This window comes from Pholis gunnellus, assembly GCF_910591455.1.
Source record: "Pholis gunnellus genome assembly, chromosome: 21".
NCBI classification, from domain to species: domain Eukaryota; kingdom Metazoa; phylum Chordata; class Actinopteri; order Perciformes; family Pholidae; genus Pholis; species Pholis gunnellus.
The window spans coordinates 7,138,314-7,205,202 of record NC_136548.1 but is presented as its reverse complement, the minus strand read 5'-3'; the positions used below and the strand labels follow the sequence as shown (position 1 = coordinate 7,205,202).

General features: G+C 42.1%; 6 protein-coding genes across 6 annotated transcripts in view; 3 read left to right on the top strand and 3 right to left on the bottom strand.

Moving 5' to 3' along the window:
• Positions 1 to 6,892: 6,892 nt before the first annotated feature.
• Positions 6,893 to 9,826, bottom strand: LOC306712801 (NADPH oxidase organizer 1-like). Its single transcript, XM_079182221.1, has 7 exons — positions 9,682 to 9,826; positions 9,498 to 9,578; positions 9,328 to 9,400; positions 8,904 to 9,087; positions 8,617 to 8,813; positions 8,401 to 8,508; positions 6,893 to 8,106 (listed from the first exon to the last, which is right to left on the bottom strand). The coding sequence occupies exons 1-7, from the start codon at positions 9,754 to 9,756 to the stop codon at positions 7,433 to 7,435; spliced, it is 1,392 nt and encodes a 463-aa protein (XP_079038347.1). The 5' UTR covers positions 9,757 to 9,826; the 3' UTR covers positions 6,893 to 7,432.
• Positions 9,827 to 12,611: 2,785 nt separating this feature from the next.
• On the bottom strand, positions 12,612 to 15,526 carry LOC306713117 (NADPH oxidase organizer 1-like). Its single transcript, XM_079182700.1, has 7 exons — positions 15,399 to 15,526; positions 15,215 to 15,295; positions 15,045 to 15,117; positions 14,621 to 14,804; positions 14,334 to 14,530; positions 14,118 to 14,225; positions 12,612 to 13,823 (listed from the first exon to the last, which is right to left on the bottom strand). Exons 1-7 carry the CDS (start codon positions 15,471 to 15,473, stop codon positions 13,150 to 13,152), a joined length of 1,392 nt encoding a protein of 463 aa, XP_079038826.1. The 5' UTR covers positions 15,474 to 15,526; the 3' UTR covers positions 12,612 to 13,149.
• A 5,599-nt stretch (positions 15,527 to 21,125) lies between these two features.
• tex2l (testis expressed 2, like) lies at positions 21,126 to 30,534 on the bottom strand (the record flags this gene model as incomplete). The annotated part of the gene is made up of 11 exons (XM_079183103.1): positions 21,126 to 21,299; positions 21,386 to 21,506; positions 22,221 to 22,430; positions 22,813 to 22,950; positions 23,959 to 24,091; positions 24,625 to 24,724; positions 24,824 to 24,973; positions 25,214 to 25,464; positions 26,226 to 26,556; positions 26,985 to 27,185; positions 29,158 to 30,534. The coding sequence occupies 11 exons, from the start codon at positions 30,532 to 30,534 to the stop codon at positions 21,126 to 21,128; spliced, it is 3,186 nt and encodes a 1,061-aa protein (XP_079039229.1).
• Positions 30,535 to 36,759: 6,225 nt separating this feature from the next.
• Positions 36,760 to 38,576, top strand: neurl2 (neuralized E3 ubiquitin protein ligase 2). Its single transcript, XM_079183339.1, has 2 exons — positions 36,760 to 37,704; positions 38,275 to 38,576. The coding sequence occupies exons 1-2, from the start codon at positions 36,921 to 36,923 to the stop codon at positions 38,388 to 38,390; spliced, it is 900 nt and encodes a 299-aa protein (XP_079039465.1). The 5' UTR covers positions 36,760 to 36,920; the 3' UTR covers positions 38,391 to 38,576.
• A 965-nt stretch (positions 38,577 to 39,541) lies between these two features.
• On the top strand, positions 39,542 to 41,492 carry msrb1b (methionine sulfoxide reductase B1b; the record flags this gene model as incomplete). The annotated part of the gene is made up of 4 exons (XM_079182155.1): positions 39,542 to 39,596; positions 40,253 to 40,395; positions 40,503 to 40,620; positions 41,274 to 41,492. 4 exons carry the CDS (start codon positions 39,542 to 39,544, stop codon positions 41,288 to 41,290), a joined length of 333 nt encoding a protein of 110 aa, XP_079038281.1. The 3' UTR covers positions 41,291 to 41,492.
• Positions 41,493 to 57,741: 16,249 nt separating this feature from the next.
• LOC306712859 (heparan sulfate glucosamine 3-O-sulfotransferase 6) overlaps positions 57,742 to 66,889 on the top strand; it is a 15,880-nt gene continuing 6,732 nt past the window's right edge. The window contains exon 1 of the mRNA XM_079182298.1: positions 57,742 to 58,576. Coding sequence (XP_079038424.1) covers positions 58,056 to 58,576 — 521 coding nt within the window. The 5' untranslated portion in view covers positions 57,742 to 58,055. The remainder of the gene's footprint in view (positions 58,577 to 66,889) is intronic.

Sequence of the window (66,889 nt, the reverse complement as noted above, 5' to 3'; positions counted from 1 at the left end):
TGCATTTAAAGGGAGAGAATGATTAGATAAAGAGCGCCAGGTGTGTCAATAAACTCACCTGGTCCTCTCATGAGCCTCCCCAACACCGCTCTCTCCTGCAGCTGAATGGCAACCGGGCCGACCGTCACAAGTATGCAAGATGATACTGTGGGGGATTTAAAGGGTAGATACACAATTGAAAAAACATGGACATTAAAATAATTATTTGTCGCTGTGATTGTTCCCCTTGTCTACACAGGTCTATGCAGGTGGTGCAAAACAGTCCTTGTCTGTTGGGCGGCTCATGTTTCAGAAGGGATTTCTTTGTGGACAGAATGAACATAATACTTTTGACGTACATATAGGCATGTGAGTGTTGGATTGAAATAGATTCAAACAAAACTTTGAACAGACACATTTAAGGATGAAGAGTGAGATGGTAGTCGTTTGCGGTTGGCAGGAGCAGTGCTGTTGAAGTCCCTGCTAAATGATGAACAGGTGCTGCCCTCTAATGGCCTCGAGGTGGTGTAGGATCAGAACACATGTTAAGCAGTTTAATGTCTGCTTAATGACAGCCTGAAGGAAACTTATTCTTTATACAAACTGCTTTAAAGTCTCACCATGGTTCATCAATTTAAACATTGGATCAAATCAGACAATAATCAACGATTACTTGGTTACGGTGCAGCTTAGTTTGATTATATTTTCAGAAGTTGCACGACCATACTATGACAGCGACACATGCAGATGCGGACGCCAGCAGCTCCCAGAAACTTTGCTACTGCTCAACATCAGCAAAACTAAGGAGCTGATTGTTAATATCAGACCCTTGTCTACATCAATGGAGCTGAGTTGGAGCAAGTGAACAGTTTTGGGTTTCTGAAAATCAGCATCACTCAGAGCCTGACATTAGGAATTTTCTGAAGGGAACTTAAGAAAGCCAAATTCCTGTGCCAAGTTCTTGTCAACTTTTACAGCGGAGTGATATAGAGCATCTCGACTGGAAAAATTACAAACTGGCATGGCATGTGCACGGCCAAGGAAAGGACGGCTTTGAGAAGGGTAATTAAAACCACCCGGAACCTATACCCTGCATCTGTGATATCCGTGAGACGAGATGCCGCAAAGAGCCCAAAGGATATTAATTAAAAGACAACACCCACCCAGCAACTGGCAAGCAATACAAAATCATACCATCACGCTACAGAGCCAAATGTTTCCTCTTTAGTAAATGCGACTGTAAACATTTCCCCTGAAAGCAGTATTTATTTACTTTTTGTAAAATAACTTTGTTGAACAGAGACCATGTACAATACTTGAACGATTGAAATATTTTCAATGGCATAGGCCTTTTTCAATGAAGACATTTTGGTATGTAAAAGTATGAAAAACAAAGATTTAAATGACAAAATGAATCGAGGCTGAATTCCATTTTGCTGCTTCAGTGACTCACTGGGACACTTGAATAGAACAGAGCCATCGTTAATATAGGTGACTATCGGCAACTTAAAGTGAGTCACCGAGAGGCAGAGTAAGGGAGACCAACCGGCGGACACGCTGGCCGTCAATGATTCAAGGATCCAGTGGTTGAGTTTTGTAGTTTTATTTGCAGGAAACAAACAAACTCTTGTGCTGGATAACACGCATTCAAAAACGTTCAAAATACTTTCTCATTGGTGTACAAAGGTAATCGACAGCGATCAACAGCGTCAAACAATGATACTAGTGATAACAGCTATAATAGCAATAATAGCGATAACAGCGTTCAGCAAGAAATTCACTAATCTAAACTACGGAACAGCATATATTGCTATCCCAAACCCCACATGACTCAATTATCGTAAGTGATCAAAAAGGGTGTACAAAATGGCACAGGCTATACATGGCTCCTACTTTGCTACTGCTCAACATCAGCAAAGCGAAGGAGCTGATCGTTGGTATCAGACCCTTGTCTACATCAATTGAGCTGAGGTGGATCAAGTGAACAGTTTTGGGTTTCTGGAAATCAGCATCACTCAGAGCCTGACATGGTCACCATTCATCTCCACCCAGGTTAGGAATTTTCTGAAGGGAACTTAAGAAAGCCCAAATCCTGGGCCAAGTTCTTGTCAACTAAAACCACACAGAACATAGCTATCTAAGTTGCATCCGTGATATCCGTCAGACGAGGTGCCTGCAAACAGCCCAAAGGATATTTAAAGACAATACCCACCCAGCAACTGGCAAGCGATACAAAAATGTTCCGCTATCATACCATCATGTTACAGAGCCAACGCATTCTCATCTCAACTGATCATATGCTGGCACTTTGTCAGGAAATCTTGGCATCACTGTCTCAAACCATGGCGCTCCGGTACGGTCGCAGTTAACACGTGGTTAACCGTGGGAATTCAAAGAATAACACTTGCCTAGGTTAAGGCAACAAAACAACTGAGTTAAGTTTATGTGAAAATGAAACTTAAACACAGCTTTTTGTAAAGTAAAAATGAAACTTAACGTCGTGAACACAACAAACAAAACCTCACCTGCGGGACCTCACCCAATCGCTGTTTGTAACATGTTGTTGGTCTAACATGGGACAAGAACAGCACACATTCAGATTAATAAGAGCTACACCAAAGTTAAGTATTAATGAAGTCCTTTAATACACAGCAATACTATGTCCAATTGATGTGCAGGAGCTGAGGCCACAGTTTGTCTTTGGGAGTACGAAATAAAAGACATTTTTGACAATGAGACTGAGTGAATGTCAGAAGCAAGGCCCGAGATGACTAATACTAAATAGGAAGAGTATGATACGTAGAGATACAGTTTCCTGAGCAGCCGCGTTAGAGTTTGATGGAAAAATATTTAATAAAAAGTGCAGCATTGCATCATATTCTGAAGGTCATCATGTTTGTAGCGTCGCTGTCCTACTGTATTGGCATGTCAGTGTTGTTTTCAGATGGAGTTTAATACAGTTGATTTTTCATTTATGTCATCTACAGCAGTGATTTTCAACCACTGTGCACACCAGTGTGCCGTGGGGAAATGTCCAATTTCACTTAATCGGTCCAAAAAAATATTATTTAGTTGCTGCAAATAATTTGCCATTGTTGAGTGTCTGAGACTTTAATATAGTGGCTGGCTAAGTAATTATATACTCTTCCATGCCAGTGGGTGGCAGTAGGACAATAATGAGAGGTTGCGGTGACAAGATGAACAGTGATGGAGACATTTTTGAAAAGGAAAAATGCAGACTCTGAACTGGGCTCTGGACAGTTATCTTTAGTTTGGTTTTACTTTCACCGGGAATCCGACAGCACCGACTCCGTTATGCTTGGTGTGTGGGGAAAAGCTATCCAACTGTGCCATGGCCCCGAGCAAGCTTAAACGGCATCTCCAAATGAAACACCTGTCACTTCAAAACAAAACTCGGTGTGCCGCGGGATCTTTTTAATGTAAAAAATGTAAAGCGGCTCAGAAAAGGTTGAAAAACACTGACCTACAGTATCATCTTATATACTTTAATATTTAATACCTAATATAGCTGTTCATCATATAAATGCTTATTATCGGGGCTTTACTTTATTATTTTAAAAGTACGAGTATGAGTTTGATGTCATGACATAACTGTACATCATGTACTACAGGAGACAGAATCTATTGTTTATCATTTCATTTTACTGCTTCAGCGACACTTGAATAGAACAGAGCCATTATTATTTATTTATTTATTTTAACACTTGTGCTTTTCTTACAATAACAATATCTATAGCCTAAAAGGTGTAAGTCATTTTAGTGGTGGGGGATCTTTTTTTAAGATTTATTTTTTCAATGTTTTTCTTAATCTTTTGCTTCATCATTAAGAATGAAAATACACAGAACTTCCACAACGGTAAAATCTCATCCAAAGTGAGGCAGAATATTTGTGGGAACATTTTTCCTCACGGTGGCTCTTCAACATCTGAATACAGAATCTTGAATAGTGTACTTTTTGTGGAAATATGAACTTTTCCTGTGTTTATGAACATCATGTGCTTTACTTCTCCTCGATATTGTTTCACATTAATAGAAAAAGAGCTTTGCATCAAATATAAACATGGAGAATGGTCACATAAAAGTGATGGTACAGTGTGATCTGTGAGTGACAACATTACTGACATCACTGACATTCGTGACATGAAATGAAAGTACATCTCGTGCCAATTCCTAATGATTCCCGGTGACTGTGTAACACACTAACACACACACGCACACGCACACAGTCATTACATCATAAAACTGGTTTGGTGAATGTAAAAAGTAGGCCGTTAGTCTAACCAGCAGGCCTCTTTTCACATCAGTAGCACGTGTCAGATTAATTATTCACCTTGGGGTTTTCCTGTCTTTCTCACAGTAACACAATAAATCCTTTCTTCATGACGATCATTTCCCCCTTGAAGTAAACCGAGGAGTTACCTTGAACCCCATATCTATTTCCTTTTACTGTGTGGCAATGATTGATGTTTGTGATAGTTTAAAAAAAACACGCCAAATTGTATTGAGTGAACAGAAGATCATAAAATTCAGTAGTTGCATAAGCCAGTCTGACTTGGTCTTCTGCGCCAAGTGGCACGTCTGCAAGTGGGTGAGTAGTGCATGTATCAGTGAGTAGTGAGTACTGCATGTTTCAAAATGATACAAGGTCAAAATGTTTTCACAGTTAGACTTCCTGCTTTATCATTCAGGAATACATGATGTTTAATATATAGTAAGTGAAATGTTAAAAGGAGGCTAGAAGACATTGTTTTCCTTTGTGAAGCTGTGATTTTAGACGCGAACAGAACCAGCCGCAAGTATTTTGTACTGTATGTCATCAGTGTCTGATTGTAAAACGTTACATTTCAGAAAATACTATGTCATACTAAAATGTTTCTGTTTAAACACAAATCTGCCGTAACACCTCCTAAAAAAGACAGTCGGCGTGTTGCTTCTTTTATGAGGACAATTACATCATGAAGGATCATAGAGGATGTACTTCCTGAGGCCGCTGAAGAAGTTCAACCTGCCAAAGACAGCGGTGGTGCGCCGCTACACTGCCATCCTTGAGTCCGTCCTCACCTCCTCCATCACCATCTGGTACGCTGCAGCCACTGCCAAGGACAAGGGCAGACCACACAACTCTTAACTATAAATATACACTTGACACTATAGGCCAGGGGTATTCAATTAAAGTTCAGCGAGGTCCAGTTAGAGAGAATTTCCTCATCCAACGGTGCGGAACACCAAATAATGTCTTAACTTGCGCTGTGATTTAGTCCCATGTATATTGAAGTAGCCAACAGTCATCAACATCTGACTGTCAAATCAAATAAAGAAAGTTCAACTGAATAATACAAACAATATTTATTGTCAGATTTCAAATTGAACTGGATTCATTATAAATAATATATACTCTAATAATAAATAAATGTTCTCTTATTTCAAGTGTAGACTGAATTAAAAAATAAAATACATATCAGTAAGCTTTTGAAAAATGTGACTCTTAAAATAAAGTACTGAATTTTAGAAAAATGAATTTAACTGAATTGTCTTTGCCCTGCAGCTTTAAATTCAGTTCATTCAGGTGTGAAGTGGTCAATCAAAAAAGTCACGATATCCATATTATTTTCATCTTCTAAAAAGAGAAATGTGTGTGCAGGACTATATCTGTGGTTAATAAACCACTTGTTTCAGCTCTATTCCTCTGTTAACAGTTTTGTTGGGCAGTGAATTAATGCATTAGGATTCTGATCATTTTGGGCTCTTGGATCGTTTATTTTTTGTACCGTCATTTCGGATTTGAGTGGGTACGTTTACTCAAAAGAGTTGTGCTTTGTCTCGTAGTGACGCTTCACACACTGTCTGAACATATGAGACATACTGGCTTTGAACTGCCTGTCGGACGACTGAAGATTTATGAGTCTGTCTATTCTTGGTTAAAGACTCTGGTCTCTCTGGTCTCTCTGGTCCACATTTCTCTTCTTCGAGAACGCTATGTGAAATAACTTCTCATAACTTCTTACAACACATGTAATTGGTCGGTGTGTTTCCTGGAACTCTGACCGAGTGCCGTAAAGGCTGGAAAAGCTGTGCCGGTAAAAATAGAAGCGCTCTGTTAGAATTTATTAATTATCAATTATCGGTTTTAGATCCGGGTCCGCTATACAACGGCGTTTGGGTCCGGAACCGGACCGCGGTCCGCCTATTAGTGACCCCCACCAGTCCTGACTTTGACTTTGGGGATGTTGCAACTTTTCTATTGTGCACCAAGTCAATGAATGTTTCTATTCTTTAAGCATCTCTCCTGACTGAACTATGAATCTGGACGTGCTTTTTGACTCAGCCTTGACTTCAGCAGACAAGTGAAAGGGATTTTAAAATCAGACTTTCTGCAGTTTAGGAATATTTTAAAGATCATTTCCTCTTCAAGGATGCCTTGACACATTATGTTCCTCAGTTTTGTCTCATCTGCATTATTGCAACACATTGTACTCGTATCTTAACCAAATAGCATGCACCATTTACAACTGGAACAAAGTGCATCTCAACAGCCGTGAACTGGATCCAGGAAATATGGATACATAGGTATATCACTATATAGATACATTAGTCCTAGCTGATTTCTTTTTGTTTTAACATCTCAGATATCAGGTTAGATAACACTCAATGTGCTTTGAAATGTCTTTTGGAGACCTATGTTTTTAAAACTGTTATTAGGTTCTCACTTCAGGTGCTTATTTTATGTTTCACTCATCTTATGCATTCTTATGGTGTGATTTTTACAGTTCTTGTGTTATCTGAAGATTGACTCTTCTCTTTTCTATTAAATAAACAGGAACGTCTTGTTTCTTTAGTGTAAATAAGATTTTATTGACATGTTTATGTGAAACTTACACATTATCAAGTTGCATTGTGAACAGGTCATATTGCAGCACACACTGTACATGAATGGACAACAATATAATTAATCATACAAAAAAATATAATAAATAAATAAGAACATGTTCTGACAGGGAACTGGTGATCCTTCCCCGTCTGCTGACAGCTTGTTTAACACGCCCGTCACATTTCAATGCCTTCATTTATAAATGGAACAAGAAGCCTTCACACTGGAGTTCAGTCTGTTCATTAAGGTTTTCTTTGCTGATGTTAACATGAAATACAGTTTGGAATATTTGTTTACTTTTGCATGACAATGTCACGTACATTATCTGGTTCCTGCTCCTTCTGATGCTTCACTGAAGCTACATTATTGTTATTATGGTATCTTATGGTTTTCAACATATATTTATCTTGTAAAGGTTACTATCTCTTCAATCTCTGGTATGACAAAAAATTAAAATAGAGATATAAACAATGCTGCATAAAACACACTTGACTGACAGACCCTATGGGGTCAAACAGGTTAAATATGTTACATGAATATTTCATATATCAAAGACTTGTGAATCTAGCGGCTGTGGATCGACTCTGGCTGAATCTGAAGCCGGTTCTTGGTGGCCAGGGCTGCCTTGCGGGTCATGGTGGTGCAGCGAGTCAGGATCTCCTCGGTTTTTGGTCTGGGTGGCATCCTGGGAGCCATTGAAGCCGTCTCACTTCCTTTGGAGCTCACAGATTCAGAGCTGTCAGAGCTAGTGTCGGAGCCACGGCGGTCAGAGAAGCTGATCTCGGTGCTTGTGTTGGTCATGCTGCGTTCACGGCCGTCTGAGGTTGAGGCATCCCCCACCGTCGGTGTTTGCGACCGGGTCTCAGAGAGGACGTCCAGAGATCGGGCCCTGTGGAGACGCCCTGGCAGACTGGGTTCTCCTCTGGACTGACCTGCAGAATCCCGTTGTGGGCTGTTTTCTTTGTTGCTGCCGGGTGGACGAGGAGCCTGAGGTTCCCTGCTGGTTGCCAGATTCAGAGTGGAACTGTACAGCTTTCGCTGCAGGCTGTAAAGGCCGGACCGTGGGTTGTTGTATGGTTGCAGGTTCATGGAGGGGATGTAACCTGATTTGCCATTGAACCTGATGAGCCACCAGCCGTTGTCAGACTTCCTCAGCACCTCCACCACAGAGCCAATGGGCACTGACACCTCGTCATCCTTCTTAGTTGAGTAACTCCTCACGGCACAGTACAGGGAACCTAAAGGTCACAAACAAGACAACAAGCTCAGGAACTGCTGTACAGTCACATATTGTCTTCATAAAAGTGAGTTTTGGTAGAAAGGAATAGATGCATGTTAACGTCCAGTGGTTAAAGAGAACTCAACAGTGTTAGTTGTTTGTAACAGCTAATCTTCACAGTAATATGAAGTAGATGCATCTGACATGCATTCATTTTCACAGTAATAACAGATGATGTCACACCACTGTCAAGCTTACAAAGGTTCTGTAATCAAGCTTGTTAAATGAGACTGTGACTACAAGTAACACACACCTGCAAGCTGGAATCCAGCATCATCATCGTCCTCTCCTTCACATAACTCCAGGTAGGGAGCAGGAAACCAAGCCAAAAGCTTATCCTCGTTCTCCACCAGCCACCAACCTGGAGAGGAAATAAAACACACTTTCAGCATAACAGAAACGGTTGTGGGGGTAGCTCAAGGTTTTTGCTGCTTTTCAGGAAGCAACTGCATGAAAGTGAAGCACTGACCTGCAGGGTCTTTGATCAGGACATCCAGCTTCTCGTCCACAGCGACCTTAAACGGACGATTCTTGGTGTCCTTTGTCTCGTGAGCAGCCACGCAGCGGTAAGTCTGGGTGACAAACGGGTGAGTGACGCTGCCCGTCACATCACCCCCTCCTCCACCTGAGCCATCGGGCAGATCATCAGACAGCAGGATCATGAAGCTGTGTGAGAGAAAAGTCAGCCATTTAAGAAAAAAGAACTTCTATTTAACTCTCGCATGATTTAACCTAAACACTGAAATGACAACCTACCTGTTCTTGGTGAGGTCTGGCTGCAGGTCGTGGTCTTTGGGCATGAAGAACTGAGTCACCTCTGAGCTCCGAGTCACAGTTTGGTCGCATTTCAGCAGCTTGTCGCAGTAGCTCTCCAGGAACTTCATGCGTTGGATTGATCGCTTGGATCCTTTCTGCTGGAGGCTGTTCCTCCTGGCCTGCCCTGGAGAGAGGAGAGGAAACGGTTTCAGGGTTAATACTAGATTTAATGAGAAGAAGATGAACATCAATTCTAAAGCATTTTTCTTAGAAGTAGGAGGAAAAGCAAGCTAAAACAAACCATGTTTGTACAGATATTAAACTGTTTTGTGTGCTATTCCTCTAATTAATTGCTACAAATACACAGTTGGTCACAGGAGACCATTTATATACACCTTGTAACATACAGTTGAAATAATCTTACCTCTAAATTTGGGGATCACTCGGTCGTTTTTCCTGAAAGTGTTCATGTGAGGGAACCTCTTTTTCAGCTGCCTCTGTTTGAATAAAAAAAAAACACATCTGAATTAATAATTATTCCTACAATATAAACAGTAGACTGAGTGCACCAAGTGGGAGTTTCTTTGGTCTTACATGAAATTTCTGGAAATTCTTGAAGGACCTGTAGACAATAACTTCAGTCTCGTCAGACCACAACACAGATATCATGAACATCTGTGGAGAGAGAAAAATAAAAGATGTCAGACAAGAAACTTTCACACAAACTCACAGAAATATTTAACACCTCACATAAGTAACGACTGAGGTCTTGACTCACCTTCAGTTTTGGTGTGTCCCTGTGGACGGCTCCGATAATGCGGGCACTGATTACAAAGCGTTGTACACCGGCCATCGTCCACTTGTTTGTGTCTGAGCTCTCAGGATGAAAAGCTGCTTTATTGACCTTCAGTGTCTAGCTGAACTGTCTCTGCTGCTCTGCCAGACCAGAGAGTCTGCTGCGGTTTATATGTGCTTCACATAACAGAGGCGGAGTCGGAGTGAGCAACACCTGAAGGCTGGAAAAAAAGGATGCTGACGAGTCATCAAACAAGTGTAGCTGGATCTTCTGGTAGGTCATGCAGGATAATGTTGAGCTGCTATTCTTGCTGTCATTCCAAAAATGAGGAAGCGGAACGATGTCTCCTAACATATACTTTTAACATTTCAGTGACATCATATTGAGAATTTAATGTGTTCGTAAATGACGAAACAGCTGTGTGCGAAAACATTTTGACTTTGTATCCTTTTGAAACATGTACTGCACTCACCCAAACTTGCATGTGCAGACGTGCCACTTGGCACCACAGAATTACGTTTTGACATGAATGAAGACAGAGTCAGACTAGCTCAGGCAACTACAGCATTTTATGTTTGTTATCATTCAAGTACCACAGAGCAAAAGAAAATGGTTTTATGGCATTTTCAGACGAATAATCAAGGAAATGTCTCTGTTATCGTCATATAGAAAGGATTTATTGTTTTACTGTGAGAAAGACGGGGAAGTCTGAGATGACTCTGAGATGAGTGATGAGAAAAGACGCACTCTGGACTGATGGCAAACTTTTCACGCCAAACCAGTTCTTTGTTATAACACTGTGTGTGTACGTGTGTGTGTGTGTGTCTCACACAGTTACTGGGAATCATCAGGAAGTGGCACATACTTCCAGTCAGTCAGTAATGTTGTCACTCACAGATCACAGATCACACTGACATCACTTTTATGTGACCACAAATATTCCCAATGTTTAAATTTGGTGCAAAGCTCTTTCATCTTTTAATGTGAAACGATATCTGATGAGAAGTAAAGCACATGATGTCCATAAACACAGGAAAAGTGAATATTTCTACAGAAAGTATATTATTCAAGATTCTGCATTCAGATGTTAAAGAGCCACTGTGAGGAAAAATGTTCCCACAAATATTCTGCCTCACTTTGGATGAGATTTTACTATTGTGGAAGTTCTGTGTATTTTTATTCTAAATGATGAAGCAAAAGATTAAGAAAAACATCGGAAGAATAAATCTTAAAAAGATCCCCCACCACTAAAATGACTTACACCTTATAGGCTATAGACGTGTTAAAATATCATTCACGATGGCTCTGTTCTATTCAAGTGTCGCTGAAGCAGCAAAATGGATTTCAGCCATCATTCATTTCATTCTTTAAATCTGTGCTTTCATACTGTGACATGTCAAAATGTCTTTGAAAAAGGCCTATGCCATTGAAAATATCCTTCATGGTCTCTGTTCAACAAAGTCATTTCACAAAAAGTAGATAAATACTGCTTTAGATATGAGGGGAAATGTTTACAGTCGCATTTACTAAAGTTGGTTATTTTTGTTTTATTTTGAAAACCTATGGTGGCCTTATGGTGTAAGATGCATAAATAAAGGCCAATTAAGCAAAAGCAAAATCCTTTTGTTGTGACTTTTACAGCCTTAGTAGGTCGGGTACAACTAATATTATTTCATCTTAAAACTACTAAACTTTAGGTTTCTATGGCAGCACAATCCAAAGTGCTGCACTCTTATTTAAGCACACATCATTTCGCAGCAGACCGGACTGCTGAGCAAAGGGAGTATCAGGTAGAAGACAGGAGGAAGAGGAAAGCATGATGTCACTTCCATGGCATAGGTATGTTATGATCTTCATGTGCTATATCAATTATGGCAATCTTTTTTTCTTTTTAAATATGACAATGAATACGACTTTTATTATCATTCAAGTGACACACAGGTAAAGGAAACAGTTAAGGGGCGTTCTTTAGACCAACAATCAAGGGAACTCCTCTGTTTCCTTTAAGAGACATTATCGTCATAAAGAAAGGAATTATTGTTTTACTGATGAGAAAGTCAGTGATGAGTGGTGAATCAGAAACGTGCTGATGAGAAATTAGACTGAGGGCAGACTTTGACTTTGGGGATGTTATCAATTATCGGTTTTAGATCCGGGTCCGCTATACAACGGCGTTTGGGTCCGGAACCGGACCGCGGTCCGCCTATTAGTGACCCCCACCAGTCCTGACTTTGACTTTGGGGATGTTGCAACTTTTCTATTGTGCACCAAGTCAATGAATGTTTCTATTCTTTAAGCATCTCTCCTGACTGAACTATGAATCTGGACGTGCTTTTTGACTCAGCCTTGACTTCAGCAGACAAGTGAAAGGGATTTTAAAATCAGACTTTCTGCAGTTTAGGAATATTTTAAAGATCATTTCCTCTTCAAGGATGCCTTGACACATTATGTTCCTCAGTTTTGTCTCATCTGCATTATTGCAACACATTGTACTCGTATCTTAACCAAATAGCATGCACCATTTACAACTGGAACAAAGTGCATCTCAACAGCCGTGAACTGGATCCAGGAAATATGGATACATAGGTATATCACTATATAGATACATTAGTCCTAGCTGATTTCTTTTTGTTTTAACATCTCAGATATCAGGTTAGATAACACTCAATGTGCTTTGAAATGTCTTTTGGAGACCTATGTTTTTAAAACTGTTATTAGGTTCTCACTTCAGGTGCTTATTTTATGTTTCACTCATCTTATGCATTCTTATGGTGTGATTTTTACAGTTCTTGTGTTATCTGAAGATTGACTCTTCTCTTTTCTATTAAATAAACAGGAACTTCTTGTTTCTTTAGTGTAAATAAGATTTTATTGACATGTTTATGTGAAACTTACACATTATCAAGTTGCATTGTGAACAGGTCATATTGCAGCACACACTGTACATGAATGGACAACAATATAATTAATCATACAAAAAAATATAATAAATAAATAAGAACATGTTCTGACAGGGAACTGGTGATCCTTCCCCGTCTGCTGACAGCTTGTTTAACACGCCCGTCACATTTCAATGCCTTCATTTATAAATGGAACAAGAAGCCTTCACACTGGAGTTCAGTCTGTTCATTAAGGTTTTCTTTGCTGATGTTAACATGAAATACAGTTTGGAATATTTGTTTACTTTTGCATGACAATGTCACGTACATTATCTGGTTCCTGCTCCTTCTGATGCTTCACTGAAGCTACATTATTGTTATTATGGTATCTTATGGTTTTCAACATATATTTATCTTGTAAAGGTTGCTATCTCTTCAATCTCTGGTATGACAAAAATTAAAATAGAGATATAAACAATGCTGCATAAAACACACTTGACTGACAGACCCTATGGGGTCAAACAGGTTAAATATGTTACATGAATATTTCATATATCAAAGACTTGTGAATCTAGCGGCTGTAGATCGACTCTGGCTGAATCTGAAGCCGGGTCTTGGTGGCCAGGGCTGCCTTGCGGGTCATGGTGGTGCAGCGAGTCAGGATCTCCTCGGTTTTTGGTCTGGGTGGCATCCTGGGAGCCATTGAAGCCGTCTCGCTTCCTTTGGAGCTCACAGATTCAGAGCTGTCGGAGCTAGTGTCGGAGCCACGGCGGTCAGAGAAGCTGATCTCGGTGCTTGTGTTGGTCATGCTGCGTTCACGGCCGTCTGAGGTTGAGGCATCCCCCACCGTCGGTGTTTGCGACCGGGTCTCAGAGAGGACGTCCAGAGATCGGGCCCTGTGGAGACGCCCTGGCAGACTGGGTTCTCCTCTGGACTGACCTGCAGAATCCCGTTGTGGGCTGTTTTCTTTGTTGCTGCCGGGTGGACGAGGAGCCTGAGGTTCCCTGCTGGTTGCCAGATTCAGAGTGGAACTGTACAGCTTTCGCTGCAGGCTGTAAAGGCCGGACCGTGGGTTGTTGTATGGTTGCAGGTTCATGGAGGGGATGTAACCTGATTTGCCATTGAACCTGATGAGCCACCAGCCGTTGTCAGACTTCCTCAGCACCTCCACCACAGAGCCAATGGGCACTGACACCTCGTCATCCTTCTTAGTTGAGTAACTCCTCACGGCACAGTACAGGGAACCTAAAGGTCACAAACAAGACAACAAGCTCAGGAACTGCTGTACAGTCACATATTGTCTTCATAAAAGTGAGTTTTGGTAGAAAGGAATAGATGCATGTTAACGTCCAGTGGTTAAAGAGAACTCAACAGTGTTAGTTGTTTGTAACAGCTAATCTTCACAGTAATATGAAGTAGATGCATCTGACATGCATTCATTTTCACAGTAATAACAGATGATGTCACACCACTGTCAAGCTTACAAAGGTTCTGTAATCAAGCTTGTTAAATGAGACTGTGACTACAAGTAACACACACCTGCAAGCTGGAATCCAGCATCATCATCGTCCTCTCCTTCACATAACTCCAGGTAGGGAGCAGGAAACCAAGCCAAAAGCTTATCCTCGTTCTCCACCAGCCACCAACCTGGAGAGGAAATAAAACACACTTTCAGCATAACAGAAACGGTTGTGGGGGTAGCTCAAGGTTTTTGCTGCTTTTCAGGAAGCAACTGCATGAAAGTGAAGCACTGACCTGCAGGGTCTTTGATCAGGACATCCAGCTTCTCGTCCACAGCGACCTTAAACGGACGATTCTTGGTGTCCTTTGTCTCGTGAGCAGCCACGCAGCGGTAAGTCTGGGTGACAAACGGGTGAGTGACGCTGCCCGTCACATCACCCCCTCCTCCACCTGAGCCATCGGGCAGATCATCAGACAGCAGGATCATGAAGCTGTGTGAGAGAAAAGTCAGCCATTTAAGAAACAAGAACTTCTATTTAACTCTCGCATGATTTAACCTAAACACTGAAATGACAACCTACCTGTTCTTGGTGAGGTCTGGCTGCAGGTCGTGGTCTTTGGGCATGAAGAACTGAGTCACCTCTGAGCTCCGAGTCACAGTTTGGTCGCATTTCAGCAGCTTGTCGCAGTAGCTCTCCAGGAACTTCATGCGTTGGATTGATCGCTTGGATCCTTTCTGCTGGAGGCTGTTCCTCCTGGCCCGCCCTGGAGAGAGGAGAGGAAACGGTTTCAGGGTTAATACTAGATTTGCAGAGGAGAAGATGAACATCATTTCTAAAGCATTTTTCTTAGAAGTAGGAGGAAAAGCAAGCTAAAACAAACCATGTTTGTACAGATATTAAACTGTTTTGTGTGCTATTCCTCTAATTAATTGCTACAAATACACAGTTGCTCACAGGAGACCATTTATATACACCTTGTAACATACAGTTGAAATAATCTTACCTCTAAATTTGGGGATCACTCTGTCGTTTTTCCTGAAAGTGTTCATGTGAGGGAACCTCTTTTTCAGCTGCCTCTGTTTGAATAAAAAAAAAACACATCTGAATTAATAATTATTCCTACAATATAAACAGTAGACTGAGTGCACCAAGTGGGAGTTTCTTTGGTCTTACATGAAATTTCTGGAAATTCTTGAAGGACCTGTAGACCATAACTTCAGTCTCGTCAGACCACAACACAGATATCATGAACATCTGTGGAGAGAGAAAAATAAAAGATGTCAGACAAGAAACTTTCACACAAACTCACAGAAATATTTAACACCTCACATGAGTAACGACTGAGGTCTTGACTCACCTTCAGTTTTGGTGTGTCCCTGTGGATGGCTCCGATAATGCGGGCACTGATTACAAAGCGTTGTTCACCGGCCATCGTCCACTTGTTTGTGTCTGAGCTCTCAGGATGAAAAGCTGCTTTATTGACCTTCAGTGTCTAGCTGAACTGTCTCTGCTGCTCTGCCAGACCAGAGAGTCTGCTGCGGTTTATATGTGCTTCACATAACAGAGGCGGAGTCGGAGTGAGCAACACCTGAGGGCTGGAAAAAAAGGATGCTGACGAGTCATCAAACAAGTGTAGCTGGATCTTCTGGTAGGTCATGCAGGATAATGTTGAGCTGCTATTCTTGCTGTCATTCCAAAAATGAGGAAGCGGAACGATGTCTCCTAACATATACTTTTAACATTTCAGTGACATCATATTGAGAATTTAATGTGTTCGTAAATGACGAAACAGCTGTGTGCGAAAACATTTTGACCTTGTATCCCTTTGAAACATGTACTGCACTCACCCAAACTTGCATGTGCAGACGTGCCACTTGGCACCACAGAATTACGTTTTGACATGAATGAAGACAGAGTCAGACTAGCTCAGGCAACTACAGCATTTTATGTTTGTTATCATTCAAGTACCACAGAGCAAAAGAAAATGGTTTTATGGCATTTTCAGACGAATAATCAAGGAAACGTCTCTGTTATCGTCATATAGAAAGGATTTATTGTTTTACTGTGAGAAAGACGGGGAAGTCTGAGATGACTCTGACATGAGTGATGAGAAAAGACGCACTCTGGACTGATGGCAAACTTTTTACACCAAACCAGTTCTTTGTTATAACACTGTGTGTGTACGTGTGTGTGTGTGTGTCTCACACAGTTACTGGGAATCATCAGGAAGTGGCAGGTACTTCCAGCCAGTCAGTAATGTTGTCACTCACAGATCACAGATCACACTGACATCACTTTTATGTGACCACAAATTATTCCCAATGTTTAAATTTGGTGCAAAGCTCTTTCATCTTTTAATGTGAAACGATATCTGATGAGAAGTAAAGCACATGATGTCCATAAACACAGGAAAAGTGAATATTTCTACAGAAAGTATATTATTCAAGATTCTGCATTGAAATGTTAAAGAGCCACCGTGAGGAAAAATGTTCCCACAAATATTCTGCCTCACTTTGGATGAGATTTTACTATTGTGGAAGTTCTGTGTATTTTTATTCTAAATGATGAAGCAAAAGATTAAGAAAAACATTGGAAGAATAAATCTTAAAAAGATCCCCCACCACTAAAATGACTTACACCTTATAGGCTATAGACGTGTTAAAATATCATTCACGATGGCTCTGTTCTATTCAAGTGTCGCTGAAGCAGCAAAATGGATTTCAGCCATCATTCATTTCATTCTTTAAATCTGTGCTTTCATACTGTGACATGTCAAAATGTCTTTGAAAAAGGCCTATGCCATTGAAAATATCCTTCATGGTCTCTGTTCAACAAAGTCATTTCACAAAAAGTAGATAAATACTGCTTTAGATATGAGGGGAAATGTTTTTTGAAAACCTATGGTGGCCTTATGGTGTAAGATGCATAAATAAAGGCCAATTAAGCAAAAGCAAAATCCTTTTCTTGTGACTTTTACAGCCTTAGTAGGTCGGGTACAACTAATATTTTTTCATCTTAAAACTACTAAACTTTAGGTTTCTATGGCAGCACAATCCAAAGTGCTGCACTCTTATTTAAGCACACATCATTTCGCAGCAGACCGGACTGCTGAGCAAAGGGAGTATCAGGTAGAAGACAGGAGGAAGAGGAAAGCATGATGTCACTTCCATGGCATAGGTATTTTATGATCTTCATGTGCTATATCAATTATGGCAATCTTTTATTTTTTTAAATATGACAATGAATACGACTTTTATTATCATTCAAGTGACACACAGGTAAAGGAAACAGTTAAGGGGCGTTCTTTAGACCAACAATCAAGGGAACTCCTCTGTTTCCTTTAAGAGACATTATCGTCATAAAGAAAGGAATTATTGTTTTACTGATGAGAAAGTCAGTGATGAGTGGTGAATCAGAAACGTGCTGATGAGAAATTAGACTGAGGGCGGAATTTTTACGATCACCAAACCAGTTCTTTGTAATAACACTGTGTATGTGTGTGTGTGTGTGTGTGTGCGTGTTGCAGTCACCGGGAATTCTCATGAAGTGGCACAAGATGTACTTTCAGTCAGTCAGCAATGTCAGTAATGTTGTCACTCACAGATCACATTGTATAGACTGACATCACTTTTATGTGACCACAAACATTCCCAATGTTTAAATTTGGTGCAAAGCTCTTTTTCTTTTAATGTGAAACGATATCTGATGAGAAGTAAAGCACATGATGTCCATAAACACAGGAAAAGTGAATATTTCTACAGAAAGTACACCATTCAAGATTCTGCATTCAGATGTTAAAGCAGGGATCTCAAACTCAAGGCCCGCGGGCCGAATCCGGCCCGCCAGGTCATTCTATGTGGCCCGCGAATCCGCCAGTGAAAAAAAAAGTTAAATAAAAAAGTTTAATATTAAAAGTTAGACTTGAGAATAAAAATATCCCCATAGTCGAAAATTCTGAGATAGAAAGTCGAAGTTACGAGATAGAAAGTCATAATTCTGAGATACAAAGTCAAAGTTATAAGATAGAAAGTCAACATTATGAGATACACACAGTCATAGAAGCAGCTCATCATAGGTTACATTTGACATGGAAACATGTATTGTGAGTACATTGAAGACGACTTTAGACGTGGCTTTACAACACATGAAATACTTCACGTGGGATTGTGCAAACGATTTTAAGCATTGAACAAAGTTATTGTAATAACTTGTGTTTGAAATTTGTCTTTGCTATTTTCTTTAAACGTTTGATAGAGTAATGTGGGTTTCTTAACCCTAAATTAAAAGGATTTATAATAACAGAAATGTGCTTAAATATATATATATATATATTTATTTTACATTTATATAACTGCATGTACAATATTTTAACACTTGAATAAACAATAGTCAAATGCAGAGACAGTTATTTTCCAATATGTTAGGAGTAGTTACATTTACACAGTCTTACATTTACAACCGGCCCTTTGAGGGAAACCATGATGCTGATGTGGCCCAGAGTGAAGATGAGCTTGAAACCCCAAACTGTGTGTGTTCAAGAGTCACGGTTGAGAAAAATATTCCAACAATTATTCTGCTCCACTTTGGATGAGATTTTACCATTGTGGAAGTTCCATTGAGAACACGATGATACATTTAATGTACACATAGGCATGTGTGTGTTGGATTGAAATAAACTTGACAAAACACATGCTTTAAGACGGAGAGCAAGGTGGTAGTTAATCATAGGCATATGCTGTTGGCAGGTACAGCAGTGCTGCAGAAGTCCCACCTAAATGATGAACAGGTGCTGCCCTCTAATGTTGAAGGCATGTTCAACAGTTAAAAGCTGCAGTTGGAAACTAATAATAACGTCACATTTGCTCAGACTGTCACTTTATCCTGACAAAAGTACACGAGATAGATAATCTGTGAAAAAGAATAGGTTCCTCTTTTATTGCTCCTAATTGCCTTTGCAAGATTCCACAAAGGGAAACAACCAATGAGAGCCGAGGAGTCTCTAACACATGACCAATACCTATTTGGTTATGGTGCAGCTGAGTTTCGTTCAACTCAAAGGACCATGCTATACTCATACTGTACCAGCATCGTGAAACATTTTAAAATAGTTGATGATGATGATGACAATGACTTCATGTAGACTATCACTGTGGAATAATAACATTCGCTGCAGCGATATCATTAGACACACAAACACAGTCCTAGGGCCTGTTTAATGAGCCGTGCCGCAAATAACTCAACAGTGTCTCACAGAGCGACACGTAGACACACACATACACACCCTCCCACACATTACCTCACCTCTTTCCCCGTGTGATTTCATTTCACGCCTCAGTACCTTTGCATTTTATACAGGCTGTTTTTCCACTACGTTCTCATGTCGTTTTGTCGAACAGTTGAGTTGAATCTTTGCTTTCCATCTTGTTGTTGATTTGCTTGCATGTTCTTCAGTCAATGAGCATTTGTTACCATTATCTTCTACTGCGTTTGCTCCCATGTTTTATCTCAGGGTTCAGATGGCTGTGTTTGGATAAATCCTGAGCCAATGAGACGTGTTTGTGAAGCATTGGAGCAGAGCTCAAAGCCATGACCTTTCAAGTGTTAAAGAAGCCCAGAGCAGCCCCATTCAAGTCTATTTTTTTTTTTTACAGGATTATCATTGCATACTCTTAACTTTATATCTGATAATCCCTTCGTATGGGAGGTCAATAGGTGAGCGTGACTACAATTTGAAATTAAGATTGGATAGGAGTCTACAGTAACATATTTGCTGTACTGTCGCTTAAAACCCCCCCATGCATTCATATGTTCACATGAATCACATTATTATAAATAATGGAATATACTGTATATCAAACCGCAATGATTGAATCCAATAACAAAGAATAGTTATCAAAGAATCATTCAAATTCTCACCCCTTAAATGTCTCGATGACCCCCAAAGTAAATAAACCTAAGTAACACCCAGGCTTTTGTAATTTGGTTTGTGGTACTACAATGTCGTTGTGTACTCACTGTCCTTTAGAACTCAGCAAACTGTTGGGAACAGATATTTACAAACCCTCAGTCCAGCAGTGAACGGCGCAATGAAGAAACCCGTCCTGAGGCTCTGTCCATGTGCAAAGAACACAGGCTCCTCTGGCATGCAGTAGCAAGTCATTAGCTTAGTGTAGTCCCACCTCAGTTCAGAACGCTATAGAGCAGGGGTATTCAATTAAAGTTTAAGCGAGGTCCAGTTAGAGAGAATTTCCTCATCCAATGGTCCGGAACACCAAATAATGTCTTAACTTGCGCTATGATTTAGTCCCATGTATATTGAAGTAGCCAACAGTTGTATTAACGTCTGTATGTCATCAACATCTGACTGTCAAATCAAAGAAAGTTCAACTGAATAATACAAACAATATTTATTGTCAGATTTCAAATTGAACTGGATTCATTATAAATAACATATACTCTAATAATAAATAAATGTTCTCTTATTTCAAGTAAAATGTAGGCTGAATTAAAAAATAAAATACATATCAGTAAGCTTTAGAAAAATGTGACTCTTAAAATAAAGTACTGAATTTTAGAAAAATGAATTTAACTGAATTGTCTTTGCCCTGCAGCTTTAAATTCAGTTCATTCAGGTGTGAAGTGGGCAATCAAAAAAGTCGCGATATCCATATTATTTTCATCTTCTAAAAAGAGAAATGTGTGTTTGGTTATTTTTGTCTCTCATGAACATTTCCCATTTCCTCTGTGCCATGGAGGAAAATACAACTGGCCGGTGTTTTTCAGGGTTTTATTTCATCATCTTATATCCAAAGTGACATTGAGCTGTAAACATCGAAGCAGTAAAAATCGCATGGGGATCACTCATATGTAAACATGTGTCAAAGGTATCACTTGTAGTCGTTTGTACAGCAATCTGATACAAAAAAAACTGTGACTCTCCATCAGCCACACAAACACCTAATCATCGGACCTTCAGAAACTTCTGGTTCAGACATAAACACAAGAGTTGATTTGAGTTGGTGATTCTCATTCGTCATCCCTACATAGCAGGGTCCAGTTGTCCTTTGATCATCAACACGAGGCACTAGTCAGACTCTGCCCCAGAGATCTCAGGTGGGATCCTCTCTATGGACTCTGTGGAGGAGCTATGGGACCGTTGGGACTGAGTGGCCCGGTGCTGGGAGGCTTGAGGGCTGTCCACCCCAGAGTGCATCAGGGGTAAGTAGATGTCATCCATATTTGGCAGTACAAACACTTTCTGGAGAAAGAAAAAAAACATGATTGTGAGGAAAGCTGAGAAGATGACAGCACTGTAGGTGCTGTTGTTTTTTTTGTTTTTTTTACCTGGAACTCGTCCTGCAGTTTCTTTTCAATCCACTCGGTGACATGACAGAAAGTCACCTCCCTCTCCCCTAGTTTGGGACGGACATGCAGATCCAGCTTGGGGGGCACGCAGAAGCTGTACCTATAGAGGAGATCATAACAGTGCATCTATCACATCTATATTGAACTGCTGTGTTTCGGTCACATGTTGTCTCCGTGCTCTAAACAGTCATAGCACTCAACTAGAATAGATTGATAGAATAAATAAATGTCCTTTTGGGAGGTGAGGTGCGAAAAGTGAGTCACACCACAAACAGTCACAAACACAACATGCCGCTGAACATGAAGCAAGTTGTTTTTGAATTCACATTATTTCTGAAGCCGTTGTGCATTTTATGACATGCAGGAATTGGTGACAGAGAGTGGCACTTTATGTAAAAATGATATACATATATATATATATATATATATATAGTTTGAAGGAAGGCCATCTCGATGTCTCGATGCCAATCTTTGCTCAGCTTATAAATCTGTATCGGTGTGGATTGTCGGCCGATAACTAGCGAGAAATCGCAGTAGAGAAATGCCAAACTGGGTGTGAGGTCATTTAGGAACAGTTATACATAGTTTGTCCACCAGAGAGCACAAGTTGATTCCTACACTTTAAATGTCCAGCAAATATGTGTGTATTCAAAAGAGCAATTATTCGATGGAAAATTCTGAAATAATTAAAAAAATGTAATTTCCCTGCACAAGACTTACTGCACATTTTTTACTTAAACACAAGAAAAGCGAGTGAACACATGCAAACTGCCATCCGAACAAGACAAACTGTGAGTTAAGCCTCAGTATTTACCATATCCTGTCTGTTGGGGGCGGCGGGATGTTGACGACCAGAATCCCTGACAGCTCTTGAACCTCCACAGTGAGCAGCAGGGGCGTGTTGGACATCTCCATGAACTTCTTCTTAATAAACTCGTTCTCTGTCGCCTTCTGGAAGTACTTGGATTTAGCGATTTTGTCCACAAATCTCAAAATCTTCCTTCCAGTCTTTCCTCCCCCTGTCCTGTTAGACAGGATTAGAAGAGAGGAGAGGAGAGGAGAGGAGAGGAGAGGAGAGGAGATTTAGTATTCAGATGCTAAAGTCAGAATTAGAGGAGAAATGAGAGTCTGAAATGCAAATTAAAAGGAAAGCGACAGCCATCTGGAGTGTGATGAGTGCTAGTTTCTGCTGTAGAAAAGTGAGAACACAGAAGGGCAGAGGTAACACTTAAAGGTGTTGCTCACTAAAAGTTACACTTCCTCCCCTTTTAAGTAGATGTTTATGTAAAAGTCTTTTTACTCAAGAATCATGTGATGTTCTTTAATACAGTGGTTTGTAATAAGGAAACACGTACACTAGGCAGTATTCCTGTCTGATACACGCTACTTTATATATCAGCATTTACCCATCAGGAGCTGGTGTGGATCCTTTCTCCCCCACCGGAGCCTGAGGCTCAGAGACAAGCAGCTCTTCCTCATCAGATGAACCAGCGCTGGAGGACTCCTCATCACTGTCCGCCAACACGCTGAAGATGGGCCTGCAGCTCGGAAGAGAAGATGCACGGACAAGTTAGGGACGGGCGGATGGCAAAATTGTGATGTGCATGTAAGTACTACAGACTTTTTCGCATTAAAAAGGCAAAATTGAACTACGCAGACTATATGGACAGATGCATGTTCTGCAATTTGGGTGTCTGGGGCTTGAAAAGATTAACAAAAGTTTTCTTTCTGTGTGTAAAGCTTCAGATGCACCGCAGACAGCTAATGCAAAGCTCTGCCTGGACTGTAATCCCCACCACTGCAGGTCTATGACAGGCAGGTCTACGCTGATCAATGTAATGTGGAGCTCTGTAGATCAGAGACACGAGGGATAAAGGGATAGAAAGAGAGGTGTGTAGGTGGGTATTTGTGTGTGCTTTATGATACGGATGAAAATACAGGGTTTACTGTCATGTGGGCGATCACCCCTGCTACTTGGCCTGTGAATATGATGAAATACACCTATAGATGATATGATTTCTTTTTTTTTTTAAAGGAGCTCTCCACAAAGTGCAGCTTACTCATCACCAGTAGAACTACAGCTGTAGGACGTCTTCCTTGATTTTTGATTGGAGCTTCCTAAAGTCTGAGAAAATACCGCTTTTGATGACATCAGGTGAGGAAGGTATAACTGGAAGCTATTGAGTTGCATGATGGGGATTGGAGGCTTCAGAGCCTATGAAGCCTAATACTACAAGAAGGACTAAAAGTCAGGATATGTACCTATGCTGCTTCCATTTTTTTTTATATAAAAATGAATATATGATATATAAATCAATACAAAATGATAGAAAACGTTATCCATAGCACTCACCCCTATCAGTCAACGAGACTGATACTAGCAGTGGCCGCTGCTACTACCATAAATGATAATATCACATTATTTTATACACAGGTTTAGAAGAACTGGCAACAGACAAAAAGCAACAAATACAAAAAACTTTTCAGAAAGGGCAGGTGTGTGTGTGTGTGTGTGTGTGTGTGTGTGTGTGCATAGCGTGTGTAGTGCTGACCGTGGGCTACCGGTTTCAGTCGTGCAGTCTGCATCCTGACCGCCCTCTTTACCCAGCTTGGACAGGTTGAATTTTGTCTGCAGGGTCATCTGCAGGGCACCGGTGTAGACCAGCTGCAGCTCCACCCACAGGCCTGCAGGGGGCAGCAAGAGGAGGTCAATGCCAGACCACCAAAATCAAGACATAAATCACACACACACACACTGCATGGTGGGCAGATTAAAACAGCTTTTACAGTGATTATCAAGCCTTGAAATTAAATTTGAAACAAATTACGACAGATTTATAAATCCCCTTTAGGAGCTGAAAACCAGATAATTGGTTGACAGGTGGTTGTGTAACAGCGAATTGGAGTGGAGGTCAAAATCATGGGGTCGGGGCATGCTGACACACTTTCCTCTCGTCATTAGGAGTGTTGCCTGCCAGATTGCCTGATTTTAAAACACACACACAAGCCAATGTGCTCTAAAATGTTGAAGACCGTGGCGTTATGGCTCTCCTGTGAGATTACAACAGGATAACAGCGTCTGATCTGATGCGCTGCAGTACTCAGCTGTAATCACATGAGCAACAAGTCATCTCCTCACACTCATCTTTTGCATGTGTTTGCATATTGGGTACGCGCATGTTTTCATTGGGAGTGTTTGAGCTCCGGTCTGTACTCACCTCTGTGGTTGACCTCTGGTCTGGAGGTAGTGGTGATTTGCGGCATAGAGCAGCCCATATCCAACTCAGTCAGAGTGAGCTCATTCATAAAATAAGGCAGCTGTCAAATAAAAAGAATATAAAATGCTTTACAGTTGTTGTTAGCCCTTTCCGTGACTTCAAATTGACATAGCAACTTTTAATATAAAACTGCCCGCACTCTGATTTTGCTCAGCTTCTTCTGGATCTTGCGGGAAACCACGTCGGCCCAGTGCTTCTCCCGCAGAAAGTCCCAGAAGATTCGACCAATTAGAGCGTTAGCCCAAGCAGTCTGGCTCGTCCCAGGCTGCTCAGCTAGATCACAGGTACACTGTAAAAAAAAATTTAAAAAAGAGTAAGAAGGACAAGAAAAAGTGCAGGTTTAGTACAATTTAGAGCTATAAACAGGAAAAAGAGTAGAATAATTTAATACTAAATGCTGGAAATGCCACAATGTTATTTTATACTGGTCACACTTTACTGTCTGCACATGCAAACTGTCCAGCTCTGCAATATCCCTACAGCCTCACTTCATTTGCTTCCCATAATTTGATCTGCAAGCACGACTTACATTTCCTTTGATAGTGGGACTTGTCTCTGTGCTGCTGGCTCCAGGACTAGAGAGGGGGGTCACCTCCTCTGTGGCCAGGAGACGAGCCATGTAGCTCGGGTAGTCCAGCAGGGAGAGGCCCCTGGTGCTACTGGAGGTCTGACTGACAGGAGTTGCAGGATTGCAGGTGACTGGAGATGTTAAGGGGGCATCGTTGTCACCGCTGCCCACTATGCCTTGGGCAGCAACGCTCTGTGCCACTGCTGGGTCACCTGGGACAATACAGGCAGCATTTGGAAATCAATACGTATGCGGTTATAATGATCTTTCAAAAAAATGTCCATTTCCAGTACGGCAAGAGTCACGTAAGGCGTTCCCCTTTGTCTTTTCACCGACCGATGTTACTACTTTGAATGAAGCTTTAATTTTCATTTTAAAGGCTTTTAATGTGAAAAACCCCTCAGGAACCAAAGAGTTGTAAGTATAACACGTAGGTATTGATGTAATGATGGAATTAGTGCGGAGGTTTACATTTTGAAAAATATACCACGTCAGCTTGTTGCTTTGGCCAGAACCAGGCTAGCTGTTTCCCCCCATTTCCAGTCTTTATGCTAAGCTAAGCTGTCCGGCTGCTGGCTCTGGCTCAATGCAAAGACACAAGAATTGTATCAATGTTCCTATCTTACTCTACAAAGAAAAAGAGAAGTAAACAACTATATTTCCCAAAAGGAGGTGTGACTGATGACATATGAAAAGACTGATTTGTATTAGAATATAAAATGCAAATGGGTAGGGTTTTATATATTCCCACTTTTCTTCAAAACACAGTAAAAACAAAGCAGTTTTTTTCTGATGCCTTGCCCCGTCATGTCACCAAACTACTGTGAGATCTCTGTGTTCCCTCGAAAGGGATTGGCTTTGGAATGCAATGAATTGGAGCATGTAATCCATAATCCACACATATATAGCATTTGTATAGATGCCTTATCTGGAAGCCCTCTCTTCTCTAATGCATTATTGACGTTTCTCATACCCGATCTGGACACACATCTGCCAGGCCTCTGTCTGTCCCTCTCCCTTTCCCCCTCTGTATCCATGGATGCAAACAGGAAGTGACGAAACCACTCTTCCTTCTCTCTTCCTGTGCGTCCGAAGAGGTAAAGAGCGGTGGGAAGGTCGCGGACGTGTTTGGAGGAACTCTGTAGTGGGCTGGCCATTTCAGCACCCTGCTCCTCTCCCCGACTCTCCTCCGACCTTCCTCCTTCATCCTCCTGGGAGTTCGATCCCCCGGCCAGTTGGATGCAGATGGGATACTTTGGATTCCACATCCTCTTCCGAGCCAACACAGATGGTAGCAGGAATACCTTTGGGGAACAGCGGCAGAGTTTTGTTGTGTCAAAGTAAAAGAAATGGGTAGTGCAGTCAGATGTCTCATCTATGCATTATTCATTCATTCTGTTGAAGTGGATTCAACCGTTTCTTGCCAAATAAAACTTTATTTCAATTTATGCTTTTCTCCATCTTTGTTTATTTTCCCTCAGGCATTCCCAACATCAATGCATTCATTAGTAAAAATCCTATGCATTCATTAATTGGAAAGTGAACGCTATCACAAAGTAGATAGACAAACTCTATTGAGGCTCTGCCCTACATACGGTAACATCACCACAATACCAAAATATGTCAGGCCTTCACTTTCCTTTGTTTATCCCATTAAAAAGATACAACAGCCTCAGATACATGCATAAAAAAGACAAAAATTGCCACAAAAAAAGTGACTTAGTCATCATACTTTGCTCTTCGCAAGCTGAAAGGAGCGTGACTTGATGAAGGCGGCCTCGTGGACTCTCTCGTCGTACGTGGCCCTGCGGCTGATGTTGTTGCGCGAGGAGTCCAGACGAAGACAGGAGCCCTCCAGGGCGGCAAACACGGAGTGAGTCAGAGCTGGATGGTACGTTTCTGGGTCGTAGTCGTGTATCTCATTCATCCAGCCCTGAAAAGGCAAACAAAGTGTGAATGCAATCAACACCATTCACAGTTTCAAGTGAGTAATAAACGTGGGATCTGGTATTGTTCCAATCTTGAAAGTCATGTTGTGATGCTTGTAATCAGCCTAAAAGTGAAGTAAACAGCAGAATGAATAAATGTGATTAAGTGTGTATCAAACAGGATACATTCTTCTTCTCTGTGCATTACAACACAAATGATTTTTAACATGGACAAATTAGTTGTGGAACAAATGCAGCACAGAAGGCAAGTCTGCAAGCCGAGACAGGTTTAGTCATCCATGATAACGTCAGTACTTGAGAATATGCATGGAACATAACAAAAAATAGGTTGCTCTTGATTAGGCCTCCCAGGCAACGCTTGTTTTCTGGCTTCATGCTGTTGTCAACAAACTCGACCAATCAGAGAATTTAGGTTTCAGATGATCCAACTAGCGAACTGAACTCAGAGTAAATCATGACATATTCTTGCATTTTGCTTTTTTGCTAAGCCAATCAGCTAAGTTATGTCAAAGGTTACGTGTTAGAACTATAATTGGGGAATGACAGCGTGGCGCAATGACTGTCAAGAAATACTGTTATCACATGTTTGTCTAAAATTAAAGCATTGTGTTGATAAGTGAGCTTCAGAGGTACTGGCAGGTGTATTTTTGATCTTTGGACAGAGCCAAGATAACTGCTTCCTGTCTTCATGCTAAGCTACGCTAATCGTCTCCTGGCCTTAGCTACATAGGTAGCATCGGAATACGGGAGTGAAATCCTTCTTCTCATCTAAATCTCTGCAAGTAAGTGAACTTACTTGATGCTTGAACAAAACTCTACAGTTTTGATGGACATAAAAGTACATTTTCTGGCCTTAAAATACTGTATTATTAAAAAAATGAAGACGCTTTAGGAAAAAACCTTGCTCAGTCTAATATAAGTGCTCATTAGGATGGCTGAATGTGGACTGAATGCTGCGATGTGATCCCCTTTAGGAGCTTGATGCTCCAATTAACTACTAAACAATGTATTATTCATACTGAAATTGTATTTGTACTTTGTTTATAGCGGTGTCAGTCTTTGACCTCGTGTCCCGCAATCAAACTCTGTTCTCTCCATGACTGTCTGTCGTCTCATTACCAGAAACCTCACAAATGCTGCAGTTATACCTTTCACATCTCAACAGCCGTCGGACTGAAACCAAACCGCTAATGACCAAGCAAGCGAATTATCTCGACACTTCGGCAGTAAACCCCCGATTCCCAACTACCGCCACCCCTCTCCAACCCACAACTGCCTCGCGCCCTGACAAATTACAGCTTCCTCCTGCCTATACCCTCCACTAATGGCCTCAGGAGCTGACAGCGTCTAGGTGGAAGCTGTCCTCTCCAGTTGCCCCGTGTTTCGAGCTCAGCCAGGAGGAGAACAGTAATTACCGCTGCAGCTCTGATAGGATTTTTTTTTATTGAAGCTTTTAATTGCACTCTGGGAATCGTATGTAGTTACGTGCCACTTAGGGAAACTTTAGTCTGTGAAGGAAAGAGTCAACAGAGGTGCTGAAGTGACTTGACAACAAATCAACACGGGTGAAAAATAATTACATGTATTCTTGTTACTATAATTGGAGTAAACAAGCTTTTTAAAGTGAATTTCCGATGGCAGAAACTTTCACTGAGTTTGGTTTCTCCCCGTTACCAGTCTTTGTGCTAAGCTAAGCTAACTGGCTGTAGCTTCACACCGGACAGACATACATGAGAGTGGTATCAATCTTCTCATCTAATCTAAATGTATTTCCCAAAATGCCAACTGTTATACAACAAGGCCTGGGTGGAACAAAGAAAGGAAATGAAAAGTGCTCAGGTGTTTGATGGAAGGCATGATGAGAAGGTGTCAGTATTGGATGGAGACAGCGGTGGCCGAAAATAAGGTGACAACAACAATGTGACACTTTCCTCCTTAGTGACTCATCAGATTTACCTTAAGGGTGTCAGGCTCAGCGCTGACAGCGCCACCTGACAGAATCTCCTCTCCCAACAGAGTCTGTGCTGATCTGTGTGGGGGAGCTGAGCAGCGAGACCTGGGGGAGCCCATCCTGATGAGCAGCAGTCCCAGCAAGAAGCCCAGTGCTAATCCCAGAGCCAGGCCAGAGACGTATGGACTGAGAGGGAGGATGAAGTAGCCATAGGACAGCACTGCCACACAGAATAAACTCATGCGTGGCAGAGGATGGGGGGGTTGAGAAAGGTCAGAAGTCCTAACCAGGGGTGCTGCCATGGTAGGCGATCTCCTCTCCGGCCCATGAGTCTCCACGGCCAATACCTGCATCACGTCGCCGTCTGTACATATTTCCAGCTCCTCATCCCTGTGATGTTGTCTGTTGTGATGCACAGGACAGGGGCCTCTCCCAGGATGTCTAACAGAATGCCAGTCAAACAAAGGCAAAACATCAGCCTCGGTTTTTCTAGTGTTCCTCACAGGAGACTCCGAGAGAACTGTGTCCGTGCTACTTTCACGCCCCAAACCTCTGGAGCTGACCTGGTGAGCACCCTGGCTTTTATACTGGTGTCTGGGGCTGCCAGCGCCCTCCTCTCTCATGATCTTACTGAACATGTTGCTGAAAGGCTCGTGCACGGCCTCTGAGAGCTTCCTCTTGGTGTCCTCCAGCTCCATTTTGAAGAAGCCCCCTCTCATACCCTCTCCGCAAGGGGAGTGTGAGCTAGGAGAAGGGGGTGCAGTGCGAGAGTCCCCATTGCTGCGGTTTTTTGTCTGGGTGAGCTGCTTCCACATGTGGAGGTTGAGGCGGGAGTCTGACTTCGACTGCGACACCTCTGGCTCTGAACGGGAGATCTCTGTGGAGATGGACTTCACGAGGCTGATGATGGGCTTGGGTCTGAGAGTGGAGCTTTCTTTGAGCTCCAGCTCTGTGGAGAGAGACTTGACCAAGCTTGCAAGGGGTCGGTGGGTGGGCGAAGAAGTTCCTGGGGAGAGGAAGCTGGAACCGGTGGCGGAGCAGCTGCCCAGAAAGCCAGGGTCTGAAGGGGAAAGAGGGACGTGGAAAGCTTGGGACTGCAACTTTCTGTCGTCCTCGACAGAAGTCTGCCTCTCCTTGGAGAGAGAGATGGAGGGGTAGTCATCATCGTGGTCGAGGGAGAAGATGAGCTCACTGTCATCCAGACTGTCCCATTCTCCCTCTGTCCCAGTCAGCTGGATCACAATCCCCCGGGGGTGATGCCTCTTGGTCCCAGCGACGGGGGAGAGGCCAAGAGCCAGGCTGCGGGGCTCCTGGAGAGGTCTGCCACCTCGTCTCTCTTCATCCTCGCTTCTTCTCTCCCCATTTGTTCCACTCTCCGCCATTTCTTGACTTTACATCGCACAGCCAAGGCACCTAGGAGTCAGTGAAAAAGAACAAATAAAGAATCCGGTCAGCTCCATTATTATGCCTCGGAGGCAGAACAAATAAAAGCAGTGAGGGAATGAGCCATGGACAGAAGGGAAGGGCATCTTTTCTACGCTTGTGCGTCATTTCCACAGAAACTGCTCACATGTGCCAACTCTGCATTAATGTGAAAATGTCACGTAGTAATCTGGAGACTTCCGATTCAAATAAGCACCTCTCCCAAAGCTGTCGCTCCACATACTGAATGGGTTTTAGACTTATGCAAAAATAGACAAGACAGACAAATGTTGCACAAACTAGGGCAGCTCAAGCTTGGATCTAATGTATTTTGGGGCTGATTGGCTGTCTATACAGAATTCATTCTATTTCTCTGCTTTTTGTGCACATGAAGATGAATTGGAAAAGTATTGTTTGAGTAGCGATGAAGGACAGCGATGCAGGACAAAACAAAGAGAATTTATTTCTGGCTTTGTCAAAATTGTTATCCCTGAACAAAGACACATACGTCATGGGAAAAAAAAAGGCTTTACCCCACTTACTCTCTGGAGTAGTATTCAGCACGCCATCTCCCAAAGGAAACAACTCCAGTGTCTTCCAGCCTCACCCCCTAGAGAGCTAACTGTCAGCCGAGTCACAACCCTCCCGCTGGTGTCTTCTCGAGCTGTTTCAAGAGTTACTTATGTAACTCTGAAATGAATAGTGAGGGGAGTTTAAATGTGCACTGCTTCATCTACCTCATGTGGCTTTTGAAACACATTATCCAGCCACCGCCTACTGACTTGTCAAAATGATGCTCAGGCCAACAAAAGAACAGAGAGGCGTGTGTGTTATCAGCTGTCATTTTGTGGGAGAAAAGAGCATCACTGGACACAAGCTAGGAAACGGCGAGCCCAGTGGGGACCCTTTCACTCGCTGTATCTCTGGGTCAAGTGCCCTGCTCTTGCAAGTCAAGCCCTACCTCTGCCTGGTAGCATTTACGTAACTGTATTACAGCGCTGTGTGGCACGATTTCAACCAATTCCACAGCAGCTGGTGGATTCTGACTAATCTGCTCTCACCCAAAATGGACGGTGGGGAGATAAACCTTATAGACACACATGCAGCCAGGCGGCATTAGACCTTCATCACAGCTTTTCACAGGACCTGCTGCAAAGTGCCAGAAAACAAACACTCACACGCACATCAGGCAGGCTAAACCACTGTTAAGCTAACAATGTTGTGTCCAAGCTAATTGTAGAAAAGAGGACTGGCTGATGTTGCCATATTGTCAAGCTAGTTTGGAAGCTGTATTTGGACTCCAGTTGCTGCTGTATTTCTTTTCACTCATCCAAATGTTTGTTTATTTAGTCACTGCAGCTATAAGTCATCATTTTTGCATAACCTCATTGTAACTGGATATGAAATAAATGGAAGGACCAAATCAACAAGTTAAGGGACATCTTGTGTTACACTATCCGCTGTGGAGAGACAGCGTTTAACTAAAACATGCTGCTTTGACTGCACAGTATCAAATAAGACCAAGAGTCTGCAGCCAATGCTAACACTTCTGTGAGGCTGTAATTACAGTACGTACGCTGCTTTGAGCTCAATGCTAACATCAGTATATGCTAACATACTCACAAGGACAATATAAAGATTTTGATGTTTAGCAGGGACAATACTTACCATGATAACCATTTTAGTTCAGCGTGCTAGCATGCTAACCATTAGCACTTAACACAAAGTTTGTGGGGAGACCTGAATGCATGCCAAATTTCATGGGTATCCATTTGGTAGTTGGCAAGATATTTCAACTCGTAACTACAAACCATGTTTGCGCTAGAGGAAAAGTCAGTGGGTTTAATCCTCTGGGGACCATGAATGTGTGTACAAAATGTATTCAATAGAGCCACAATGCTAGCATTATAAAAATTAAGGGTTCCAATTCACGTTAAGTAACACATGCGTCATATAGCCACACTTCAATAGAAGTTAATGTATGGTGTGCATAGATTATTGGTCCTTATTATTGGCCGAATTCTTAATTTAACGATACCCAACAAAAAAATCCCTAATATGTTGCAAAGTGGTTGCGTGATTGCTGGTCACTCCCCCAACTCTGTCCTTTGGATTTTTGGTTTACCTGTCACAAGTCACAGAATACTGAGTAAAACTTACAAGGACAACCAAAGAAAGGCAAGAGCAGAGGGAAGAGAGTGCAATACTGTAAATATTCTACATGCAAGTATTTTTCTTTAAATATCTGCTTGATTTCAGGACTCCAAGCACATTCTATTTGCGGGGAGTCATTTCCGGTCCCTTAACCAGCAGCATGCAATGCTTAATGATAAACTCTAATGTAAGAGCTGTTAACACGCTCCATAAGGCTGCGGGTGAAGTACAGAGTGATCATGTGACGAATGTAGCACGAAACACAGCACACATCTGCTCTGAGTGCAACGTGTTTGATCAAACCTTTACAATCTCAATCAGTGAAAGTATCAGCCGAACAGCATATCTGTAACTCTGTGTGTGTGTGTGTGTGTGTGTAAAGGTTTGTGTGGGTGTGTTGCCATGCACCCTCTGATCAGACACGAACAGTAACAATCTCAGATTAACATTAATGCAGGGTTTTACTGTGAAATCGGACAAATCACACAGCCGGATTATGTGCTAAACCAACATTTGGTGGGGTGTCTTTCCAAACTAGCTCATCTCCCTGGCCCAGTGTTGATTGTAGCTATTAGTAACATCACAATCCTTCAGAGTACCGATGGCTATCAGTGCTCTTGTTTATATGCTTGAGGTCAGATGCAGATGCTTCTGTGCAGGAGGGGGTTGAATGTTTTGATGAGTTTGAAAATATATTTTAATCAATGGGTTGAAAGTTTTAACTTTTTCAAATAGTGCACATATGTCCACATAGTCACATGTTTACATAGTAGACATATTAGACTGTCAAAAAGTGGCAAACTTTGTCTGGTCCTAACTTCTCAAATGTGAGAATTTGCTGTTTTTGTTTTTTTGTCATGTATGAGAGAAAGCTGAGTAAACTGAGTTTTGGACTGTAAATCAAATAAAACATGCAATTAAAATATGACACATGGGCTCTAGGACATTATAACAAACATTGTTCTATATTTTCAGATATTTTACTGGCTAAATGATTTCATTCATTGCGACAATAATCAACAGATTAATACATAATAAAAATAATTGTTAGCTGCAGCGTTACCAGAATGGGTAAAGTCTGAGCTGAAACAGATCTGAAAACAAAATTTCCAATCCAAATTCAGTAGGGTCATATTACAAAATAAAAAAAACGCAAACAAAACAACACGTGGCCTTGTGCTAAAATTCAGGTCACAGATTTCAGTGTAACACTTTCACACTGCCCCCCAGAGCTGCGCTCTCTCTCTCTTTCTGGATGACTAACAATGCACGTGTAGACATGACAGGAGAAGTTCAAGTCACTGAGAAAATGCTGCAAAACGCCATCAGTGCGCACTGCCCGGTATGAGACCCATGCAGGCAAGACATATTCCTGCTGACTCCTAGTCTTGTTTTTTTAAATAAATGGGAATTTGTGCAGCGCTGATGATGGGGGAAAAAAAAGAATGACAACATAAATGGAGATGAGGAATAAAATATACTTACACAAAGAATTCTTTGCATGGAAATGTGACTAAACCCGCCGGTCTGGGTTGTCGCCTGCTGGTTCCCTCTCCATCTGTGTGCGCAAGGACCGCGGAGTGAGGAGTCTCTCTCGCTCTCGCTCTCTCTCTCTCCGCCTCTCTCTCTCTCGCACAGTCACAAACACATACCTCCCCTTCACCGACTGCCTGCATCCAGATGTGTCATGCGCTGCCGAGAATCACAGCTCACCAAACAGATTATGAAGAGCATGGCCGAGCTGCATGATAATCCAGATTAAGAGTCCTGCAGCCCCAACAGACGCGCAAACACAAAACTCGCCCACACTACTCTGCATTCAGAGTGTAAGTGCTGTCTAATTATATAAAACACAGTGACAGCTAAAGTTCAGCTTGAGGGTTACTGTCATGTTCTAATCTGGGGAGCCCACATGCAAAACTAAAGTACCAAATTATTACTATTACTTTGGTGTGTCCAATGGCAAAAAGGTGGAAATAGTCTCGTGACAATAAAGAAAGAAAGAAGCGGATATAATAATTTACCCCCCATCTCTCTCCCTCTCCTTCCCTCCTTCCATCTTGGCCTACATAAAAACACACCAGGAGCCGAAATGACAATGTGAAGAACGGGCCGAGTGGTGTGCAGGCTGCAGCTGGGGTGACAGACAATAACCCCCATCCATCAGTGAATGGAGGAGGTGCTCCTGAATAGCCTGGCTGGCTGCATGCATGGCTGAAAGTATCACCCAAGACCCCAACATTTTTATTTAATAATCTGTTGCCTTTTGTATGATTATATTTAGCTTATGTCTTTATATTAATACAGTTTAATTTAGTTGTGTTTAAGCAGGATCTAAGCACCCAGGGCCCCAACATGGGAAGAAAGTTGCTTTTCATTTTCAATTGTGAAATTCGACATGGATTTTTTTATGTTTTATAATGTTCTAAATCCACACAGGGAAAGCTCCAGACAAGCAATATACAGTTAAAAAAAATGAGGGTTGAAATACGTAGAGGTTTCACACTGACTGCCGGCTGCGATGTCTGGATCCGGACACTCTGCAACAACGTGAAGTGGAATGTCTGCAATCACATGTCATCATTAGGCCACAGCTCTGGCCCACCAGAGGTCCATGCCGAATCGTACGTGCTGACCTCGACAACGTTACGGACCGCCAGCAGCAGCCACTGAAAGTCACACTGACTGCCCTGACTCGTCCTGTGTCTGCTGTTCAGCCTGGTGTCTGTGCGGAGACCACCTGGTACAGAGCACCAGAGCTCATGCTACATATTCCGTATAATGAGGCCGTGGACATGTGGTCTCTGGACCTGGTAGCTGCTGAGCTGTATACCAGAGGATGGACTATGATGTGCTGGATGCAGACCGGCACATCAACACCCTGGAGGTTCTGCAGCATCCGTTCTTTACTCGCAGTCTCCCATTCTGACACCTGCATATTGATAAAGAACGCTGAGGATGCGTAACAGACATGCAGAACCAGGGAGCATTCTCGGATGTTGCAGGGACACAACTAACAGACCCTCTTGTTGAAGGAGCTGAAGTCAACAGCCAGTGCATCTTTTGATCATGTGTTGACTCCAATATTTTAGGGTTTTGTTGAGCATATATTGCCCTTCGATGGAACATGTATTTGGTTGCAAAATGAGATAATCGCCAATGTTAAATGTAATGAAAATTAGAGAAGTAATGTCAGTTACACAGCAATATTTATGCTCGTGAGTAAGGGTGTGTTTCATTTATATACCTTTTCATTTGTACGCAAACGTTTCATTTTGAGATGTAATCTCACTTTAAAGCCACAGGCTTGACCAGTGACCTCTGACCCACATCTAGCAAGGAAATCCTTTCTTATCAGCACACTGCAAATTACTTCATATTAGACCTGTTATGTAACCACTGAGTATAATTAATACGACTCCATAAAAATACCTGATAACTAAATCTGCAGGGAGTGACACTGTGCGCAGGAGCCTTTACTCTCAGTCATATATAATGAATGTAAAGAAGTATCTCTGGTATTCCTTTTGAAATATAATTCTTCTTCATATTCTTCTGCTATAATTCCATTATCGTAATAAATCTCCACAGCTCTCTACATCCTGGTTTTTTACTTTAATTTCTGCTTTACATAACAATAAAATCCAGACTATATTCGCGGGGCGTGACTATATTTAGAGTGCAGCCTATGAAAGGCCTGCTGTTCAACATATCTCCATGCCATATGGTTTCATGATGGGTTTGTGAAACTGAATGAGTGCCGGAGCCCGGAGGGCTTTGTTGCTCCCGCTAACCCCTCTTCAATCGTTGTGCATGTCTAGTGAGAGTGAGGGCATGTGCATGTTTGCCAACCCCCACAACACACACACACACACACACACACACACACACACACACACACACACACACACACACACACACACACACACACACACACACATATCACACATACCTTGCCATCTGTTGACATATGTAGTTCAAAAATAGCCCTCCACCAGAAGCTGCTCTGAGTGGCCCACAGATAAGCAGAGCTGGGATCTGGTCTCGTGTCTGTGCAGGTCTCTGTTCCTCGACGATGACCATGTGTTTGCCGGCAATAGTCCGAAACCACGGCAAAGCTGTTTGATTCGCAAGTTTCAGTAAGTCTGTCTCTGTTTCTTGAGGTTTTTTTGGGACAGCGGCCCAGCTGAAAATGCAGCCCTTTCCTGACCAGTTCATGGAATTCCACCCGATACATGGATCAAATGTCAGACTGGACATCTCGGGAACCCAGGCCACCCGTGTGGAGAGCTTTGCCAATGGAGTGTGTTTCAGCAAACACCCTCTGAAGCCCGGGGAGATTTTTCTAATAGAGATCGAGGATAAGGAGCTGGGCTGGTGCGGCCACCTCCGAGTCGGCCTGACCGCCAGGGACCCCGGGAGCTTGGACGTGGTACCTGAATACTCCATTCCAGACCTGACAGACTCAGGTGACAGCTGGGTTTTCGCCATCACTCGCAACCACAACAAGATCATAGAGGATCCTGGAGCGGGCGCTCAAGAGGCTGGAGACGGAGGACTGGCTGGGGGCCGGAGGCTCGGACGAGGGGAGGCTGGCGATGGAGCTGGAGGCGCTGTTGGAGACAGAGGAGGAGACAACACCAAACCAAAGACTTTCTTCACTGACTCTCACTTGTACATTGAGGATGTTCGAATCCCCATTGACAAGCTGGTGGGTCGGAGCAGGCCCGGACGCTACAGCCACATTTTAGATGACTTGTATAAGACCAACGCGCTGCCTCCCACAGCCAGACGCAGCCGGATAGGAGTGCTGTATGTGGCTAAAGGGCAGGACCTGGCTGATATGCACATAGTCATCAATGGTGAGGACATGGGAGCTTCCGCAAAGGGGATTCCCTCCATCCAGCCTCTCCATGCTGTGGTGGACGTCTTTGCTGCCACCAAGTGTGTCCGAATCGTCCAGGTGGAGTATGGATGTGAGTGTTACATTGATACTGTTCATCAATCATCATTGATTTGTAAAACAAAGGCCCCCCCCCCCCCCGGGCACAGACATGTTACTGTGTAACATTTCACAGGTGGTCCAGCACTCACAGACACAAAAACGACACAGAGATGTTATTTGTAGTCATTTTGCGCCTCTTTGTAGTCTATTTGAGTCACAATGTGATCATTTTGTGTGTCTTTGAGATCGTTTTGCACCTCTTTGTAATTGTTTTGAGTGTCTTTGTAGTCTTTTTGAGTCACTTTGTGGTTATTTTGTGTCTCTTTGTAGTCTTTTTGAGTTCTATGGGGTTTTGAGTCTCTTTGTGGTCATTTTGTATCTGCTAGTTGCTTTACAAGAAACGTTATGATGATAATAACTATTCATCACACTTCTACATCTGTATATAAGGCTCTGGCCCAGGGACCCATTCAGTAATCCATCCGTACTTTTATTAATGCATCTTTCTTCATCAATTCTCTTTAATTTGTCTTCACTATTCTGCGATTCTGCTAATCCACAACCTGTTTGTGTCTTTTGCCTTCTTTCTCTGTTGCTTCAGTCTCATCCTTGCAGACATTGTGTAGGAAAGCCATCCAGAAGCACATTGTCCACAGGATGGCCATTGACTGGCTGGAGCTGCCAGAGGCACTGAAGCACTACTGCAAGTATGAATGAAGGATGCAGACCTGCAATGGACAGAAATACAATTTCTAATTACTCTCCCTGTGTCTACCACGAAAAGGATATTCATTTTCATGATTGAAGTCTGTGTCTCATTTATCAAATAAATCCAAAAGTGTTTTGACAGTTATGCTCTTGGTACCTGCCGGACACTGATGACAAGATTTCTCTGAGATGACAACTGCTAACAAAAATAAATTATTTGTTAGGTCGTCCGTCTCTGTGATTCTGCATCTTCTTCACTCACAGCGTAAGTGTTAGGAATGACGCTGGTATCGTTTTGACCTTCTGAGTCTGTGTGTGCATCATCATGGGAAAATGTTGTCCTGGAGACACCCAGTGTAGCGGGAAACTACCACAGTACTTTGCCAGGTGTTTTTATGTCTGTCTGTGGACAGATTCTAACAAACAGATTCAGTCACGAAACTTTACAGGTGTGTAGTTGAGATCAAAATGAAGGTCAAGTTAGTGTGGGGCTGTTGGCGCCCCTTTACTATACACCGACCCGCTTTGATGTGGCAGCCGGCAATATGGTCCCTGACTCTTATATCATCAACCTCAGCTTTCAAATAAGTGAGCCATGTCTTGCGGTTTTAAATAATCTGTCAATTTAGATAATAGTAAATAATACAAGTTGTGACGGGAATGTGATCACCACAGATGTAGTAGGCGTTTGCGCATGTAACAGTGAGGATCTACCGGGGTCAGAAATACATTTTCTCAGATATTAAAAAATCAGACCGCCTCAACATGGCAGAAGCAAAACAAAATATGTGTGAACGAAGGAAAGTCCTGGTATGTGATGTGAAGCGGTGACTAAGAGGAAACTCAGACAGGCTGGACTGTCTTAATTTGTCCAACTTTAACACGTGTTCTCTCAAAATAAGGTCGAATTTTCGTTGTAGGATGTGTACAAGTACAAGGAGGGCCATTAAAATGCACGCGCGCTCCTGTTGTCACACGCTGACATCTAGTGTCGATACAGGCAGCTGCAGGTGGGAGGAGCTCCCGTTAAATCTCCATCCTGGATCACTTCACGCGAGAGGAGGAAAAACAGGAGAGCGTCCGGTCACCTGTCACTGCCGTTAGAATAAAGACTGAACCAGATTACGATTCGCTTAGCCTTCAGCTGCAGACACTGCAGCATGTCTTTCTGTCGGTTTTTCGGCGGTGAGGCCTACAAAGATAATTTCAAACCAGGTGAGCAGGCGGTGGCTGTTTAGTAAGCAGTGATGTGATGTAACCTCCCTTTAGTCTGGATTACAGAGGTTCGGCCAAGGTTTGGCTTCAAATGGAGGTATTATTCAATTGTTGCGTAATATCGCAGGGATGAGTAGAGAGGAAGGGCACGCGGTGTCACAGAATTTGTCAAATGTATTTATTTATTTTCCATTGTATGTCAGATTTGTACATTCAAAGAGAAGTTTCTTATAGAAATTAAAATAACAATGGTAATAAATCTGCTGTTAAAAACACATCAGTTATATAGATTTTCTTTTATATTGAAATAAACTTGCACTAAACTTGTGGTATATTTAAGTAAAATCACCTTATTGCAGTGATTACATCCATGGCTTGTGACCCTTTTGTTAAAAAGTATTCGGCTGGTCGACCAAAGTGTGATTTTTCTTGAGATAAATGTATTGAGTATTTCAAAGAAAGGAAAAATTACAGAAAAATAAGAATAAAATACACTTAAGTTTGTTCAAATGTTTTTGTTTTAAATGATCTTTAATTAGCTAGTAACCCCCTATAGGTTTTACCTTCGGACCCATTGCCCTATTACATAAACAACATTTCTGCGGTGCAAAATGAAAAACAATGCAATGACTTTTAAAAGTAACTGTCCCCTGCAGGTATGTATGTCTGCTCCCAGTGTAACCATCCGCTGTTCTCCAGTCGGTCCAAGTTCGCCCACTCGTCTCCGTGGCCGGCCTTCACTGACACCATCAGAGAGGACAGTGTCACCAGGATGATGGAGACTCTCACTGCCTTCAAGGTCACAGTGTTCTGATCCCTCTTTGTTTTTCTGCTGCTGCATCATTTCACGCACATCAAACAGGATGCGAGGCAGGAGGATGATGCGACTTTGTTTTGTGTACGCAGGTTCTGTGCGGCAAGTGTGGCAACGGGCTCGGCCATGAGTTTGTGAATGACGGCCCAGAGGAAGGAGTCTCACGCTTTTGAATATTCAGTCACTCGCTCAAGTTTGTCCCAAACAAAGGTAAAATGACCACAGACGTGAGTGAGACACAGGCACGTGACTGAAGAAGGCTTTGATTGAGTATAGCATTTTCTGCCAAAAGTTAAAAATATGAATGAGATCCCTCCACAGCGAGGTCTGTAGATTCACTCAAGTAAAGTAGGACGTTGTCTCTGCAGAGAGATGTCCTAAAGGAAGGAGTATTCAGATCCTGTAGTACATTACAACTATGTAAAAATACTCCATTACAAGTAAAAGTCTGTCATTCAACAGTAAAAATGCAAAAGTATTGTCCTTAATAAAGTAACAAAAGTAAGAATACTCACTATGCCGAATGCACTCTTTCTTATATGCTGCAGTATATTTTAGGATTATTATCACAATATAACAAAGTGTCGCACCAGAATTATGAAAAACAAGTTTTTCAGTTCTTGAAAAAGAAGATGTATTGATTGCATTGAAGACAGGTTAAAATTTAGAGTTTTTGTCAATGACCACTACATGATATTTTAGGAAGCATGTGTTTTTGATGTGAAATTGTAAATAATAAATAAAACATAAGTACATTTATTTAGATACTTTCCATTACTGTATGTGTGCCTAACTAACACATGTGTAGCTCTTTTCCAATCTGTCCACTGACCATTATTGCATCTCTTTTGTCTCTGTCCCAGGTAAGGACAAGCAGTGAAGAGCGAGGTTTGAGTTTCTACTCCAGCTGCGGTAACTGCCGCTCAGTCCAGGACCAGTGAACAGGTTGGGTCAGTGGGTGACGTGGACGGGGGAAAAGGCCTGAGAGGGACGTCCCGTCCACTGAAGAATCTTTGACCAGCCTGTGACAAAGTGACCGGACTTTACCTCTGCAAATATTCCATTACAAAAAAAAAAATGATTCCTCAAATACCTCATACTTAAATACATTTTAACTTCATGATTATGATTTTCTGAATCAAATCAGTAGATGCACGTAATCTAAAGAAATAAAAAATTTCAGTTTCACTATCTGTTTAATTTGACATGATATTGCTGGTATAATGTACTCCCATTTACAGTACTTCCTACGGTTAAATGTAACTGTATTATCTATGCACTGGAGAAGCTCACATTTCAGTCAGTCTGCTCTTTTAGTATCTGTTTTGTATGTTTATTTTAAGATTCTTTTGAACTTTAGAACTTTTCTACAGTTGCATTTTACCTTGAAAAAGCCAAGAGTTTAGTGGACAAATGCAAAACATTTTGATGACTGCTCCATTGTTACAGGATATTGATGAGAAACAAACAATAAATAATACTTTAATATATTTTTATATTGTCTTTTATGATTTATTTTCAGTGAAGGTACGTCACTGTACTGTACTGTACGTTTCTATTTCGTGTTGCTTTATACTTCGAGTTCAAAACCACTCAAAGAGAAGTATAATACTTTTTACTATATTACATTTATCTGACAGCTATAGTGTCTTTATAAATTAAGATTCTACATTCCAAACATATGATGAACATATGAAACATGATGCATTGTTAGAGATTAAACTACCCAGGTTGAATGCAACACCATGTGAAATTGTTAAAGTTCCTGTTCCTTTAAAATGAGCTCTACCTCCACTGACCATAACAGTAAAATGCTACCATATCAATAATAACAACTTAATACCAAAATATAAGGGACAATTGTTCTGAATTAAATACTTTTAGACAAGTAGAGGAAGTGATGTTCCTCAAACTGACCTCTAGATGGAGCGATCATCCTGCTAGATCACGCTCACTCCTCTACACACAGTCTGATGTAAACAATATGTGATACTATCGGTTCTTGTATACAGCGTGTGGTGGACTAGCTGCATGTGCATGTTTGCTTGTTATGAGCATGAGCTGTCTGTGTTTGTTGTCGTGCATTAATTATGAGTGTTGGTTGATTTCAGTTGCTAACAGGGGCCCAGGCTCTCTCTGTGGCCCAGCTGCAGGCCTTATTCTCTGGGCTCTGGGGGTTGGCAAAGACCATGAGGTTTCGAGGAGTAGACCGGCCGCCTGGTGAGAGACTGAGGGCTATCATTACCAAGGATGTAGCCTACACACACGGACACACACACACACGCACACACAATCACAGAAAAATGTGTGTGCCAATCACAACACTGACTGCCATACTCGTCTTGGACAGATCTCTCGCGTCTCTTTTCCCCTTATGTTATGTCACGCATCGATACCTTCACATACAGCTTTCACACACACACACACACACACACACGCCACAACACACGCCATCCTCCATTTCATTGGTCTCGCCACAGACAAGTGAAGTTTGAATCATGTTTTCTTTCAAAACATCACTTCTTGTAGTGTGCAATTATGAGAGGTCATCATAACATCAGTCGATGTCACTGAACCCTCAGCATCAACAATTTGAATATTCTGGAGCACCACACATACTACATGCAACTGTGCTTCTTTCTACACGCTGCCAAAGGTATTCAAATGAATTTCAGCCCTCAGTGTGGAGGAGAAGCCCGACCTTGCGTTGAGGTTGTTATGGCTGAGTAAATTTCCTCTTGTGTTGTCTTGGCAGGCACACACTCTGCAGTTTATTCTTCCAGTCCATTTTGGTGGGTGTTTTTACCCACGATGCTTCCCTGCACTGTGAGTGTGTGCATTTTTTAGCAAAGGTGGTCCCGCTAGTAATCAAACCCACAACCTTGGCAGTGGTATGGTTATGCTCTGCCCGTCAAAACTGTACAGGAGTGGCTACGTCTGATAAGCATAAAGCAAACACAGGGACATGAGAGTGTGATTGCTACGTCAGATAAGTGAGGTGAGCTCTAATTAAAGCAACTAAAAAAAAGCAGCCCTTGGATCATCTTACGCTGTGAGGATTGGTGCAATCTGGATGTGATTTACCTTTCTGCACACTGTACTTTAACATGTCATTGATGCTATACTTCAGTCTTTTCCCCTCATTAGCATTCCCTCGTCTCCCATTCTTAATTTTCTTTCTTCGCTTCGACTTATTTTGAGTTTTTCCTACAGCTGCTAATAGAAACAGCACCCTGCAGAGCCGCAGAGCGACCGCTGACCCGCAATTTTAGACGAACGTATGCGCAAGTTTAAACAACAACAGATAAAATCATCTGTGTAAAATACGAGGGAAAAAATGTATTCAATTAAAATATTTTGAAAATGCAGTGCACTAAAATTATATTTCTACTATTTGTCGGTGACAAAGTTATAGGCTTACCTAAGTAAGCATCTTATTTGAGTTTAAATGTTAACATTTTGATAATCCTATGCAGTGGTTAACTTAATATTATTTAGCTAATGTTAGCTAGCTTCCTTCAATGAATAGTGTCAGCCTATTGTAACACCCTTGGAACCCGCTATAACTTGTGGAAGCTGGCTAGCTTCAGATTGAGTACAATATAAACGCATTTTATCTAATAAAAGACGAGAACGTTGGCCTCATTTGTATCATTTTAAGACTTTAACAGCTCTGCTAGCAGCTCTGTGAGGCTGTACTTGAGCACAGTGGTGCTTTGAGCTAACAGCTAATGTCAAAGTTCTAACTTGCTCACAATAACAATACTAACATGACTATGTTTAGAAGGTATAATGTTGACCAATGTAACAATGTGTTTGCATGCATGCTCCACAAATCTGACCGTTGGAAAGTTTGTGCATTTGTCCCTAACGTAAGTTGACTATACAGATATTAGCCGTTGGCTAGCTGGCAACGTACAATACGCACCAACCGTATACATGTGCGTTAGCATTCTTGTGCATTGTGTTCTCTCACTTATGTTCCGCCAGTCTCTCCTTTGTCCTTCCGGCTCTGTACTTTGGTGAAGAAGATTCATTCACACCACTGTTGCTGTACTTTTTCTTTCTTTCCTTTGTTCTTTGCCACACCTCCGACGATATTTATATAATATTATCCTCAGGTTAAGGAAAATACTCCATGAGACTGTGCTTAAAATGTTTTTCCTTTCAGGTTGATAGGTACATTTGAGTAGCCTTCCTGTCAGTGCTTTGCGGTTCTATTTCCAAGTAAAACCATGATTCAAAGGAGTGCTTTGGCAATAACAAAGATTCATGTCTGGACCACAACTACCAAACTAGTTTCAACAGAGGTGCAGTTCATGAAATGCTTCCTCTGGGCGTTTTGCGCTCAACAATGAGACAAACATATTTGGATAATTTATCTTCCCATCACTGACTCATATTCAGACCAACGCAGCAATTTAAATTCCACATTATGCTTCCCATTGATGAAATGAAAGTATCTACAGAGAAGAAGCTCTCTCTCAATGCAGTGCGAATTCAAGACACCATTTTGTACCATGTGAACTTGAGGTTACGGTGAAACGCCTCAGAGGGCAGACATTACGCTGTTGGGTCACACAGGCACTGCATTAACCCGGCTGCCCTGAGACATTTTACACACAGGGTTAATGTTTGATTCAGTCGGGGAAAGCGCTACCTACACAATGTTATAAAAGGAAACGGTATTCAGAGGACAGCTGCATCTTCTAAAAGGTCTTTTTCTTTGCACTGTTGCATTCAAGAACCCCCCACCTTCCCTTTCTGTGCTGTGCAGGTGAATCTTTCCATTAAATGTGAACAGATCCGGTAGAAATCCCCAACCCCCATAACGGCTGAAAGGGTAAATGAAACCAAAAGAGTGTATTCTATGAGAGTAAATGCTTTGGTGTACAAAACAAACAATTTTTCAGACTTGATCAACATTATTTTAGAGAAATTGAGTGGAAAACCCTGCATTGTACCATTTTCCCCAAAGTGGATAAACCCCCAGGGTTTTTCAGAATAGATGACATTTCACATTTATGGTCTGCAATTTCTTTGGGTTTCAGCTCACGAGCTCCAGATCAGATAAGATGATTATTCAAAATTGCCCCATCAGTCATCGCTCGCCCTGAGCCAAAAGAACAGGTGGATGACATGGTGGTTATTAGGCCATATTATAGCAGGATGTCTTGCCAAAACACACACAAGCACACACTTACAGAGACAATGGGTTTGCCATGGGACAGCGAAGCGCAATTCTCTACATCTAGATTAAGAGTTAGATTTAACCATTAAACATTCATGTAAATGCCTCTGCTCATAGGGGCAGCTGCTACACGAGCACAGCTTTACCACGCCAGCATCGGGGCATGTTGGTGGTATCCTGTCCTACAGGAAGACAGTCTAATCTCCTTTTTCAGGGGTATTATACGGTTACATTTCACTGAAAGGGAAGTGTTGTTGTGAAATGGCCACCCCTCCCTCACCCACAGACACTGTGCTTTGAATGTCATGTTTACAAGAAGACAGTCTTAGGCTTCAACTTGCTCATTCACTCAAAGGCGTGTGATGTCATTTCGCACTAAAGCAATTATATTCTGCTTAACTGCTCTTGGCAGGCAACTAGTGTTTTAACAACAGGGTGTGTCTGTGATGTCAGTACCGCTTACAGCGTGATGAATTTCCCCATGAGGGATTGTTGAACATGTCATCCATCATTATGAAATTTGATGGATGCAAGTTCACCTTTAAAGTGGGACAATATGATAGCAGGTCCACTCGAGCAGAGCACTAAAGAAGGAGTAGAGATGGTTCCATTTCTTTTTTTATTTGTGTTTGTTTGTTCAGTTGTTAAGTTGTCCTCACTTTGCGATAGGTGTCGAGCTTGATGGCTTCAAGCAGTTACTCCACTGATTAAGTATCGCATTAAGTTAGGATTCATTTGGTAAAAATCAATTCAGCCCAAACCGAGATTTTCGCACCTCGGGAGCTGGAATCAACTTCTCCCCAAACGTTTTATTACGAAAGCTTGTGCCTTTGACTGATATCGAAGAGGCACAATTTTCTGACGTTGTTAATAATATTTTGGACCGATGGACGTTCATGCCGTGCCAAGCCGTAGAAGAGCTCCATCTGTGAGACACATACCTGATTAGAGGAAAAATGAATGTGACTTTAACTTGGAACCCTTGGCACCCCAAATAGCTCCTTCCACTTTGCATAGCCACAAGGCCCCTGGTTTGAATCCAGCCTGGGAACTTTGTGGCTTTTCATACTCCTCTTTCTCTCCCCATGTTTAGGGTATGTAGTAGTATTACAAATGACAAGTAAATTGACCTACATGCGTACAAATCAGCGGAGATTTGTGTGACATTTGAATTGTGACACCTAAACTGTTGCTGTTATTGACAACTTACACAAACACACTCACCAGTAGCTGTTTGTTAACCGTGTTCAAGCAATGCTAGCCTTGAGTTTGGAAGAGTCTGTTAACAAAAGCTGTCAATTTGAAGAGTGTCTTCTGTCATCCTATTCTGTGAAGATTGTGCGGTCAGAAGTTTAATCATAAACTGTCTACAACCATCGTCATCCCGCAGACAGCTAACCGGTCCATCAGTGGGACACGAGGCACTCAGCATCTGGGCTAAATTATGCTCCATCCTCTGGACACGGAGCAAATCGCTACCATCCATCTTGATGTCCTGACATGTGGTGTCCCCAATGTCAGTGGCATCTGTCAGGTCCCCGCGGACCCCGCACACCTATCGCCATGCATCATACTCGGAGATCCAGAGCATTGAGCTACGGCTCAATAAGTCAGTGAACGGGGGGCACGGACAGCGAGGTATCGACACCTTTCAGCTTCAGATGGGGTTTGAGCTGGAAAGCAACATGGGTGTTTGCTGACTTATCGCCTTTTTTTCTCAGATGTCTCACATTTGCTCGGATTGTGGAACCAATCAGTCGACTGTGTCTCTATGCTGTACATGTAATACTCTGGTGTGCTAGCACACTATTTCACAATATCGCCTTTAGAAAGGAGTTGGTGTATCGGGGTGTACACGCACATTTATTTCTGTAAAATAACTACTCGGTTCAGAGAACTAAAGCTGAGGGCATTTGGAAGCCTAAGGCCAGGTATGCTTCACACAAGCTAGTTCGTACAAGGTGTCATCCTGCCACGTCTATAAGCTATACGTGTTTCACATAACCATACTCGAAGGTTACGAATATTTACATGTTACATGATTAATTTTTTAAGAAGGTATGAAAACAAAAAACACACCAAATGTGCATACAGAACACTAAATGTAAAGATTTGTATATTGCTCGTGGAAAATCTACGTGTGCTCACCCGAATATCAAAAAGCCACATATTTGATCACTTTCACATCTAGTTCCACTGAAAACTGTTGCTGGAGTGTTTGGCGAATCACACAGACCACGGCATTGTTTCTGTCGAGACATGTTTTCATAATGATATATTTTATGCCCTTATTAGAGGGTTAATAGAGGACAGATGACAGGAAGTAAGGGAGCGTGAGATTGGTAGTGACAAGCAGTTTCCTATAGCCAGACTCAAACTGGAGGCGTTGAGTCATTTTTTTGGACGCTTTGAGCGCCACAAATTAAGTTCTATTCACCTCCATTTAAATCTGGGTAAATAAAACCAAGGCTATACACTAAATGCAATGTCATGTGTTTTTTGGTTTTTGGGGTTTTTGGTGGGAATAATAAAGCATTATCTTATCTTATCTTAAAATATATATCTTAAAAAGTAATTAGCTTGAACTGACCCTTTAATAGACAACAAATGAAAAGCAGGGACAGCTATACCCCGGTTCAAAGTGTACACAAAGTGCTTTATGGCGTGTCCGGCAGCAGCAGGTATAGAAGCACATCCAGGTTAAAGTATACATCTGCCCACTCATCGCCGTCTGGTTTTCCTTCTGCTGAGCCACGTCTGCATCAGCGTGGATGTGTCCCCCCCCCCCCCCCCCACAGCGCCGCTGACTGTTTGTAAACACCGTCTCTGAGCGCTGTCTAACTGCGTTATCTTCAGTCCCGAGAGCAGATAACAAGCACAGCGACTGGCTTCAAAGCTGCTGAGCCCCCCCCCCCCTCCCGAGCTGGAGCGAACGCACGCTCCAAAACTATTTAATCAGGAGCTTTTTTCGCAGATGTTGCCGTGTGTGTGTGTGTGTGTGTGTTTGAGTGTTGTTTGTGTGGTGGCAGTGGTTGAGGGGGTCATGTTTGTTTAGGCGGCCTGTCTCTCTCAGTGGGTCAGGCTCAGGCTCACAGAGGTATAATTCTGTGGTGAGACTGCTGAAGATCTGACTAGTTTTCAACGTTTTGCTGAGGCCCCTCGCGCTCCGCAGCCCATTGATTTCCGCAGCTTAAATTGTCCAATAATCAAATGGAGGATTCCATGGCATGTTGGTGAAGTTACAACTTTAAAAAAAGCTCGGCGTCCACAGGATGGCGTTACTCATTTTTTATCCTGTCCTTGGGTTCTGCTAACTACCTATCAGATGGTCTACCAGCGCGGTGTGCGTCTATATTTACAGCCCCGTCCAGCTTCTGATATATCGTCCTCCTGCGTGGAATTTCATAGCAGAGAAGAAGTGACCAGAATGATTATAGGCCAGTTTTTTGTTGCATGAATGACATCATGACTGCGGATCACGGAATCGTATGGTTTTTGAAAATCCACTGTACATTGCTCGGTAGCTGTAGCGTGCAGTCCAAGATTCTTGGCTTAATGTTTGAATTTGATGCAGAGGAAAATGGAAAAGGTCAACGAGGGGATGCCCGCACGCGAGAACACACACACACACACACATATGTACCGTGCTCCCCATAACCTGTGAGTAGATTAGAGCGCTGATCAGCACATTTTACAGGGTGGCCTTATTACCTTGAGTTACACCTGTCAGATAAGCTATCAGAGGAGCTGATTGCTTACTGCTGTGAAGTGCAGCGCAGATCAGCTGATAGCACTGCTGTCATTAAAAGAGCCTGACGTCACCTGTGCTGTAACTCAATTCCTGTGTTTAGAACTCGGCTGTTTTACGACCTAACTTGTTTTTGTCCAAATTCGCGTGAAGATTTTCTGTTAAAGGAATAGGTCCTTTTCACACAGCAGCCATTTTAAATGTCAAAAAGGCTGCTGTGAAAGGGGGCCTGTAGTTTATGAAATGCATGTATTAACTGTCTTGCTGAGAGTCAGATGAGAAGATCGGTACCACTCTCACATTTGTCCGTTAAACATGAATCTACAGCCAGGAAAGAGTTACCTGGAAAGGAACATTTAAAGGGAAAATATGCTTATTTGCTCTCTTGCCAAACATTATATGAGATTGATGCCTCTTTCATGTACGTGTGGCAACCAAGACAATGCTGAAGTGCCTTACAGTTGCATTCTTACTAATTGCCACCAGGGGGCGACTCTTCTGGTTGCAAAAAGAAGTTGATTTTATAGAAGTCCATGAAAAAATGACCCTACTTCTCACTTAATTTATTACCTCAGTAAACATTGAAAACATGAGTTTATAGTTCAAGTCTTTTTTAGCATGATGTTCATTTAATAAATGAAGGTCCCTAATTAACAAGTTCTTGATTCATTCTGTGTAAAGTGTAGCAGCTGTAATTTAGATTGAATGACCTGAATGGTTTAAAGAAAACCTGCATGTATAAGGCAACCCTTCCTGTTATGGGTCAGATGAAGACCTTGCAATTGCCATTGTTTTTTTAGTTGAAGGACTTTGGAGACCGGAAATACTAAAAGCTTTGGGTTCATGAAACCTTTTTCAAACCCAACAGCCTCAAAGATGCTCATGGCTTCCTGTTCCTGAAGAGTGGACACTCAACTTGTAAAAAAGGAGTCTCGTAGTTTGAAATGAAAAGGGAAGAAATCATCACTTTTTGAATCTTGATCTTTTTTTTTTGTATTAGTCAAATTCATGCATTGGAGGAGAAACTAACTCCGAAACGATCCATCGTCTCGCTGAATGTAACATTTCGTTTCAGCCACTTTCTTCTCTCGATCTTGTCCCAACAGATGTCAGATGTCAGGAGATCAGCTGATTTCTCTGCATGTTGTTTTGTCTGCATCTCAGCACTGCGTGACACACCTGAAGCCTTATCTCCTCCTGCATTGTTACACCACAAGGTTGTGAACGGGCCCAAAAAGCTGGAGGCATGTGGTTGGTCAGCGTGCTGCAAACTAATATCAACAGATCATTATGGATTCCCCCCAAATCCTCTTACACAGAGAGTATATTTATAATGACTCAGTGAGAGTCTAAATATTTGTTTTAGTCCAAAACCAGAATGTTTCCACTAAGCAGGAACCATCTGAAGTTCATTTGTTGCCCTCCAGTTTTTCTCTCAACCGAGACGTTTTTCCTTTAACAGTTTACACAATAAAAAGAATCAGGCAAGAAAGAAACACAAGTGAACGAACGGTTGCGTTTGCTCCCTGTAAACATGAAACACTGTGAGGTTTTATTAGACAGTGGTCACTGGTTAACCACAATGACCTGCAGTAAATATGATAAGCCAGGGAGGCATCAGGTTGAGTTTCGTGGAAGCAGCTACTCTCACCTCTTCCCTCAGCAATAAGGACTCAGCTGTGAACCGGCAAACCGTTTTCTTTTGTTGTATTATTACCCTTAAATTTCCCCGTGTCACACAGTGAGGCTACCATCCTGTGCAGGCATGCCTGGCACTTTACGTGCCTTTCTTTACTCCACAATTGAAAACATTTTTTCGAGCAGCGAGCTCGTAGCCACACCCATGTGATAATGCACGGTGCTGCCGTGCCCTATACTTACCCAGCTCGCCGCAGAGCTCTGCCCTGCAGTTAAAGTCGAGACTATGGCCCTGCCACTGGCTTTCACACAGCACACAGGCTAACAGTGCACAGATGCTAGGGCTGTGTGCACTCTCTCATTGGTCGCCGTGTGTGCTGTGTTTGTAACGTTTTTTAAATTGGTCATCCGCAAAGGCTTTGTTGCCTTGTTGACATCCTTGGTGCCGAAGCACAAATTCCTGCGTGTTTTCAGCGCAGCACTAGAGTAGCTGTCAATCGATGGAAACTTTTTGTTCCCTGGATGTTTTGTTGACAGAGTAAGAGATGTGTGTCCAGGCTCAGCATCGCACTGAGGCATCATGGGGGATTCAAACACAGATGTATTAGAAGAGCTGAATAGAACCAGCAAACAAGTGTTGTTGTAATTTCTTTGCTGTACGAGTATAATCAGCCCCCCCCCCCCCCACACAAAGTCATTATACTCGCTTTCATTTTGGCCAACCACGTAATTGCAACAAAAAAATCCTTTCGGCCCAAAAAGCTTTTTTTTGCCCATAGACTTCCATTATATAAGAAACTCCTGTAAAACGTTTGGCAGGCAGTAAACAATGTAAAAAATCTGTCTTCATATTGTTTTGTTTTTATATTGTTCATTTGTATTATTGTTTCGTGTGATACCGTTGGTGACCCTCTTTTCATCCAGCACCATCATCACCTCACAACTTTGGTTTTTGACTAAATATTTACAAAACGAATGACAGATCTGTATTTTTTAACCAAGATGGTGAAAATAGTAAATAGTTAACATGCCATGGCAGGGTTGTAAGCCGGTGTAATTGATCAAATGAATTATAGTCCCACTCTATTCAGTGTGTCACAGTCATTCCAGTGAGGCAGCATGTGCAATACCAGGGCCCTTGCCAACCTAAATGGAGCAGGGCCATAATTAATGTTATTAATTACACCTGTGTTTACCCTGCAATGACGTGCCAAAATGGCTACTGTGAGAAGGGCCCATTGATGCCATCTGGGTTTCATTTCAAGTTCTAATAATACAGTCATGGGTTATGCTGCATGGTGCATACATACCATAATTACATGCGGCCGAGACGGAATAATCGTTCACGTCGGCCTGCTACTTGTAATTTGTGAGCCAGAGATGTCAGTAATTCCTGACAGTTTAACTCCCACTTGGTAAAAAAGAAGTATATTAGTGTCAACAAATCGGTGCAAAGCCACCATCCAAATGATATCCGATATTTAAGCTAATGAACCTTAATTCAATTCATCAAATTCTAAAAGACTGTCTGGGATGGAAATAACAAATTACATTTATTCTCTTTAGTGTAAAAGTCGTTTTAGTGCACAACCGGTTGGGATGCACGCTAAATGACTCACCCAATGTGTTAGTGACCTGCACAGTGGGGGCACGCAGGGTCTGGCTAACATGCTAAATGCTAACACGGTGGATCCTCCAGGTGACTCTTGCGTTCACTGAGGAACTAATACTTCAGTTTAAGACGGTTAATCCCTCCGAGACCGAACGGACTGGTTATATTATGCTTTGAGAAGACAGGTGAGCACAACGACGCGCTGCTAAACTCTCCACGATAAGAACGTTGATATTTATACACGTCTGCGTTGTCTGCTTTGATTCTAAAAGAAGTTTGAGTCTCTTTTCTGGTTAATTATTATGAGGCTACACTGAGGAAGGTGGTTGGATATTCATAATTGATAATCAGCTGTAAGCACAGGCTGCAGAGAGGTCAGTTGGTTTGGACATATAAAGGGTCTTGTTGCTGATGTTGTTCCACTTATGTGTAAGTTTGCATGTAATGCAATCTATTTAGTAGCTTATGTTATTTAATTTAGCACTATATCGTCACCCCTTTTTATCCTACTTTTACTTAGTACAATTTTTACATGGATACTTTTACTTTTACTTGAGTGACATTTCTATAAAGTGGTACTTTTACTTAATTACAATATTCTTGTACTGCTACAAATGTGTAGCTATAGGCCACAAGATCAGCAATTGCCAAAGCCCACGTCAGAATAAGTTTTCCCGGTGTTCCCATTCATGGTGTTAAAGTATTCTAATGTGATCCTTACTGCTTATCTTCTTATCTTCTCAACGTCAGCTGTGTTTGCTGCTGACATGTGCAATCAGTTATCAGGATAACAGCTTGGAAAGTGTAAGAGCTTTTCCTGAACTTCGAACTAAAAGAAAAACCCTGCATGTAACTCATCCTTTAATCCGTGCTGGCCTTTAAAGATGATGATGTCTGGGGAAGTTTGGTGACAAATTTGTGTGTGTATGTGTGTGTCTGTGTGTGTGTGTGTGTGTGTGTGTGTGTGTGTGTGAGACACATTCCATCCAGGTGAGTTAACAGGCCATTTGAAGATCAGCTCTTCCGTAGCTAGTCGCATGCATTGTATCCTCAGTGATCTGGTACAATACTGGGACAATGCTCTGTATTCTCCTGCGGGACAATGACTGCAACGCCCTTCTGGACAACTTGAGAAGTCGGGTGTATTCACTTTGACCTGAAACAGTGAGGGGATTAGCTATTGTGAGTAAACAGAAAGCCTTTTAAAAGAGACACAGAGCATAAATAAGAGAACACTTTTTTTTTGTCACGAGGACTAATGTCACGTTATTATATAATTTTTTATGTAAGGAAGTTATTTACATTTTGAATATGTGGTCAGTTTACCCAAATAATGCCTATTTGGAAATATCTCTGACGTTTCTGTAAATGTGGATTGGTCAACATCTGTTGTCCCCCCGAGTAGATCAGTCTCATTACAGTAAGCCCTGAACTGGCCCTGATGCCTCCTTAGGGTTTAGATCAATTCTATAAGTCCTTATGTTGTCACAGTACAGTTGTTTGGACTTCCGTGTTGAACTTCAACATGTCCGCGCTTTGGGTACTCTGCGTTGAGAAAGGCTTTGAAGCAGCCGCCGCAGGTCATCACAGGGACTTTACTGAGGATTACAGAGCACAACAGTCACTGCTGGGCTTTGTACAGCTGGCTGCCTTCCCACAGCCACAGACTTACACAGGTGGGTAGGAATTCAACACCGACGATGTCATTTACAGATACAGGTGTGTGTGTGTGTGTGTGTGTGTGTGGGGGGGGGGGGGGGAATGCCTTTCTTCAGGTGTTCCACTGTAAACTGTCGAAGGGAGCAAAGTTCCCATACATTAGACTGTCATTCAGGATTAGACGGATATGCACATGATAGCTGATATCGGCCTAAATACGTAGCACACACTGCAGTTTCTTTTTGTCCGCAGCTGCAATATAGTGGGCTATAATAATAACCCGGAGATTGTTTTTTCCTTTATTGATGAACCAATTATAGCATATATTTCATGTTATGACTTATGTTTAACTCAAGTATCTCATGATAGCATTAACTCAGTTTTGTGTCCCACCATGGCATTTATGTGAACCAACAAAAAACAAGAAAAAGAAACATACATGTTCAAATTCAAATATGAGTATTGATACAAAATGTTGCTGAGTTTTGCCTAGAAAAGCAAATATCTTATCTATATTTTTGATAAATTGAGTTTTTGATAAATTGAGCTAGCAAAAGTTAGCTAGCAGGACACACAGCCACGTCTAGCCTTAGCCGCAGCTAAAACTACATTTGAGTATGACATTTGACATCTGTTTTGCTAAATCAAGACATAATCAAAATGTATAATTCCTGAGAAAAGCTTTTTAAAAGCTAAAAGCCAAATCTGACTGTATTCTGTATAGAAACCACATTTACTGGACTCTCTGTCACGGAATGAAGCGAAAACAAGAGCGCTAAATCAAAGGTTAGCTAGCAGGACACACAGCCACGTCTAGCCTTAGCCGCAGCTAAAACTACATTTACGTAACCATTTTCCCCCATTGGTATTTGTAACAAAAAATACAAATGTTGATAAAATGATATCTTGATAAAATCAGTTCTTTTTAACAAAACTAAATGACTCCAATTCAGTCATGGTGGACAAAAACGCCGAGCTAATGCAAAACTCAGGCTAAAGCTAACTAGCTTAACAGAGAAGCGTAGCCGCCATCTCAGCTGGCATCTTAATAAAATACATTTACTATTAAATGAATAAACAGAATAAAGTTCATTTGAAAAACAAGTCAAAATGGAGACGAAAGCTGACCATTAGCTTGTAAATTCACATTCGCATCCCATATTGATTTTCCAAAGGCAGAGGGCCCTTATTAAAAGATCTTTTGCAGACAAACAGACAAATATGAGCCACTTTGGCATGAAATTGCCTTCAAAACAAGCTAAATCCTTCCAACCTCGCACTTAAAAGAAAAGACACCACAGACTCTGTATGGTACACATTAAACAAAACAAAGCAAGCCCACATTATTGATCACTTTGACTACGGAGTGGCACGTCTCCGATTGTTTTTCAACATCACAGCGGATCAATATGGAGGAGTGCTCGGAGAGTACAGAAGGGTAAATGATGCCTTCTCTGTTTAGAGACTTGGGGAAATTGACATACTGCCAGGTTGAAGGAGGCCTGGGTCGATGGATATTGTCATCCCCCTCAGATTTATCATCCATATGGATGTGCTGCCATGTAGCACCTCACTTGTATTTCAACATACAGGGTGAAAGCGCCAATACATTGTGATTTATACTGTAACACATGTATTGTCAAAAACTATTTTGGGAAATTAGGTTTGGTATCCAGAAGCATCCATTTCAGAACCGTCTGACACTGAAGGCTCATAATGGGTTTGGTCAGTCCAGTATTACTCCACGATGGCACAATGGATCCTACCAACTCCACAGTACATCAAGCATGATGTCATCTCCTCAACCATTCGTACAAGGAACCCAAGTGTGGCTAAAAGAACAGCAGCGAGAACAATAGGGAAAATCTAGTAATGTGACAGATGTTTGCTCTCCCTCAGACAAACCTGTGAAGAATTGAGCTGCCGTCTGGTCTTTTCAGGTTTCTGTGGGTTTTGGAACCTTTTTTTTTGTTGCTATTTTTGCTCTTTTGATGAATTTGTTTCAAACTAACATTGTTTTTGATCTGTTTACAGTTCATATTTCACAAGGACTAAATGTAGGCTATATCTGTTTTGTTTTTTTCATTCCATCATGATTAAATATAGCTACCTCCTCAGACAAAAAGCAGTCTTGATTGCTGTTCGTGCTCCGTGTGAAGTGAGAAGTCAACGTTGATTTATTTGTCACGTACCTGCAGTATAAGTAACGTCAGTACTTAAGTAATGGCACTTCCGTAACCTATAACTAAGCAGTTTTGTTGCCTAAACCTAACTGTGGTTTCCTGTGAAGATGGATGAATATTTAATAAACACAGCATGAAGGGAAATTGACTCATGTTGCTGGACTTTTGTTAAAAAAAACGCACGAAAAATGCGGAGTGACTTTTTCGTCAGATATCATGTGTGCAGTGCTGCAGGGAAATATTGGGATCATATGGGTTTCATAATAAAAATCAAAAAGAACAGACAGTTTCCCATTTCCAAGGGAAAAAGGTTGCACAACTAAAACAGGGCTGACTTTATGTTTGTCACTGCAGCAGGCTACACCTCCGGTATCACAAGGAGGGAGCGATCCGGACATTTCATCTTCCATGTCATTGCTGAAAATATAATCTGTGTCCTCAGGCTTTCTTGGCAAGATTCAGGAACAAATGTCTAGATTTCCAGGACGTAAATAGGATCTGGTTCCAAAAACCTGTATATCAGCAATTGTCTCATATGACGGCTAGTTCTTTTTTTACTTAAACTCTTGCGAATGTTTAAACAATTTGTTGGGGGGAATCGTTGTTTAATCATTTATCAATATTTACCTACTATGGTGGAGAGAGACTGATGATGGTCTGAGTCTATTATCAGTTAACTGGTCTCACACACACACACACACACACACACACACACACACACACACACACACACACACACACACACACAGGGAGAAAGAAATCAGAGGAAGCTGATGACACCTGTCTGTCTCTGTCGGGCGGGAGTGTAAAGGCTAAATGTGTGCGGCGTGGCTGGCTCCATGGTGGTGTGTGGTCAGGAGGGCCAGCAGACAGCAGGTGGACACGAGCCCTGTCCCCAGCGAGCAATTTGGGCAAGAAACAACCCGGAGCTCAGACTGTCTCAGAGTGGATGATTTAAAGGAGGAATTGCATCCTCAGTCCCCAATCAAAACTAATATCCCCTCTTCATCATGTTCCAGATATTTCCCTCCTCTTTCGAAGCATTAAATGCAATTAAACTAATGACGGAAAATAATGAGATGTTTTAGGCTATGGAGAGTTTCTCGCTCTCTGACATCTTGGAGTGGGTGCAAAGTTAATCAATTGCTCGCTGTTATTGTAGTGTCGCACGGGCCCGAGGATGGAAGGGGCGTGTGTTTGAGAAACAGGGCGTGGATTTGGCAGTCAAGACGGGAAAAGGGGTGTCGTGTCTTTTTATTTTTTTCCTACAGAGCCGCTGCCTGCCGAGGAGCCACGGGAGCGCACAGAAAGCACGGAGCGCGGCGGGAAGTTAACGCACAGCCACCTCTCAGCTGAGCCTCGCTGGGACTTTGCTCGAGTTCTTGAAACATATCTACAAGTTGTCTTCGATAACGAGCTGACGAGAGAAAGTGAGAGGAGAGAGAGAGAGAGTCAAAGGGCGAGCGAAACAACCAGAGGAACACGCAGAGCTCTTTTACGCGCGGGGGAGCTTGTTTTGCGCCACTTGCTGCTGTGGCACGAGCGCTGTGGTTTTTTTAAATTATTTTTTGTGAAAAAGCACTGAGGGGACTTTTAGAAGTATGAAGTCTTTTGATGTGGCATGTTTCCTGCGTTGTGTCCTCGTGCTCTGGAGTGCGACTCATGGGATGTAGTAAATGGAGAGCTGCGTTCAACTTTGGACACCTGAGGGTGCAGTCCAAGCTGTCCGTCTTCTTGGCCATGATCATTCTCTTCACTTACCTCTTTTACTGCCTCAACGGATACTGTGACTCCTTGCCCAGGCCCGTTTACGACCAGCAAAGCAACATTCAACACAGAATCACCGTCGATGATGGACACGAGCTGTCCGCGCAGCAGCTCGGCGCGTATAACGCGTCTCAGGTCGTCCGCGAGCAGCTGTCGGACTTGTCGAACAGCGACGCTCCACCTAACAACATCGCTATAGCCAACAATTTCGGCAGCAAAAAGTTCCCCCAGGCCATCATCATCGGGGTGAAGAAAGGTGGCACGCGGGCTCTGCTGGAGTTCCTGCGCATCCATCCGGACGTGAGAGCCGTCGGCTCTGAGCCGCACTTCTTTGACCGCTTCTACGACAAGGGACTGGACTGGTACAGGTAGGCAGTTTGCTTTTTTTTATACTAAATGATACTCCAATTAATTCAATATTTACTGAAAATCAGGCGGTTTCCTGCTGTCTCGAAACGGGGAAATTACCGGAGTAATGAACTGTGAGGGTCAAAGTTCAGGGCAGAAGTCAAGGACGCCTGATTAGAAGTTAAAGCTGCTTACTTTCACTTTCCAGAAGCTAGACTTTTCACTTTCTCCCTCAAGATGCACAGAAGCCTTTTTTTAATTTTCTAGTTTATTAAGCTGGAGGAATTGATTTAAGATGAATTAACTCAACGATGATCTTATTCCTGTTGGTTTATTCATTATATGTCTGGTATTTGAGATCAGGTCATGCATTGCAAGTAGACATGTGCACTTCAAAAAAAGACCCCTCTTCTCCTTTAGATTCTTCAAGATTTATTATGACTTCTTCTCTGTTATATCTCTTTTTTATCATCAACAATTGCACATAAGTATTTTTCGTAGATCTTGTCAGGGTGGCTACGTCTGAACAAAGTTAAATCTCATTGTGTGTCTGTGGAATCTGTTTCATCCTCAAACTGAAAAGATTGTTGAAGCATAAACGTTAATAAATGATGAGGATATGTATGAGATTTGTTTTCCCACTCTTTTAAAAAAAATAACTAATCTCGGTGCATCAGGTGGCCTTTTTACGTGCTGTCATCACATTATTATGGTGTGTTTTCCAGTTCCTTTAAAGCAGTAAATGGTGACATATTAGTGGCCCGAGCATGATGTAACAACAGCAGAGCTATTTCAATACACTCTGCACTCATTAGCCCACGTGAAGCATGTTTTGGTGCCCACAAACACATCATCTCATGCGTGGTGTGATCAGTCTCTCTCTCTCTCCCGTCTTCATTAATATCCCTCAGCACCAATAAGACGCTCCGCTGATAGCCTCCAAGGACGGCAGCGTATTCAGTCCCCTGCCAATAAATTGCTGTTTATTGAGCTGACGCACTGCTTCCCTAAGTGTCCAATGTTGGTCCCCGGAGGGCCTCGCCGCCAGCCTGATCACAGAGGGAGGATGGGTTGTTGTGGATGGTGGTAGTGTGGATGACCCCTCTGTCAGGTGTTTGCTTGAGGATCAGCCGAAATTTTTTTTTTTTTAAAACATTGACAGCCATATTTCTTTTGCCATAAATAACCTCCATTTCATTTTTACAATGAAACTCAGACACGTGAAGTTGTTAGTCTTCGTTAGTCTTAGTTGATGAACTAAAAAGTGCTTTAAAGAATGCTTTTATTCGACAGCCGTGGTCAGAGGAACCTCCGTGTTTTTAGGTTGGAAATGACTGATATCTGATATCTGATAGCACAGAGATGAGAGGAGAAGAGACGGAGAGGGAGGGACATGGGGAACTCCATTACAGAGGGAGAAAAAGGAAAAAAGGATCCGGGGAGTAAATGACTAGTAGACTAGTAGGAGAGAGAGAGAGGAGAACGTTGGAGGTGTGGCAGGGGGGAAAAAACGGGGTTTGAGAGAAGAAGACAGAGAGAGGCTGTGAGAGATCAATATAGCCGGGTAATGATTGGTTCCCTGCGAGGCTCAGGTGGAACAGCACTAAGCGACATCAGAGATTCAAGTGTGTGTGCGTGTTGGTTCTTACTACTCTGTGGTTTTCAGGAAGAGGAGGAGGAGGAGGACGGGGTTTTCCTGCTGCATGTGATGATACAGTTATGAGTGATTCGAGGCAGTTTAATGTTGCGTTCATGAATTACTAAAACTGAATCCCCAATTGAATAGTTTCAACGCAGACATGTACGATTTATTCGAGTGGTTGGAACGTCTGGAAAACAGCAACAAATCATCTACAATTTCAGCATTTAATGTAAACGTGAAGCTGTTAAAAAGTTTTCTTGGATGTGGACATTTGACCCCAAACATTTTACACCATTTTTACAGAATGTGTCCCTTTTTCATTCTTTATTTCCATCATCACTGCCCTAAGAGGTTAACTGTGAGACTGTCATGTCTCCCCTGAAGTATTTGGCAGGAAATAACCCTACAAAGCAGCAGCTGTATGATATTACAGACTACAGGGACTAGACTACTAAACAATCTAAAAATGTATTCTCTAACCTCGTATCCCCATCCCTTTTCTGCCAGGCTTCAGATTTTTCAAGATGGGATCAGATTTACAGAACTCCCTGAATTCGGAAAAGCACAAATTAACTTTTCTGGCCGCTTCTCCTCTCTTTAGTAAATCATGGCCGTCACAACTTCAGAATCCACGCCACAATGCCACAATCCACGCCACAATGCCACCTCCCACTCTCTCCGTTGGAAATGATACCATTGCTTTGCACAATGACGCACTTGTGCTTTTGTATTTGACCAACTAAACAGATACGTTAAACTGGATGAGTTTTGGAAACGAAAATATGAGTTTTGCATTTTGTCTTATTTAATCTAACAAGTGTGTGGATAAGACCCAAATGTGTGATGACATGCATTTTTAGCTGAAGCCACACGCTCTAGGATCTGTAGTTATCTGCATTGTGACACAGCAGAACACTAGAAACGGCTGATGGTGAGAGAGGACCACGCGTTCCCTTTACTGCTGTCTGTGACTCTTTTTTTCCTCTTCCTCTCCTTTTCTCTTTTGAAGGCGTCATGAAACACGTGTTTTTGCTCCGTACTAATCCGCCGACAGCTCGCGTCAACACTGTGTGAATTGGACCAGTGTCGTGACAGGTCAGGCATTAACATGGACAGCTCAGGGACGCGCGGAGTGGCTGAGAGGGATTAGGCCCCCGGTCGCAGTTAAACAAGGCCGTGTGAAGCATTAGTCAACAGCAGCCACCCTCTTGTCTTCAGTATTCCTGCAACTCAACCTTTACTGCTATAAGGGAAGCTTATTGTACCCAGGGGCGGGGTAGTTCACTGGCCTACGGACAAGCAACAAGAGCCAAAGAGATTTCTTTCTGTTTTTATAGGAGACAAATGGTCGGTGCATGTACCTGAAGTCCATGAGGTACTTACGCAGTTGCCATGGAGGACGTGGAAAGATTGTGGAGTAGCTCATCTTATTAGTAAAAAAAGTATCGAGTCGGATACGATATGCTCTGAAACGACATGTGTTTGCATTGAGGCGACAAAGCCCTCTATCCTAATTGATTGACACATCTCAACGTTGACCTGTCCCCATGTGTTGTAGTAGACACATCAGACTTCCCTCTGCCTTCCCACAGTCCTTTCCTCCCTCCCTTTCTGCCCATCCTGCCTCCTCCGTACTTCCAGATATCATATGTTGTTATAAAAATATTATTCCTTTGGTGTACGTTAAGTACCCAGTGAATCCCATATATCAATTTGAAACAGAAGCTGTTGTATGCAAAGCCAACAATATCATCTGAAGCTGGAGCTGGAAAGTATCACTCAAAACATGTATCCTCTGACAGAGCTCCCCGTGTCAAAGCGCCGTCTGCGTCTTTGAGCTGGGAGAGGGAGCCTTGGCCCCCGCGTCTTCAGCCGGCGACCAAGTAAAACACATGGACATCCTTAAAGGAAGCATTTGGCAAATTGTCGGAAAAAATGCTTGCATGTGGAAAAGCCTTGGCTTTCGCCATCAACTGGAAACGAGCCTGTGGTTAGGTGGCGGAGAATGAGGGTTTAGACAGCCATGGTGTGCAAAGTGAGTGTGAGCATGTGTTGCGAGCTCGGATTCATCCGCGCTGCTTCGGCTCGAGACCTGCTTTTCCGTCCGCTCCCCCCCCCCCCCTCCCTCGTTTGTACACCTTTTCTTGACGCTATAAATATCCAGGAGATATAAATGTCATCTCCCGATATCGATCACCTAAAATAGGTTCTCTCTATTGATCTCTCCCTCCCCTCTGCCTTTATCGCCCTGTTGCAGCAGAAATGAATTAACTTCTGAATATTCAATCTTGTTGACAAGGAGCTGTTACTCCCTTCCACTGCTGACATTTATACCTCACAGGGTGAGTGTTGGCGGCGGTGGATTTATTGGCTTGTTCAGGTCACTCAAACTGTGTAATGTAAAGCCAGCGGACGAAGTCCTCGCTCCTGGTACAGCAGCTCCCCTTAGAGTCGATGTTTCTTTCTCTCTGTCTCTAAATCTCTGTCCTTATCGACTCATTTCTTTTGTCTCATAGTCTCCTCTCTCTCTCTCTCAGGAAGCGCGTCGTACGATTCAGCTACCTAGACAGGAATGTCCTGGTTTTATTTCCTGTCAGACTCTTCTACCATTCACAAGGGATTCTCCGGGTTGAATTCCTCTCTGATCGCATTCTTGGGAGCTGCATGTTGCAGATATTTTTCAGACTGACAAAGAGTGTTTTTTTTTTTTTTTTTTTTTTCGGAGGGGAAAGAGTGGCTTTCAAGCAAGAATTTGTAAAAAAATAGGAAATGTATAGATCTTGCTGGAAGAAAGAAGGCTTTGTGCCGAAGACAGGGCTGAATGCTTAGCGAGTATTTCAAGCCGCATCAGCGCAGGGAGGAAAAAGTAGTCGCTTAATGCATAAACATGAGCAGCACCATCCGGCACGTCTGTCAGAGCTAATAAACATGACATGACACGTGCTGCTATTTACATTTAAATGTTTTTTTGTCAGGATTAATATGTAAATCAAGTTCGAAAAAGTATAAGCATATAATCAAACATGACTTGATAAATTGATGCGGGACAGGTATGGATTTTTACTCGTAAAAATAAAAAAATAAAAAAAGGGTTTGGTCCAACTCAGTCATCAATATTTTGACAGCTCGTCATTGGACGACCTTTAGACTCCCAGCACGCCGCGTCTCATCCAATCAGAAATAATGAAACAAGATGCACGATGAGAGGCAAACTATGAACCGCACAACCCTTCAGTCACAGCTACAGGGCGCAGAAACACAGGGGGGGCCGTGTCGTTCATCATTGTGACTGATTTTAATTTCAATCGTCTATTCGTCTATAATTGCAGACTATCAGACTGAGAGTGTGCATTTTAAGTAACAGGCTCAGGACATGCCGTTGCTTTTGCTCACTCATCAAAGTCCGCTTTTTCTTGTTAAACAGACAGATCAGGACTGACAAGCCAAAATGTTTAATGGACCACAACAAAAAGAATCATCTTTCTGCTTCCTCCTCCTTCTCCTCTCTCCGTCATTTGCTTTTACTTCCTCTCGGCCTTCCTCTTTTTTTCTGCTCTCTTTGCTCAGCGTCATCGCCGGCCTTTTGTTTGAGGTTAGTGTGCGTTTAGGTAACGAGTGACGATGAAAGAGAAATTTAAAATAAGCACTTAATTAGAAAAAGACAAAGTGAAAGACGAATAGAAAATGGTGTCACTAATCAGATAATAAAACTTGATTAAACAACAGAAGAGTACTTGAAGGATACGTTCACATATTTTCCAGTCCGTGTTAAAACAATACTCACATGCTCATATATACATTTTAAAGAGTTCTTTGCTCCTGTAATCAGTCCTCCTTTGTCTATACTGGCCAATATGGGATCCCTTCTTAATGCAGTCAATGTGAAAATGACCTCTCTGTGTCTGAACAGAGAAGGTTTCCTTGCTGAGCTCCAGTAGAGGAACAGTAACACAATATAAGTAAGTTTTTAACTTTGAAAGATACTGACTTGACTTGTCAAACATTATATTAGCTTCCAAAATATTAGTGGTTAAAATGATGGTGCAGATTTTTTGCTACGATTAATTGATTGGTTTATAAAATGTTTGAAAATAGTAAAGTTTTGTTCAACCAACAATCAAAAAGCCCCAAAATCTCTAGTTTAAAATGATATGAAACACAAAATAACACCTAAAGCCCTCAAAACTGAGAAGCTGGGAGTAAGTTTGGCATCTTTTGGGGATAAAAAAAGACTTAATTAATTACCAAAATAGTTGTTTCCAAAATTGAAAAGGAATCAACTTATCAACTAATCAATCAGCGTTTTAAGATCTATACGATAATGATCAGTTCATGATGCTCATGGATTGGAGTTACTCTTTAGTTCTGCTGTCTTCTTGCTCTTTTTATTCAACTGTTCTACGTTGAAGAACGGATCTGAGTACAATATCCTCTCACTTGAGTCAATCACTTTATTATAAAGATCATTTTGTAAAGTGGAATGTGGAACATTCCCTGAGATAACTTCTATTATACGAGTTGGCGCTATATAAATAAAATGTAAATTATTTTTGTCATTGAAAGAGATACTGACAGTTACATTCATACAGTTACTGCGGTTTGGTTTTGATGGGCAGACAGATACTCAAACCCACACCCAGTTAACCATCACTGGTCTGTCTGGAGAGGCAGGTAATTATTGACTGTGTGTGTGTGTGTGTGTGTGTGTGTGTGTGTGTGTGTGTGTGTGTGTGTGTGTGTGTGTGTGTGTGTGTCTGTGTGTGGCCGTGGACCTCTCACTGGTGTCTATCTCTGTTTAATGTCTGACTGCCTGGGTGGGTGAGGGGTCGTGAGAACCTGCAGCCACCCAGAGAATCCCACAGAAAAAAAACACACCTTCCTTTGTCTGCTATCAAACCCTCCTCGAAAACTCCCATCGGTTTGACTTAACCAACTTGAACTGGTTAATTGTCGGTGATGTCTGTGCCGGCTTTGTGAGGAAATGAGATTAATTATGCCGGAGACTCTGGCAAAGAGAGCTGGAGCTGAATTTGAGGACAAGCAAACCATCAAACAAGACGTTGTGATTGGAGGAAATCTGGAAACCGACACCAGCTCCCGCTTCATGACCGTCCAAACTCTACTTCGTCCTGCGTGTTTGATGTGTGTAAACGCAGCCAGGGCCTGCTGAGTCCACTCTCATGAGCCTGATAGATGGCACTAATAGCAGACCGCTGAATGGACTGTTTCCAGTTGCAAAAGCCATGCCTCTGCCAGCGGCAATTTCCAGTTTTCGGCATAAGACACTGCTAACAATGAGCTGAGAAACCACAAGGAGGGGCGGGCTGAAGCTGCTCGGAAGTGGGTTTTTAGCATCATACAGCATTGAGTGTTCTTATTGGTGGGGACCTGGGGAGTTGCCAGACGAGCAAAAGTCCATATTGAGTCGATTACAGTGTTTTTGAGGTGTGTGTGTGTGTGTGTGTGTGTGTGTATTTAGAAAAGCTGTTTAATTAGTGAAACGTGGTTGTCTTCTGTCGCCTGTGCGACTCATAGTGAAGGGTAAAGTATGGACATGTTGACTCATGTTTAATCTTTAACTGGACCGGCTGAACTGGATGACAAACTAAATCTGCAGTCTGTCTGTATGAAATATATTACATAGTAATTACTATTACTAGTATTAGTATTACAAAATATGGCGGCTTCCTCCAATATGAATAACAATGCAATATGTTTAATAATTTGATATTTGGAAATACTTGCAATGTATTTTGGAACACGTGGAAAAAAAACATGGATGTAGTCTCTGCGATGTCACGCATGGATTTCTGAAGAGCCAAAATAAAGCTCAAAGTGAGCGGGTTCGGTCGTCTCCATCTTGGCAATGACGAAAAATGAGCAAAGATGTGGAGCGTGGATGAAGCTGAGGTGAGCCGAATGAAGCCCGGTTGCTGAAATACGCCCAACTAGCTCAAAGATAACAGGCTAGCTAAGGCTAGCAGGCTAGGCTGTTGCTAGCCGGCTCGTTAACCCTGTGGTCTTGTTGCTGCTGGTTGGTACCGGTGCTAACATAAAACAATACTTACACTTAAAAACTGGAGCGCAAGACTTCTTTATTTAAATCAACCAATTTATTTGTCACATGAAATTGTACTCGACCAACGTTACAACTCCAGTGAAATGCAATCTCTTGTCTGCTCTTTCAAATTGTGCATTGACATTATTCAACATAAAGCACACTCCTCCCTTTTTTTTGCTAGAGCCTATAGAGTACATAGAAAATGAATAAAGTACATTTTTTGAGTACATCTTAATATATGTGCTGCAAGGCTGTAACAATATACAAATATTTTTGTAATATTTTCTCAAATACATAAATAAATAAATATAATAAGAAATATTTTTTTATTCATAAAATGTAGAATAGCAGAAAATGCCAATTATGTTCTCAGAACCGAAGTTGATTGTCAAGTCTATTATCAAAATAATTCTGTCAATTTTCTCTCAATCAAATAATTGAGTAACTGACTAATTGCTTCCGCTTTAATGTGCTGATAAATTGACATGATTATTTCAAAAGGAATTTTACATTTACAGTTAATAACTGAACTGAGTACACATACATTCATCTTATTCACAGCCCAATAATGTAACTGTGGAAAGGACATCATGCCATCACCGGGGTCAGGATCTAACCGTTCTATCTGCC

Excerpts from the sequence above, each read along its gene's own strand:
- LOC306713117 (XM_079182700.1), bottom strand. The coding sequence starts at position 15,473 with ATGGCCGGTGAACAACGCTTTGTAATCAGTGCCCGCATTATCGGAGCC. Across the intron at positions 14,805-15,044 it reads AGTGATCCCCAAATTTAGAG|GGCGGGCCAGGAGGAACAGC; the intron begins GTAAGATTATTT and ends TCCTCTCTCCAG. Across the intron at positions 14,226-14,333 it reads CCTGATCAAAGACCCTGCAG|GTTGGTGGCTGGTGGAGAAC; the intron begins GTCAGTGCTTCA and ends TTTCCTCTCCAG.
- LOC306712801 (XM_079182221.1), bottom strand. The coding sequence starts at position 9,756 with ATGGCCGGTGTACAACGCTTTGTAATCAGTGCCCGCATTATCGGAGCC. Across the intron at positions 9,579-9,681 it reads GGGACACACCAAAACTGAAG|ATGTTCATGATATCTGTGTT; the intron begins GTGAGTCAAGAC and ends CTCTCTCCACAG. Across the intron at positions 9,401-9,497 it reads AGAATTTCCAGAAATTTCAT|AGGCAGCTGAAAAAGAGGTT; the intron begins GTAAGACCAAAG and ends TTATTCAAACAG.
- neurl2 (XM_079183339.1), top strand. The coding sequence starts at position 36,921 with ATGCAGCCCTTTCCTGACCAGTTCATGGAATTCCACCCGATACATGGA. Across the intron at positions 37,705-38,274 it reads CGTCCAGGTGGAGTATGGAT|TCTCATCCTTGCAGACATTG; the intron begins GTGAGTGTTACA and ends CTGTTGCTTCAG.